Source organism: Epinephelus lanceolatus, chromosome 11 (assembly GCF_041903045.1).
Source record: "Epinephelus lanceolatus isolate andai-2023 chromosome 11, ASM4190304v1, whole genome shotgun sequence".
Classification (NCBI taxonomy): domain Eukaryota; kingdom Metazoa; phylum Chordata; class Actinopteri; order Perciformes; family Serranidae; genus Epinephelus; species Epinephelus lanceolatus.
Genome location: NC_135744.1, coordinates 19,753,529 through 19,825,402, shown reverse-complemented (window position 1 = coordinate 19,825,402; position 71,874 = coordinate 19,753,529). Strand labels below are relative to the sequence as shown.

The following is a 71,874-nucleotide window of genomic DNA, read 5'->3' as shown; positions in this document are numbered from 1 at the left end:
ACAGGGGTCGGGCAGCCAATAAAAATGAAATGTAACTCAGCAGGAATGTAATTAAACTTTGTCACCTGTCTTTTCAGGCTATACAAGAAGAGTAGTGACAGAACTCTTGGCTGAGACTCAAATGCATCATGTTAGATGTAAAAGTGGTGAAGTCGCTGCCATTATTAAACAACACCTTAGATCATAAATGTTTGATTAAATGAGGTTTTGACACCTCCTTTGGATCCAGCTGTCACTGACATGAGGAGTTGTGTGTGTTCCAGGATATCGCCTTGATGGACGAGCAGGAGCGAGAGGGCTTCATCAAGAAGATCGGCATCTCAGCAGACGACAGTGACGAAACGGACGATGATGAAGAAGAGGATGATCCCGAGCACCATAAGTACAACTGCAAGAAATGCCAAGTGAGTTTTGTCCCGACAGGCACAAAGATCGCCTGCATAACTTGTAATAATATCCAAACTTTTCAGGGAGTTGAAGCACATTTTAGATTATCAAATGTTTAGCCCTCTGATATGAACAGCTAGGAGCAGACAGAGTCATTTTAACTGTAAGCAAAACATACAAACATTTTTTACACACAGCCATGAGCTCCCTGCCTCTGTGTCTCCAGCTGTCATTTGCAAAGGGCAAAGAGTACCTAAAGCACATCATGGAGCAGCACAAGGAGCGAGGCTACGGCTGCGGGATCTGTAACCGACGCTTTGCGCTGAAGGCCACGTACAACGCTCACCTGGTCATCCACAGAGAACAGCTGCCTGACCCTGCAGTGCAGAAGTAAGCAGAGCAAAAAAACTCCACCTCTCATTTTTGGTTGTGGTTTTTATGTTTGTTAATACAGTGGATAAGGATGGAGACAGGAGCGCCAGCTGAGGTCTGATAACATGACAAAATATTACAGACACTTTTTTTGAACTGATGAGGAGAGTCCATGTGAAAGCCATTAACCTTTTTTTATCCCCTTTTATGTGTGCTGATCACAAAGCAGGAGATAAAAAGAAGCAGATGTGTTAGAATTTGAATTTTAATGCAGCTGCAATGAGGGGTGGACGATATGTCCTTAAAATAATATCACAATATTTCAGGGTATTTTTGCGATAAGGATATTCTTGACGACATGACAAATCAGTAAAAAAAAAAAGTTTTATTACTAATTTAAGAACATAGAATTTCAACAAAATAAGTGATACAGTTTCAATAAAACCAAATAAAAATGATCTCTCAGACTCTGAGTTGCTAATTGCTAGGCTTATTTATACAACATAAAATGCCATAGGCTTATGCTAATAACGTTAGCATAATGTATTTGTTTGGAAAACATGTTTAGTATAAGACAGTTGTTTTGTCAGTGAACCTTGTGAGTTGTAATGGAGCCGAATTTTGTGACATTACCTTTGTTAAATGCTGCTGTTGTCCCTGGCTTCGTATGGGTAGAAAAAAAGTCTGCTAGCTGCTAGGCTAATTTATGCAAAGTCAAATGCCATAGGCTTGTGCTAAAAAAAATTAGCATGTTGTGTTTGTGGGGAAAATGTGTCCAAATAAAGACAAGTGCTTTGTCTGTGAATGCTGCTAGTTATAGTGAAGCTGATTTGTGTACTTGTGTTTGAGATTTTCGCTATTAAGCCATGTTTAATGTGTGTTTAATGTGTGTTTTGAATCAACTAAACTTTACAGCACTTCACAGAAACCCCACCACTGACTAGTGTTTTGGAGGTGTAACTGCAGAGTGACACAGACACACCACTGCACAACTATAAGGGCCACGTGCACAGGCTACAGTGTACGGTCTGCCGCATGAGTACAAATCCCGCTTGAGGCACTGTTTGTGCTGCTGTTAGCGGCCGCAATCCATTTATTGTGAATTTGCATGTAAAGGCCCTGAAAAACAAAGCTGATGGTCAGCTGTCGGTCACTGTTTGCTTTAGCGGCAAGCAGAAACGTTTAGTGATGGTTTGTGTTCACTGGCGTGTTGTAAATATGCTTTGTTCTTTCAACATTGGATTGTGTTTGTTCTAACTAGCTTCAAGACTTTTCTTTGTGGTGTGTTCATGTGCAACTTTTGGGCTGAGACACGGCGACGCGGCAGTGAGCCTTCGTTGCTGCTAGTTCTCTGAAGTTGGTTTGGTGTGTCTGGGCATTAAGTGTGATCACTGTTGAGAAGATTCAGGTCAGGATGTGTGAGAGCTCCAGTTAATGCAGTACTGTAGCTAAAGGTATGTGGTCTGATTGGGAACAGAAGAGGCCATTTTAAAGTGAAACTGAAACATAGAATTAATAACCTGCTGTACAAAGTCATTTTAAATCTGCTCATCTGTCCCAAAGGTACATCCATCCGTGTGAAATATGTGGCCGAATCTTCAATAGTATTGGTAACCTGGAGAGACACAAGATCATCCACACTGGTGAGCAACAGATCCCTGTGTGAAATGTTATCACTTTTCCTCATATGTGAACAGAGACGTACTTTTTCATTTCACGTGGTATTTGAGTGTCTATGTGTGTGTGTGTGGCTATTTGGTCATCCAGGGGTGAAGAGCCACAGCTGTGACAAGTGTGGCAAATCATTCGCAAGGAAGGACATGCTGAAGGAGCACCTCAGGGTTCACGATGACATCCGGGATTTCCTGTGTGCAGAGTGTGGGAAAGGTCAGGTCCTCGCTGCTGCATCACACACCTCATTACTTATTTTTCCTCACCGTGTCAACAGCACGATCCACATACAATAGTTGTTGAGTGGGTCTTTTCCTGTGCAGGCATGAAGACCAAGCACGCTCTGCGGCACCACATGAAGCTTCACAAGGGCATCAAAGAGTACGAGTGTAAGGAGTGTAACCGCAAGTTTGCCCAAAAGGTCAACATGCTGAAACACTACAAGAGACACACGGGTGAGTCAGAATGTGTGTGTGTTGGCATTCAATATAAAGGAGCAGCAGGGTAAGTTGGTATTTTTCCAATGTTTTGTGTCTAAGTGACTAATATGAACAATAATTTTTTTAATTAGTCAAGTATTGAGGGAGACCTCTGCAGATGGCAGCAGCGAATCAAGCTGCAGTATAACCATGGGGCATGTTCATCAATTTATGTCCACTAAAAGTGCTTGTTTTTGCCACTGACAGGCCCAGACTGTTATTTGAAGTGTCTGACAACATTATAGACAGGATCCCTACAGAGAGAGACCTTTTTAGTTTAACAAGAAAAAGCCCCAAAATTGTTAACGCCACACAACAAAAAGTATTTTACTCTCTAATTAAAAGGTAAATAAAATAAATATCTGTCAGTGGCAAAAACAAGCTGTTTTATTGGACATACATTGGCGGCAATTGATTTGCAGCTTGTTTCACCGCTGCCAGCTGCAGAGCCTTGGTTGAATACTGGACCACTTTCAAAAACTGTTGTTCCCATTAGTTACGACACAGAAACCTGAGTACACAGCGTCCAGGTCGGAAAATACTTAAAGGGAAATTTCGGTTTATTTCAACCCGTCTCCTGTCGCTAACTATTATCTGTATGTCACTAGTCACTTGAACCAAATTTAGGACGATAGGAGACGGGTTGAAATAAACCAAAATTTCCCTTTAAGTCACCCTTTAAATAGACAAAGACAGTTGGCTGCTACATGTGCATTTTCACGTGACATTGACAGTGCAAACTTCATATAGGTCATGTTAATGCTTGTTTGTGTGACTTTGCTTGCAGGTATAAAGGACTTTATGTGTGAGCTGTGTGGAAAGACGTTCAGCGAGAGGACAACTCTGGAAACACACAAGCTCATCCACACAGGCAAGTGTCTCGTGTCGGGCTGAGATAACACCAGGCTGAAGCACACTGCTCAGTCTGTGACACGACAGTTACAAGCTGAACATGGGAGCCTGTAATTTGGCCTTTTTTTCCTCCCCTCGATGTTCAGAGGCAGAAAAACGGAGCGGTTTATGGTTGGACAGGAACCGGTCCTGCAGCCTGATTTATGCATCCAGAAAAAAAAAACAGGACACCACCCCAAAAATTAAAGGACACGTTTACTGTAAAGCACTAAAAGTTGGAGGGAAGAAGATGGTTGGGTTGGGAACAGAAAGGGAAAAGTGACATAAAAAAAATCTAAATTCCTGCCCTTGTGAAGCTCCTAATAGAGTTTCACTTTTTTTTTCTTTTTCTGCGACTAAGCGATCAGACCTCTAAATGAGTCTGCAGAGTGTTAACGTCAGAGCATGTAGCCGGACTGACCCTGTCTCTCTCTGTCTCACTGCAGTGGGTAAGACGTGGACATGTGCGACGTGTGATAAGAAATACCTGACCGAGTACATGCTGCAGAAGCACGTCCACCTCACTCATGAAAAGGTGGAGGCCCAGTCGTGTCAGCTCTGCGGAACCAAGGTGTCCACCCGCGCCTCCATGAACCGACATCTGCGACGCAAACACCCAGAGGTGAGTCATTTCTGTAGTGTTTTACCACCCAGGCAGTCACTGTGTTATTGAGTCCTAAATGTCAAGTTGTTGAAATGTGTTTGTCCTCATTTGTGCCTCCAGGTGGTGTCTGTAAGAATAGATGAGTTTGATGATCTTCAGGAACCCTCGACAATCAATGATTCTTCTATCAGCATTGTGCAGGTTAGATTACAGTTCTTTGACAATGCATTAAATTAATGAATCAGATGCTAAAATGACATTAATGTCTGTCATACTGTATATCATGGTCCTTATACTCTCAACTTCCTTGTGCTGTTTGATGTACACTAAATTAAGGAACTGTCAGAGTGCAAATATAAAGAGTTCCTGAATCAGACAAACACTCACTGCTCACTGCTACTACCCTAAAATTACTATGACTCCCTTTGTGCCTGGTATTAAATGAATCCTCTGTGAAATGTCTGTGTTTGCAGAAAGACAAAATGAGATAGAAGAGTGCACTCAGTAACGTTCAGATCTCCACCAGGCAATTGCAGCCACTATAGACGATTCTTGTAATTCCAGCAGACCTGCTGTGCATTTCAGAAGCGTCCTAGAAGCCATAAAAATACTCTGCTCGTCTATTTTTGACTAAAGCGGGATTCATACTTGTGCATCAGCTCCACAAAGAGTCTACACCGTGGCCTAAGCACGTGGCCTACGCCGTTGTGAGCATTTATACTTATGCAGTAGTGTGTCTGTGTCACTTGGTTTCTGTGAAGTTCTGTAAAGTTTAATTGATTCAAAACACACATTAAACGCACATTAAACATGGCTTAATAAAGACCATTTCAAACACAAGTACACAAATCAGCTTCACTATAACTCGCAGCATTCACAGACAAAGCACTTTATCTGGACACATTTTCCCCACAAATACAACATGCTAATGTTTCTAGCACAAGTCTATGGCATTTTACATTGTATAAATTAGCTAGCAGACTTTTCCTCTACTCATATGAAGCCAGGGACACAGCAACATTTAACAAAGTTAGTGTCACAAAATTTGGCTTCATTACAACTCACAAGGTTCACTGACAAAACAACTGTCTTATACTAAACACGTTTTCCAAACAAATATAACATGCTAACGTTATTTAATTAATCAGCAGATCAAAATGTAACAAAACTTTTCTTTGGATGTCAGTTTTGAGCCACGACGAAAGCCAAAATGTGGCCTGCAACCGACGAGTCAACAGTTCATGACAGTATAAAACAGCCAAAAATAGTCATTTTTCAACGATTGTGAATCACTGCAGCCACGAGACATCCTTGAGCATACAGGCATAAATGTGTCCACAGTATTGAGGCTGATTGGTCCAGTAGTTGGCTAACGGACAGATGCACATGACCATACTCACGATCCCCTCCAGACTTACACCCAGCAGATATAATAACAAAATCTCCCTTGTCCCTGTCCATATGTTCTCCTGATATGTTTCTCCCTCCTCCTCAGCCCACTCTGACCCTGGAAAAAGATGGCATGCCTCAGGAGAGGCCCAGCCGTCCTTCCCGACACCCCAAGAAGAAGCAGAGAGTCCCAGCTGAGCCAGAGCTCTCCGAGTCTGATGAATATGTTGATTTCACCGAGCCGCGGCACGAGCACAGAATGCTCGCGGCAGAGCAAATGGCAGAATTCAACGCTGTCATCGTCGGCGATGAGCATGAGACAAGCTCTGCTGTGCAGAGTATCCAACAGGTAGATATGAAGGTTCTTACAAAAGCTTTTGTTTTATTGTCATAATAACACGTCCAATCTCTCTTTTCAAAGACAGCAAGAAATGGGCTGAAGTTTTGTTTGCTGGAGTGCCAAATGCCCAGAGACAGAAGCTGCTCACATCCTGCTGATGGCAAACAGAATAAATAAAAATGCACAGAAACAGTGATGATGTGCATTTGGTGGAAAATAACGCTGCCTATGGCTTTGTCTCAAGAGAAACTTGATTTTCTTTTTGTTTCGTTAAATATTCGAAGAGCTATAAGATGATGTGATGACTGATGACAACATCCAACTGTCATCAAAGTGCAATAAAATGTCCCTCTGAAAGGATGAGATGAGATGAGAGAAGCTGCTGTGCAGAAGTTGCAGTACAAAGTTGGAGTGCAGATACAAAGAGTGCAAACATACTGAAGACTCTAGTAGTTAGAGTTTGTTAAAGTACGACCCATGGAAACAGCCAAAAATGACACACAGTAAATTCCAAATGGCCAACTTCCTGTTGGGTATGGCTCCAAGAGACTTTTTTGTGCATCTTGGTATGTTGTGTGTACCACCAAGTTTCATATGTGACGATGAAACCAGCTATGAGCCTGATGATGACCCTCGTATCAAATTTTCACCAGCTCTGATGTGTGTGCAAAGCTTCATGAGGTTTCGAGCACATTAAGCCCCTCAAAATGTGATTATTTTCATAGAAAAATTACGATAATAATTCCTTCAGTTCCAATGCTGTCCTCACACTGCGTACTCGGGCCCTAACTAGATAACAGTAAGGTGCACATAAGATGCGATTTAGTATATACAGTGCCAAAAACAGCTCACCAGTATGTATGATAAACTAAGTAGGGCTGCATATAAATATGATCTGAGGACGTTGGTGTAACAGTTCAAGAGTGCATAATTACTAGAGACATGTCAGTGAAGATTCTCAGTCACTCAGGTCATGATAATCTTAAGTGCTATATCGTGGGCAACTGGACTTGCTTGAGTGTCTTCAAGTCTTCAAGAAACTCAAGCAAGTCCAGTTGCCCACTTAAGATTATAATTACCAGAGAATGTTCACAACTATGTTCATGATATTTGTAAAAAATCCAACTGAGTTTAAAATATATATGAAACTAGTAAATTGACAGATGTCATAACATCACACTAACACATTAACCAACCATAAAATCTTCCTACACGTATTTACACCGATCAGCCAAAACATTAAAACCACTGACAGGTGAAGTGAACAGCATTGATCATCTTGCTACAGTGCAGTGTTCTGTTGGGAAACCTCAGGTCCTGGCATTCATGTGGATGCTACTTGATGTGCTCAACTCACCCGAACACTGTTGCAGACCAAGTAAATCCCCTTATAGCAATGGCACTTGTCGATGGTAGTGACCCCCAGCAGGACAGTGCACCACACCACAAGAACTGCTCAGGTATGACCCAAGGAATTGGACAAAGACCACATGACCTGGCCTCCAAATACCCAAATCCCAATCTGATTGAACATTTGAGGGACGTGCTGGTACCCCAGAGGTACCCCCGATCCACAGTGGGTGCTCCTTGGACTGGACTTGGCTCTGACCTGTCAAGGCATGAACACAGGACCTCTGGGGGGTGCCCTATAGTGTCTGGCACCAGCGCGTTAGCTTCAGATCTTTTGGGTCCTGTGGGTTGTGAGGTTGGGTTACAGTACGTCCCACAGATGTTTGATCAGACTGGGATTTGGGGAATTTGGAGGCCAGGTCGATGCCTTGAGGTCTCTGTCATGTTCCCCAGGCCATTCCTGAACAGTTTTTGTGGTGTGGCATGGCACATTGTCCTGCTGGGGGGCCACTGCTACTGGGGAGTGCTGCTGCCATGAGGGGGGATACCTGGTCTGCACTGGTGTTTTGGTGGATGGAGCGTGTCAGGTGGCAGCCACATGACTGTCAGTGCCACATTCACGTCACCTGTCAGTGGTTTTCATGTTTTGGCAGATCAGTGTATATTTACATATTAAACTGAAGACCTAACAGTCAGTGGTGACAAGACACTTTGTGGCACCTTTGCAGCAGCTGAACAAAGCACATGAGAAATACATCACAGTTAGATTATCAAAATAATTATAATTAATATTATAATGTCTGGAGGGAGAAGTGTAATAACTCCAGTTCTTTTTTTGATCTGTGTTATTAAATCCTCAGGAAAGGGGTTGCATCCCATATTAAATCATAATTGACACTTAAAGTAATGTCATGTGATGACAGTTGGAGTTTAGATGAAGATAAAGAACAATAAAGTCAGAATAGTGCAGATGAAAAGAGTGCAATACACAAAAGTATGAAATAACATAATAGTGCAGGGTTCCCAAAGACCTGAACTCAGTCTGAACTCATAGAAATAAAATGCATTATTGTTATTATTATTATTAATATTATTATTATTATTATTATTATTATTATTATTATTATTATTATATACAGTATATAGTAAATCACCTGCTGCTGCTGTTTCAGGTGGTGGTCCTGGCTGACCCCAACGCTCCATCAGCCTCCTCACCCAACAGCTCGGTGGGGCTGACCAACATCACAGTCACTCCCATCACCAGCCACACCCCCGCCCAGTTCACCAGCCTGCAGCCTGTAGCCGTGGGCCACCTGACAGCCAGCGACCGGCCCCTCACCCTGGACAACTCCATCCTCACCGTCACCTTCGACACCGTCAGCGGCTCCGCCATGCTCCACAACCGACCAGCCGAACTCGTCCCGGAGACGGTGGGCCCCGGCGGAGGTGCGGCACCCCAGTCTGTCGCCCACTTCATCAACGTCACCACTCTGGTCAACCCCATGAGCCACCAGCTGGAGGCCCCGACTCTGGCTTGGAGGCCCATACCGGCGGGCGAAGGTGGCCAGGTCACCCCCGTGGTGGAGGGCACTCAGGGGGAGAGTCAGGAGGCCCAGAGTCAGGGCCCGGAGCCAGGCCGGCCCGTCCAGAGCCAGCCGCCCACCCCGCAGCAGCAGAGCGGCTCCACACAGCAGATGTTCAGCTACTAGGGCAGAGACTGGAGGTGCTGGCCACCTCACGCTCACATTGTAATATAGTAGAGTAGATTTTATCAAACTGTATGAGCTTTGATCACTGTCACCCTGATGCCTCTCCAGCCCCACGAAGTGAATGAAATTGTAATGATTTTTTTCTTTTTTTATATACTGTTAAAACACAGTTGCTGTTGATATTTACCATAATATTTAAAAAATAGAGAAACGGTACATTTCGCCAAAATCACTGACACTCCTCTGGAACATTTCAAACCAAAGCAACATGTTGAATATTCAAATGCCTTACCAGCCTTTTAAAAACGTGCATGTTTTCAAGTTAAACCTGCTGCTGGAACAACAAAATATGAAAATGTACCAACCTGGAAGAGAAGACACATTTGGTGCAGTGGACGGTTTAAGTGAAAAACACTTCGACCGGGTCTTGTGACATGTAATGGTTGGCGTATTCCTAAAAGTGGCTCACTCATGAAATGTTATTTTTGAATGCTGTAAACTGTAATTATTGTCCAACTGTCTGGGAGAAAATACTGGAAGAGTTTTTGTACTGTTATTTTTAAACAAAATGCCTCTTTAAAAACAGCCGTTCTTTTTATTTGTCTTCATGTGAACTTTGTTTTCAATGGTAACGACTGCCCACAAGGGGGTACATGTCAGCAGGAAGGCTCTGCCGTTTGAGTCATAAGCAGACCTGCTTCTGTTTGTCTCTTGTTTATGGCAGATCTGTCCTGGATCTCCTCACATCTCAGAGCCTGTTTGTCCTCCAGTCAGTCAGAGGCAGGTAGCTAAGTAGCCAATCATGTGGCAGCAACTCAATGCATTTAGGCATGTAGACATGGTCAAGACGACCTGCTGAAGTTCAAACCCAGCATCGGAATGGGAAAGAAAGGTGATTTAAGTGAACTTTGAACGTGGCGTGGCTGTTGGTGGCAGTTGGGCTGGTCTGAGTATTTCAGGAACAGCTGATCTGCTGGGATTTTCACACACAACCATCTCTAGGGTTTACAGAGGATGGTCTGAAAAAGAGAAAATATCCAGTGAGCAGTTCTCTGGGTGAAAATGCCTTGTTGATGCCAGAGGTCAGAGGAGAATGGCCAGGCTGGTTCAAGATGATAGAAAGGCAACAGTAACTCAAATAACCACTGGTTACAACCAAGGTCTGCAGAAGACCATCTCTGAACCAACAACACGTCCAACCTTGAAGCAGATGGGCTACAGCAGCAAAAGACCACACCAGGTGCCACTCCTGTCAGCTAACAACAGGAAACTGAGGCTACAGTTCACACAGGCTCACCAAAACTGGACAATAGAAGATTGGAAAACGTTGCCTGGTCTGATGAGTCTGGATTTCTGCTGCCACATTCAGATGGTAGGGTCAGAATTTGGTGTAAACAACATGAAAGCATGGATCCATCCTGCCTTGTATCAACGGTTCAGGCTGGTGCTGGTGGTGTAATGGTGTGGGGGAGATTTTCTTAGTACCAACTGAGCATGGTTTAAACACCACAGCCTACCTGAGTATTGTTGCTGACCGTGTCCATCCCTTTATGACCACAGTGTTCCCATCTTCTGATGGCTACTTCCAGCAGGATAACGCACCATGTCACAAAGCTCAAATCATCTCAAACTGGTTTCTTGAACATGACAATGAGTTCTCTGTACTCCAATGGCCTCCACAGTCACCAGATCTCAGTCCAATAGAGCACCTTTGGGATGTGGTGGAACGGGAGATTCTCATCATGGATGTGCAGCTGACAAATCTGCAGCAACTGTGTGATGTCATCATGTCAATATGGACCAAAATCTCTGAGGAATGTGTCCAGCAGCTTGTTGAATCTATGACCAAGAATTAAGGCAGTTCTGAAGGCAAAAGAGGTCCAACCTGATACTAGAAGGGTGTACCTAATAAAGTGGCCAGTGAGTGTATATGTGTGTGCTGCCAGAGCAAGGTGATCATCCTCACACCATTTCACAAACCTCTGAATCTCCAAGAAGTAGTCAGATGGGTCACAGTTCTTTTTCAACAGAGCTAAGATTGCAGTGAGAATTTAATAACGTGATTGTTGGGATAAAAACTTCTGCACTCATGAGTGTATAACGTGAACAGGACAAATGTATGAATACATTTGAATTTAGCTTCTTAACCTTTGTTGCTTACAATTTAAAAATGTTTTGTCTTGCTTTTACATGGCTGTGTATTGTCATCTAAAGCCAAATTCTTCTTTGACAAATTTTAAACCAAGAGACAAAGAGATGCAAAAAAAACCATAAAATTCTTTGGTTTAATATCCTCCTCCTTTATCCTCTAATTCTGTTGTCTTGTCTGTAATTTTAAAAAGGTATTTCTAAGTCAATAAATGACTTAGGCTGGATTCCTTTACAGAACAAATGTTTAAACTGCCTCAAGCCCAGAGCTGTCTATCTACAGAAATTGACTGACGAAGGTGTGAAGTGTATTTCTTATCAGCTGCACAGGTTTAATATTGATTCTTGTCACATGCAGTATAAATATTAGAAACATTAACACCGGCCTGAACAGGGTTTTGGGTCTGTTTATCTTCCTCTTTAACCAGCTGTGGAGACTTAAGCTTCTGTGAACCGCACACAGATCAGAAAAAAACTTTGGGAGATAAAGACATGGACGCGTGGAGGAATGTAGAGACAAATATTAAAATAAGATTCTGTTAGTATCATCATGAGATTAAATAAAAGCACAGAGTACAAGTAGTGCAGAGATTAATGAAAACATTTAAACAATAAAGGTGATTGTGCTGAAGTAAGACAGAGAGATTTTGACTCAAGGGAGTGACAATATTTTACACTGCTGAGGTGTCATGGATGCCTATGTTGCTTTGATAGCATCTTTCAGCTCGTCACCACGGTCAGCAAACCGGTTACTGGGAGTTACTGTGGATCCTGTGCCTCTTCACCCTTCCTCCAGACTCTGAGACCTTGATTTCTAAATTCATTCATTCATTGTCTCTTGAGGGTTGCGGGGGGGCTGGAGCCTATCCCAGCTGACATTGAGCGAGAGGCAGGGTACACCCTGGACAGGTCACCAGACTATCACAGGGCTGACACATAGAGACAGACAACCATTCACACTCACATTCACACCTACGGACAATTTAGAGTCACCAATTAACCTGCATGTCTTTGGGCTGTGGGAGGAAGCTGGAGCACCTGGAGAAAACCCACGCTGACACAGGGAGAACATGCAAACTCCGCACAGAAGGGCTCCCCTGCCCCAAGTTTCAAACCAGGAACCCTCTTGGTGTGAGGCGACAATGCTAACCACTACACCACTGCCCCCTGATTTCTACTGTAAATTAAAAGCAAAATTTACTTTCCCCTGAAAAGAGGACTTTGGACCTCTGAGACCACTGCGAACAGCCCGCCCTTTCAGAATTAACCTTCGTCATGGTGGGTGTCAGCGAGTGTCTTCTGGACAACTGGCCATACCAACAAAGTCACCTGTGACCCCCTGATGACCCCGGACAGGCTATATCTTCCGGTGTTGTCAGAGGATCTGATCCTGCAGAATCTTCTCGCAAGACCACGAGGATTCTGAGTGACAGAATATCCATGGATCCAGGATTCATAGAACCATAGTTACATATGTAACTCTTGTTGCATGTACTGAACCAGACTCACAGATGAGGAAACCTTTGCAGGTGTTCTGAGTTAATTAGCTGAGTAGAGCTCTTCTCAGGAATGTGTGGGTCCAGTATATATACAATCTTCACTTTCTGATAGAACTGACAAGAAATATATAATTTGTTCACAATATTCTAATTTTTTAGATGCACCTGTATTAACAATTAAAACTGTCAGAATAAGCATCAGCAGTGAATGAATGAATGATGGATAATCTGGCACAGAATATTTTGTTTAATCATTAACTACGTGTGTGAGCACACCACCGCGGCCTTCACACTCTCCATATCTCGGACTATTGTTTGATGTTGAATAGTTCACACACAGCTGGCAGTGACTGAGAGCAGGAAATGTTGTAACCCAACTGACCTCCACAGAAAATAAAAAAAAAACATTTACTAACATTAGGAGCATTTCTCTATTTCCCTTTAGTCAAATTAGCTTTCACTTCATGCATGTACTTTCTTAAATGTATGTCCTTGATGCAGTTTGAGTCTTATCACAGGGCTGCATGCTTTAATATGAAGCCTCCAGTAGATGGTGTTAAAGTCTGGCACCATCTTGCACACAGAGGGTCGAATGTAACACAACTAGAGTTTTCCTTGATTACTAAAGCCCTATTCGGACGGGATTAGTTTTATATAGGGACGTGGGGTAAAGTAATAATTACCAGAGATTTTAGTCCCGTCCGAATGTGCCATGTCAGTAAAGATTACCGCGACTTTTACCTTCTGTAAAAGGGTCCCGGACAATTACCTCAGGTAATACTAATCCCGTGCGAATAGACCAGCTGTAAATATGTGTGTTAGGGCTGTCAAAAAAAAAATCTAAGTTAGAAATATATTCGAATATATATATTTTTTATAAGTTCGAACCTAAATTTGATAATTTGAATATCATTAATAATTAATTAATACTATCAATAATGTCGTAGGCTAAATCACGGCGAATCCCGTTCGGGACGCAGAGGGAGGGAGAGGCGCCGACGGAAGAGCCCGCTGTGCCAACACCATCCACTGCGCTGTCCGCGATGTGTGACCTGTACGGGGAGACATACAGGGAGAGTGTTGCACCTGCTGCCTCCCTGCCTACACTTTTTGAAGAAGAGTTGAAACGTTAGGCTACCAGAATGAGACACCACTATGAGCCGACCAGGATCCACTGTTGTGGTGGAAAACTACGCACTGAAGTATCCAAACATTGCTCAGATAGCGAGACAGAAGTTGGTCATACCTGGCACTATAGTGAGGTCAGAACGGGTGTTTTCATCCGAGTGTCACGTTCATATTGCCTCAGCAATAAGCATCTTATTTTTTGTGTGCTTTTTTGTAAAAAATAAATAAATAAATAATAATAATAATAATAATAGCCTACTAATACTACTACTAATAATAATAATAATAAATTCTAATATTATTCGAACTCTACTAAATTAATTCGAAAATATTCGAACTCAATTTCATGGTGCTTTTGACAGTCCTATCATACGCACATGACGGCAGGAGGGGACGGCGGTGCGTGAATGGATTTACCCCTCCCACTTGTGGTAGTTTTACTGATATTTCTTATCCCGTGCGAATCGGCCATTAATATTACTGACGTCCTGTGGTAAAGTGACATTACCCCACGTGCCCATGTAAAATTAATCCCGTCCGAATAGTGCTTTAGACATGCTTAGTAAACCCAGGATACACTTCACACCCTTTTTCAATACAGTTAACACAGATCTCATAAAGAGACCCCAAAGCTGATTGGATTAACTGTGTTAAACAAAAGGGAGACATCTGTTCACAGCTGAAAGACATTACTTGCAGAATTATGAATCTTTAACACACGTGTGTGAAACTTTGTTGCACAACTCTTCAGTCAGTAATCAGTCCATATCCATCTTTAAACCTCTGTGTTGCTGTTTGCAAGCATGGTTCAAAGAGGAAAAAGGTCATTATTCAGCATTTCTGAGTTTGAAAAGACTTGAAAACAAGATGAGATCAAAGCTTAATATGTAGGTGTAGCATTCCAGCCAAAAAGACATCTGATTGGGTTCAATAAAAAATGTTTTTGAGTATTTCTGAGTTTGGGTGGCATTCTTTATTGCTTCTTTTGTGAGTAAAGAATGCAGTATAAAAGCTGGACCATAACGAATGCTTACTGTAGAGCAACACAATCAGGTCATACTTATGATGCTTATTGTAGGTCTTACATTGCACACAAGAATATAATTAATTAAGGAAACTTTATTAGAATTATTTCTTTGAAATTATTTCAACAGGGCATCTCTAAATGTGTAAAAAGTGCAGGTGCAGAGTGCGGGAGGATGGAGCCTATTCCAGCTGACACTGGGCGAGAGGTGGGGTACGCCCTGAACTAACACACAGAGAAAGACAACCATTCATGCTCACATTCACACTTACGAGCAATTTTAGGGCGCATTCACACCAGGATAGTCCAGGGGACTTGGTTTGATTGGACAGGGAATGCTAGAAAATTTCACACCTGGTTCGGTTCACTTTCACACTGCACTTTTTAAAGCGGACCAAACCGTTTGGACAATGTCACGCAGTTACAACAGCTGCTGGTTTGGGGGCGGTATTGCCTCGACAACCACTGACCAGGAAGAAAAAAAGCATGAGGAAGAAGAAAACCCAGCCCATAGATTGGCCAGGCCCAAAAACAGAAATCCATCCCCTTCCATTCCCTATCCAGCATGTTGCTCTCTACGTGAGACAAATGCAGCAGTACCGAAAAGGACGGCAGAGAGCAAGAGACTACGACGTGCTGCTGCGGTTATACAGACGCCGAGCAAGGTATTGCAAGGATTTAAAAGTTTTCGGATCGTATATGTCCGTGAATTATACGTATGCGCTGCGCTCTACATCACTTTCTCTCTTTGGTTCGCTGCAACCAGGGTTCACTTGCAATTGAACCGGGACCCCCAGTGTTCAAGTGGACCAGGGTTCGCTCGTTCGAATGAGCGTTTACACCACTCCAAATGAACCAAGCTATCTGTGGAATCGGACCAGGGTTCGTTTAAAGTGGACCAAATAGTGCCAGTGTAAATATGTTGCGGGGAGGATGGAGCATATCCCAGCTGATAATGGACGAGAGGTGGGTTACATCCTGAACTAACACACAGAGACAGACAACCATTCATGCTCATATTCACACATATGGGCAATTTAAAGTATGTCTTTGGATGGTGGGAGGACACTACACTTACACTAGCCCCTTTTACACTGCCATATTTTCCGCGAATGTTGGGCCATTTTGCCGGCAAGCTGCAAGCGTTTAGACACACAGAGCCGGATTGGCCAGGTGATCCGAGGTGCCCAATTTGCCACCTCGTAGGATAGTCATATTGGCGGAACCAAGTCTTCAACTGGAGGGGCTGTTGATGACTTGTGGGCGGAGCTGTTGATGACGCCACACATGCGACCCACTGGCGGTGGATAAACAGGAAACAGCTGGTAGCAGGAATTAGCGAGCAGCTAGTAGCAAGAGGGAAACACAAACCTGACAGACACTACAGTAAAGATGAGCAACTGGGGAGACAAGGAATTGCGCGCCCTCCTTGCCCTCGCATACGAAGAGGCCATTAACCGTCAGATGACAGGAACGGTGAAGAACGGGCCGACTTATGAGAGAATCGCTGAAGGATTGACCAGCCGCGGCTTCACTCCCACATCACTGTTTACGTCACGCGCTGAGCTACACGTTTTGTTACTTGCTCACGCCCCCCATTGCCCCGAAAAAGGTACATTCTGTATAAATGAAAGTAGGCAGGCGGCATTTTGCTGCACTACCCGATTTTGTTTTTATACTGCCAATGCTGAAAAAAGACTGATTGGGCTTTCCTGCAAATTTGCACAACTACTGTCTAAAAAGGGCTGAAGACACGGGAACTATGCTCCCCCATCCCAAGGTTCAAACCCCCCACCCCTGGTTTGAACTAGGAACCCTCTTGCTGTGAGGTGACAATGCTAAACACTGCACCACTGTGCTGCCCAAATCATTGCGTAAAGATTAATTTAAAGAATATATTAATTTGACCACAAGTTAGGCCTGTGTGTGAACTTTTTTTGTAAATGTACACAAGAAAAACTGTAAGACACAAGTAATCAGTAATAAAATCCAGGTTGTGTTGTAGGTCGTTTTTTTGATTTCATCTAAAGCAAGCGTGTCTAAAGCAATCAAATTTATGACTTGAGTCTCACTCGAGCCCTCACCTCTGCTTACAAAGACCAACAGATACTCTCAAATATGGAAGAGTAAAACCAGTTTTTAAAATAAGATGATCAAGGTTTAGGACAAAGGGCCCTCATCCACAGCTCTTTGCACCCATTTGGAGCACGGTATCAATAGCACATGAAATAAACATTCATAATTCATAACTCACTCTGACATCTCTCCACTTTGTGCATGTATAGGTCCTGTGTGTGTCTTTCGGACCTGTGTGTAATTGACAAGCAAGAGTGAAAACATTGAATTTCTCCTCAGGGGGATTAATAAAGTAAATAAACTTAAACTTAACTTAAACTTAAACAACCATCACACTCTACATTCACAGAACATCAGCAGCTGTATTCTTATAATCATCTGAAGTGCCACACACGTGCTTCAAAGAAGCCCCGAGGAAACAAACTGAATACTGGGAAGAGCAAAATTCACTGGAAGAGGTATGTACTATAAATGATATGCCAATCCATACCTGAGCTACATGCTGCCACAAGCTGAGATTTACTGAGTGACATACTGAAGATACTGATTGTGGTTTGTTGATTTGTTTGTACACGTATCAGGTCGTTTATGAGATGATTTATCATTAAATTAGTTACTAATCTTCACGTGATGCCCTCTGACGACTTAAGGGAGCTCGAATGACGACAAGCTCACAACAAAAGCAGCCATTTCTTCTCGCAGTGGGCAAAAAGTGGAAGGTCCTGATTTATTTTCCTGTTTTTAATCAGAGCACTAAAACAGATGAAAAGAGCTGATTTAATTAACACAGCAATAAAAGCTCCAGTTTGATGCTAATGATCAAGAGGTGTGATGCCGCCCCGGAGAACACATTTACACTTTACATGAGGGGGTAGGCTCTCGTTCACGCTGCCCAACAACTTTCACTGCTGCTCATGTTGTGTGTCTGCAGAGCTGCAGCCTCGGGGGAACAAACAGTGTGACAAGAGCCAGCAGACTGAAATGACTCCTCACAGACCAGTAAGATCTGCGTATTGTCTCAACAGCCTCCCTCGTGACATATTCACACTCAAGCGTCTCGTCTTTATATCTCGTCCTTCCAGTTTCCTACTTATATCTGGAGAGGAGGGTGGAGCAGGGTGATATGATGAGATCATGTGTTATGGCGGTGAAGCAGAGGTAAATAAATAGCAGGTGCTGATTTAAAACCAACAGCAATACAGACTGAATAATTGTAATAATAGACTGAATAATAGAGATGCATTCAATTGTATTTTATCCTCTATTATGAGCATCAGGGACCTAAAAAACACAATTTGCACGTGTATAAGCTTTTGTTTGGTATGCATTTTTAATTTTTCCAAACTATTAGGCAATGTAGGACCTGATAAGTATAAGAAACAAACCATTGTCTTGAACAGAAAGTAGTTTTTGGTATAAAAAAAATTAAAAAATGTCCTCATATGGGGACAATGGGTTTATTTTTAATAGTCGCAAGCATGTAATAAATTATAAAACTGTTTATTTCAATACCTAAACATTGTTGTGCAAAAACAAAATTACAACGAATGCAACATCTGCATACATACAAAACGTTTTGTGATTTGCTGGTTTTGTAACTCTGTATTAAATTTTCCCTGCTTTGTACTCCTGCAAATGTCCTTTTTAACTGTAGAAACAGTCTGTCACACATAATTGACCTGTGTGAAATGCTGGGATAATACAATAATAAAGTCCCAATGTCCTCAAACAGGTACTTCCTAATTAACAGCATTTTAGCTTGTTACTATTACTAAAATTGATCAAATTTCTCTGCCATACCTTGTCCAGTTTTGTGTCGGGATCACCAGCAGACTGAGCATAAAATTGTCCACAAATGAGGACAACAGGTATAAGTTAAGCAGAATGAAGTATAAGGTGCAAGTAACCCAAAATGTAATGTCCTCATGTGAGGACACAGGGTCTCAGGAGGATATTTATATCTATATATATATATATATATATATATATATGTATATTCAAAAAGCTTTTCCTACACTGTAATGGTTTTGATACACTAATTTTTTTAACCTGTTGATTTTAAGGCCTGTCCATTTTATTACTTTGTAACGCTGATTTTGAAAAGTGCTCATTAAATAAAGTTTCTTCTTCTTAGTATTTTTTAGTATTTATTTATTTATTTAGAGGACAGTGCACATTAATGAACATTGCTGTAAATGTGCCGGTGTTAGCCAAAGGCTAATTTTCAACTGCAGTCCTCCAGCATGATGTTAAAAAGACCTCAGGCCATTAAAAAACACAAAAACAGGAACACAGAAGTCATAATATGTAAAACAAATAACAAACAGATAGACAGTAATTCACAATGAAAAACCAATATGTACAGTGCAATGTGATACAGTGCAAAATAGTTGATCGAGAGGCTATGGATAGTGAATAGACGAAACAATGCAAGTCCATGAGTCACTGGCATAGTGTATATGATATATGAAGTTATAAAGTGCTGCAGTGCCCATAAAAGTAATCACAGTAAAAGTCTAAATTTAATTAAATTACAATAAGTTAAATTGGGAGAGATGAAAACTATCAGGGGTGGATAAATGGGATGGAGGTTCTTCTTCTTCTTCTTCTTCTATTATTATCATTATAAATTAATTTGTGTTACATTAAAGCCCTTGCCAAACAAGTTCACACAATACTGATTAAGCCTATCACTGCCAGATAAAAATCTCTGTACTTCGTAGTACGCTGGGGTTGTGGTGTCTGGTGTTTGAAGGAGCGTTTCCATCCAGCTGTTTTTATTCACATCTTCAATTCACGCATAAAAAACACAGGCAGTGGAAACGGCAGAAATTCAAATAAAATCTCAAATTATTGCAAAATGTTTTCATGCTTGGGGGAGATAGGAAAGTTGGGGTAATGTATGTAGTTTAACTTTAAAGTTATAACTGCACAGATTGTAGATTCAAATATATTTGCAATATTGACATTACATCTGCAGTTCTCCGTCATTGTTATTTTTACAGTTATGTCCTTTTAATGTTTGTAACATTTATAATCATTATTTCTGTTCACTTAAACAATTAATATTCCTATTATTACTATTCGACTGGTCATCAGTTACTTGAATGTGTTCTCATCCCTCATTACAAGAGTAACTTCAAAACAGAAGTCCATCAACCAGTTGGTGACATCATGTAAGCTAGATCCATCATTTTATACAGTCTGTGCCCAGACCAGACAAACCAAACACTGCATCAAGATTCGGCCATTTGTCCTTTTGCATTTTGCAGTTTCACACCAGCCACAGTAGTTTTCCTACACACTTGGCACCCAGGAGGTTTCAGTTGGCTGCAATCTGCAACCTCACCACTAGATGCTACTAAAGCCGACAAACTAGACCCCTATGTCGCATTTTATGAAGTGGAGTCCAGGGATGGGTGGTAAGATATTGTGTAGTCTGGTCCATCAGAAGCTGCAAAGCTGCTGCTCGTGCTGATTTTACTCATTCTGTTGTTGAAATAACTGTCTGCAATATTCACCATCTTGTCATGTTTGCATAAATATGTATTTCTGGGGGTTTGGTTGTCGCGTTTTAAGGAGATGATCCAAAAATATCATTAAAACAGGTCTTTTTTTTGATGAAATATAACATTTAACCTTCCTCTGCACCTGGAGAATTTCAGTACAGTCCCTACAATGAATCTTGTATTAGATCAACATCTGATTTCCCACATTTAAGGGTATGAATTGTGTGCATGATGTGTTTGATGAATTTACTTAAGCATATAACTGGAGATAAAGCTTGTTTAACCTCCACTTGACTTATGATAAGTGAGGAATGAATCATTTACAGTCTCCCACCAGAGGACGGAGCTTCATGTCTGCTCTCCTCTTTCTGACCCTGACCTCAAATTCAGCACTGGAAAATTTCATGTAATGACAATCCATGACAGAACATGATGATCCAAGATGAGTCCACACATTCCCAAACCATCTGGTCAATATCAGATAACCCAGCTATTGTTAAGACGTATCCCCTCTTCTTAGCTGAGGGGGCTTTTAGTTGGATAATGGTCTACAGTGTGACAAAGGTGCGTTCATGAAATGACACATTCCTGAGTTCACGGACTCTGGCTCCGCACAGAGATCATTCTCTCCTTTTCATGGCAGAAATATGAGAAAGCTTGAGACTGTAGGGCATCTGGAAAACAACTGTCTCAGGACACCGTGGCAGCATGTTGCCCTGTGGCCGATCTCACTGAAGCTTTCCATATCTTCCTTGTGTTTCAAAACCAGGAAGTTGTGTCACAGCATTAGGCCCAACCCCTGTTTTCACCTGAAGAGAAGGAGGGGCCAAACTGAGCTTGACACAAGGGGAAAAACAAGGAAGAGCTCACAAGCAGGCAATTCAGTGTGTCTGTTCACTTGCCCAGATATTGCCTTGGAGACGAATAAAAAAGGAGTTTACCCAGCTGGTGGGTCTCTCAACACGGATATGGACGTCCCAGATTCTCCTCATGGGAATATGGGGCTGTTAAGGACCTTTGATTCCTCTGAGTTTGGCAGCTGGGAGAAAATAGGCTCAGGTGGATTTGGACAAGTATACAAAGTCCGGCACGTACAGTGGAAAACATGGCTGGCTATCAAGTGCCCTCCCTGCCTTCATATGGATGACAAGTAAGTTACAGCCGTTGATGGATTATCTTTAAACTCATGTGTATGTAAAATGATTTGAGCTGGTATAGAAGAGTTTAGCTCAAAATGCTCCTGTAGAAGCTCTGATTTAGTTCAGATGTGTCTTTACTTCTGTATTTTCTTAAAACCAAACACACAAATCTGTCTTGACTCAGCTCCTGTCTGTCAGATTTATAACTTCATGATCAGTTTATGGCCAATTTGTAGACAGACAGAAGCTTAGATTATGACTGTGCTGGTGAAAAGTCACTCAGTGCCTCGAAGTCCTTGAAAGTTGAACACCAGGGAATGTGTGACTCACCTGCTTCTAGTCTGGGCACACAGTGCTGTTAGAAAGCTGCCACAGCAGCACACAAGAGGCCACGTTTAGACATTTAGACACTGTTAAGTTGCAGGGAGCTCGGACAGGTTGATTCATCCCGTTACCCAAAAGTCCACATTGCTGGGGGCCGTAGCTGTTTATTTATTCCAACCTGACCCAAACATGAAAGGTTCACTGCTGATTTCCCTGATTAACTGTGACGTATTTATCTAAGGGCCTCAGGGAGGGGCTGATGTAAATGAATGTACATTTCAATAAGGGTAGCAAGGTGGTCTTTCCCCTCAGGCACTGCTGGAGATTGCACAACCTTTGTAACAGTTTGCACAACTCTGCATGGATCTTTTAACGAAGAAAAATTGGTGTTTTGTATATGTTTTTTGAAAATGGTTGCATTTCTACATAAGCTTTTAATCGAAGGTCGACCCTTTCAGCACCACAGCAACCCACCTCTCAAAGGAAGTTTCCATTCTTCTAGTCTATGTGCACACACTATGATCATCTGTGGGCTTCACTTAAACTGCGATTACCTCATAAGAACCTCCTGTGTTGTAACCCCCCCCCCCCCCCCCCCCCAAAGAACCTGTGGTGCAACTTAAAGCATCCACTGAACCTGAACCAAAGATGTTATCATCTGCAAACATCTGCAGAGTACATAAACAGTCATTTGACTGCAGCCTTCATTGACCCACACATAACATCCATCAAAGCCACTTTTGTCTGCCTGTTGCAGGCTGCCGCCGCTGTGTGGCACAGACAATAAGAGAAGCTGTAAAACCGGTCTTACCAGGCCTCTCTGTTAAAGCAGGGACATTGTTTGGTTCTGAGGAGCTGCTGAGGAGCACTTTGGATTAGATGAAGGATTTAGCAAACAGGTGCTTGCCCAATCTCCCATGTCATGTTTGGTTACTCCTGCCTGGCAAATTTGGGGGCTTGTGCCTCCTTCACTTGTACTGACTATAAAGGACTATTACATCCAGGCCCCCTGCTATAGAATATTTCAGTAACCTGATACACCCTGAGCATAATACAAGCAGTCTCTTCTTCCCCAGTCTAGCTCACCTAATTCTGCCTGCGAAGCACATTCCTACGAATGCAACCATTAGTGATTTATCTTTCTCTCATCTGTCCTCATTAAGTGTTTGCATTCTTAAAGCAACCTTTGCTGGAGATGATATGAGCGCTGAGGTCATGACTGACCTGCACAGTTGTGTTTGAGGTATGTCAGCAGGGCCAGATAAAGAGAGCTGTGCAAAGGTTGAGCAACACAGAACAAGAGCTCTGTTTAAGCCTCCTGGGTTCTCTGATGCATTCCAGGCTGCAGGGCTGGAATGTCCTCAAGGCCTTAAAAGAGCCTCCAGGCAGTCAAGAGCACAATCCACAAACTGGGTCTGAACGTTGGTAAATGAATTATAGACGTCTGCAGAGGTCACACTTTCACAGCCTCTAAAGTTAATGCTGGTGCGCATTTTGCATAGCTAGGAGCTCAGTAAGGGTGACATGTAATGTGCTGGAATTTGGCTTAGGACAAAAGCTATGCCAAATATTACACCTCAAAGGGCAAAGCATGACCTCAGAATCATTAAGGTTAATGTTTTATGTGAAGGTAGCTGTGTTAAATACCTGTGAGCCAATGGATGTGGAAGGACATGTTAAAAACAAGCCAACCAAAGATCTTTACATCAATGTTTCATTTAAAAGTGCTGAGTCACTCCAGCAGCAAAGCATGGCTGAATATGTCACATAATGTGTTTGGCTTTTTTTTTTAACCACAGGGAGCGTTCAGAGCTGCTGGAGGAGGCGAAGAAAATGGAGGCAGCCAAGTTCCGATACATCCTGCCTGTGTATGGGATCTGCGAGGACCCCCAAGGCCTCGTCATGGAGTACATGGAGACCGGCTCCCTGGAGACCCTGCTGGCCACCGAGCCGCTGCCCTGGGAGCTCCGCTTCCGCATCATCCACGAGACTGCGGTGGGAATGAACTTCCTGCATTGCATGAACCCACCGCTGCTACACCTGGACCTGAAGCCGGCCAACATCCTGCTGGACGCTCACTATCATGTCAAGGTGAGAGAGCTTGTCACAAAGTGGCATCCTTTGTGGCTCTTAAAGGGACAGTTCACCCCAAAACCAAAAATACATATATTTCCTCTTACCTGTAGTGCTATTTATTAATCCAGATTATTTTGGTGTGAGTTGCTGAGTGTTGGAGATATTGGCTGTAGAGATGTCTGCTTTCTCTCCTATATAATGGAACTAGATGGTACTCGGCATGTGACGCTCAAAGCGCCAAAAATACATTTGAAAAACTCAACAGTGATTTCTCTCTCCAGAAATCATGACCCAGTTACTCAAGATAATCCACAGACCTTGTTGTGAGCAGTTTCATGTAGGAACTATTTTCTTTCTACTAAACTACATCCACCAACCGTATCACTACGCAAAAGGAAGCGTGCATCTACTCATGGAAGAGATGGTCGTGTTCGTGCAAGATGTGAACATTATTGGTGTCCTCCACGACTGAGCTGTAATGTTAACTAAAAAAAAAAGATGAAAAGACTTTTGAAATAATGATACCACATATAATTTTGTTTGCATACAAAAAGATTGCATTGGTCAACAACAAAAAAAGAATTGCCAAAAAAAAAGAAGGGAAGTATGCAAAACATGGGTCGAAAATTACACACGGACAGGCAACAACTACCAGAGCTAATGCTTCACTAACGTTAGCTTATAAACTAAGAAATTTTTACACAAACTTGTTTCAACAAATAAATAAAAGTTTTAAAAAGAAGCCAGGGCTTTTGTACATTTAATATATTATTGCTCTTTGCCGTTAAAATGGCATTAAATTTAATGAACACCAAACTCGAGACTTGCCTCCTTTGACAGCGCAAAGACTTTAGACTTACATATGACTTGCAAGACAATGACTAGGTCCCACCTCTGCTTCCCTCTGCGCAGTGATGTGGTTGGTGGGTGAAGTTCGGAAGAAAGAAAATAGTTCCTACATGAAACTGCTCACAACAAGGTCTGTAGATTATCTTGAGTAACTGGGTCATGATTTCTAGAAAGAGACATCGTTGTTGAGTTCAAATGTTTGTTTGTTTTTGGCACTTTGAGCACCACAGGCCAAGTCCCATCTAGTTCTGTTATATTGGAGAGAAGGCAGACATCTCTATGGCCGATATCTGCAACACTCGACAACTCACACCAAAACAATCTAGACTGATAAATAGCACTATAGGTAAGAGGAAAAAAAATTGATTTTGGGGGTGAACTGTCCCTTTAAGGGTTTTTTTTGTGTGAAGAGTTTAAAATTAGGGATGGTGATGATCATATTTAGATGTTACCGTGTACATGTCTTTTATAGAATACATAAAAAAAAAAAGATGTCCTCAAAATTGATGGTCAAAAAACACGTCACCAGAACAGCTGGTTTCTGACAGGCAGCAACAATAAGTTGAATAATTGATGACTGTGAGAAACTATCGTCAATCATCTCACTTAAATCCTGTGAAGTGTAATAATTTAATGTTTCTCTTGCTGTAAGACACACTTGACATGCAGTTAAATCACAGCTGTTCCTGCGTCAAAGCTAAAAGCCACAGTTTTAGGGTTTTAGCCGTGAGGGGGTTTGCTATTAAATTTGCATCCATTTTAAAATGACAGCCCTGCACACGCTCTGGGCAGACAGGTGTCTCTCAGGCCCTGTCCAACCTCTAAACAGCTCCACTGCACTGAGAGCAATGGGTGGGAACCGTCATTTCTGGAGTTTAATACGTGGATGTAAACACCTCACCCGGGCCTGTCCAGACAGGATTAATTCAGCTCCTATTAAAGCTCCCTCTGTGTGTGCATGAAAGAGCGTGGGCGTGAGCACTCCTCAACACAAACGTGAAGGGCCTCTCCTCTCCTACAGGCTGGGACATGGCTGCGTTGCCCTTATCATACCACTAAGTGCACATAATGGGAGCTTAGCAGCCTGTCAGCATCAGAGGGCAAAGTTAGTCATCAATGTCACGGTGCTTGATGAGAAAAAAGCGGCGGGTTTGCTCTGTTTGAGAGTCTTATCTGATCTCTCCCTGTCTCAGATATCTGATTTTGGCCTGGCCCGGTGGAATGGCCTGTCACGGGCTGATGACATCAGTAGAGACGGCTTCTGCGGCACCATTGCCTACCTGCCACCTGAGAGCATCATTGAGAAGGACAGAGTGTCGGACACCAAGCACGACGTATACAGGTTGGATTTTTCAGCAGTTTGCATGCAACCTTTTCCTGTGAATGTAGGGTTTTTTCTGTTTGTTTGACTTTCCCCTTTAAGGTCTGACTCACTTCACTCACTTCACTCACTTCATTTTATTTTCTTAAAAACTGTCAGTTAAAAGGGGTAAATAAATGTATAGCCAGACTTTTACTGAATTATTTGACAATCTGACAGCGCTGGTTTGAAGGTGGTATTCACCTTCCGCCTTTTTCGCTACTGTGGGTACTGACCATAGATGTATAAAGATAACTGGATAGAGCAAAGTTGCTCAGTATTGCATGAAGCCAAATAAGTTACTACCCGAATCTACTGTATTGTGGGGCTCATAGAGCAAGCCATCCACTAAACTCATTTAATCGTGTGACTCTTCTAGACTTTCAAAATGTTTTTGGACCGGATGAATTTAATTCTGATAGTAAAACGAGTCAATGTAAGTCTATTGGAAAAGGTCTTTTGTGACAGAGAAGTCATAATTTCGTGTTTAGACGCCATGTAAAATTGGATTTAAAGCCCAGCATTCTTCCTAGAGGTTGGTAGTAACTGCATAGAACTTACATTGATACTCTTTGGTAACTGGGGATCACTACCGACAGCTACCAGTGAAAACAAAAGTGCTATCCTCTTCCTGTTTTGGTTGCACAACAGTTGACGTACTTCCTTTGTGCTGTAAATTGAGCCTTCATTTTCCCCGTGGATCATACCCAGTGATAGACAGAATTGCAAAGTGAAAGTGAGACTCAGAGGGAACCGGTCTAACTGTGATGGTGTCATTATTCTATAGCTGTTACATTGTGCAATCAACATTTACCTCATAGTCTTAAGTTAAATAAAAAAAATATTCTGTTTCCACTTTACATGATAAGCAGGTTCAGCTTGAAATAGAAAGCATGGCAATTCCTTGGTAGAATTATGTTTAATTTTTTATTTTCTACTGACATCTCTTCATTTCATTTTGCCTCTATTCTAGTTTCTCCATCGTCATCTGGGGGATTCTTACACAGAAGAAACCCTACCAAGGTAAGACTCATATTATATTATGAATGAATGAATAAATGAATGAATGAATGAATATTTTATTTTCATGTCTGGTCATTTACATGACCCATCCCTCAGGGGATTACTCAGACACATTGACCAGTAACAAACCAAACTTTCCAGTATGTTAACTTCAACCAGACATAAACACAAACATTAACCAGACAAAAAATGTCAACCTCCCACAAATAATGGTTCAAGAGACGGAAAAAACAAAATAACCAAAAAGAAAAAAACAAAACACGCAAGTAATACATGAAACTAACGAAGATCTGCTTTATTGCTGAACTATATTTCATGAAAGCCATACCTGACAAGAAAATCAAAAAAGTTAGGAATGCCAGAAATGAAAATACTGATGGTAAAATTAAAATGACGTTACTTGATGTTTGTGATTGTTCTGCAGGGCTACAAGTTAATATATTCAACTTTTAGTGGTTTAACAATTTTGATATCATGTTGTTTTATGTTTTGCCAAATTTATGATTTCAAACAAGATGTAGCCTGATTAGAAAGACTTTAAGTCTACTACAGAGTCTAGACATGCTAGCTGCGCAAAAGAAGTAGCCCACTATAAGTTAAATGCTAACACCTGCATGCTATGCTGCTCACAACTACAACGCTAACATGTTGATGCTGATACTTAACACTTGGTCACCATGTTAGTTTAGCATGTTAGCATGCTAACATTCACAAACTGCTAGTTCTAAATGCAAAGTCGAGCTAGCAGAACTCATATTTGGTGCTAGAGCTTAATCATATCAAGTCAGAGGATCACCAAAATCAGTTGGATTCTAAGCTAAATGCTAACACCAACATGCTATCATGCTCAAAATTACAGCACTAACATGGTGATACTTAGCAGGTATAGCCCTATGGCCTAAGCTTTACAGTGGTCGCCATGTTAATTTAGCATGTTAGCGTTCACAAACTGCTAGCTCTTAACACAAAGTAGAGCTAGCAGAACTCAGCTTGATCACATCAAGTCAGAGGATCACCAAAGTCATTAGGAATCGTTGTCTTTAAGCTAAATGCTAACACCTGCTATCATGCTCACAATTACAACACTAACATGCTGATACTCAGCTAGTATAGCCTAAGCTTTACCATGGTCGCCGTGTTAGTTTAACGTGTTGGCATGCTGACATTAACAAACTGCTAGCTCTAAATGCAAAGTAGAGCTAGCAGAACTCATGTTGGTGCTAGAGGATCACTAATGTCAGTAGGAATCATCATCTGGGGACCATGAATGTCTGCACAAAATTTCATAGCAATCCACCCATTCGTTTTTGAAATATTTCAGCCTAAATCCAACATTGCCACCCGTTAGTCGTGCAGCTAATGTGGCTAAAAACAACATAAGCGATTGAGGGTTTTGTTGTAGGCCTACATGTATAAAGAGTTTTACTGGTTTAATAAGAAGCATCACTTTATTTATTTAATATGTGATTCATTCAAACATCAATACAGATATTCTAAACCATAATCCCCAGGCCACACAAGTTACAAGTCATAAAATGGCGTCCTGTACTTTGTACTTCGTCCAACATTTGACTTGCTATCTCATAAATTTGGCCTTCCATGAGTATGTATTTTTATCCCTCCTAACTTTTATTTATTTTTAACATTTTCCTGGCAGGAATGGGCTTCCATTTTTTCCAGTAAAGACATAATCTAACTTCAGCCTACACCTTTCAAGGCGTGTGTGTGTTTGTGTGTGTGTACAGGTGTTGCACTGTATGTGTTTACTCAGTGAATACCTGAGCAGGCAGTTGGACAGGGCTAGACTGGCGAGTGTGTTTTCTCCCAGGCATATCAGGTAGCAGTTTACTTCAAGGTATTTGGCTCCTTTTGAAGACCAGTGTGTGGATGAGGGTTTCCAGGTTGGCACTGGCACCGCCTGTGTTGATCCAGACATAATTAAAAAGTGAGAAACGGCCTGGTAACCATCCCTTTCCTTCTTCCTCCTCCACCTGCGAGGGGAATTATGGCTACAATAGGAGGGAAGTACCTGCGATTATGGCCTTTACCTGTTTGTTCTGAATCATTGACTTGGCTGATCCCACAGTCAGATAGAAGGAGGCCGGACCAGGAGCTCTGAGAGCTTTTCTTTTTTGCTCCCATGGGAAACAACAGAACACACTCTCTTATCTGAGCACATGGGAAAATGGTGATAAAGCTGTGCATAACTGACTGTCTATAAAGCTGCGGTGCCTACCATCACTTAAGATTATGTTATCATATACTGCAGCGTGTTACATTTATAAATAAGGCTTCAGATCAGATTTATGTGACTTACAAATATGCAATGTTGAAATGTAAGAAGCTACAGATTACTAATTACCCTATTAAAAATGTAACAAGGAACATAACTATTTACATTACTTCATCAAAGTAATGCAACTTCTGACATTGAATTATTTTTCGATTACTTCTCTTCCTAATGTTTTAAACTGTGCATTTAAACTGAAAAATGTCCAGAAATAGGATAAATAGTGTCGTAACCCTAACCCATCAAAATCTGTGATTTTTTTTTAATGGAGTCTGGTACTGGATAGGGCTGGGCAATACATCCTGGAAATTATATTGCATTATTTTTAAGCTATATCTCGATACACAATATTTTTAAATCTTCTCAATAGCTCTTCGTCAGTGCTAGGACTGGGAGACAAAATCAAACATAATATTTCTGATCTAATTTTTTACATCTAATTCAAACTGCAAATATGAAACAAAACTTTTTGATTTTTGTATAAATCCTGATTTATTAGTGTTGAAACTGAAGTATTGGATTGTTTTCTTCCCCAGGTGAGAATAACATCCTTCAGATCATGGTGAAGGTGGTGAAGGGGGTGCGTCCAGACCTCGGTGCGGTGCCACGGTGTCGACCTTCAGCCTGTGCAGGGTTCCTGAGCCTCATGCAGCGCTGCTGGACCACAAATCCTGATGCAAGACCCAGCTTCCAGGGTAAATTATGCAAATGTCCACTCAATGTTCCTCTATCATGTTAGCAAGTAAATTAATATGAAACACAGGTGATCTTGTTCCTGTAACTGGACACTGAAAATAACAATGCACTTTCGAAGCACAGTTTTTGCCTCCTACTTTTAGCTTTCTTTCCCTTTTACATTTCCTAATCCCTCCTAGCTATTACTGAAACATGACCTGGAGCTGTTGTTCTTTCAGAAATCACATCTGAAGCTGAGGAGCTCTGCTCTAAACCTCAAGAGGAGCCAAGGACGCCAACCTTATCAACGTCAGAGCCAGAGCCCACTTCCCCTAAAGCACTCACTAGTGACCAGGTGCGGCATGACAACACCATATTAACTGCTGTTGGATGAAAGAGCCCACTGTTTGAACATTGTAGATTAAGTGAACCTCTATTTCAAAGTGGGGAAAGAGCAGGAAAAATGTTTTTTGAACAACCATAGGAGGTAGATTTTCTGTGGGGAAGCAGGGGACACATGCATTTGTCCCCCCATTAGTAAAACCATGAAAGTGGAAGGGAACTTTAATTTTAATAAACTGCTGGCATATATCGCATAGATTTGTCAATACCTCCGGCAGAGTAGGTGTGGTGGCACTATGCAACCTCAAGAGCAACAAGTGTAATCAGCTGTAAGACTATGCACGGTTAAATCAGGATGTACCAGGACATGAACACCATCAACTGATGCAGAAAAGGCCTAAAAAAATCCCTGTAATGCAGAGAATGAAGAGTTCTACACTCAAAATCTATATTCTATAATAATTCTAGCAGCTCATGTTTTGCTGTTTTACCTGTCATTCTTCTTTGTAGCTTGTAAACGGACTGTTTGCATTTTCCATTAATGTGTAACCACACACCCAGACATTGGGAGGCTTATCTGAAAATTGCTCCAGACATGCTTATGACTTTTGAAGTCATACATTGTGTAAATGTTTGATCCTGACCAACAGTTGCATCACAAAAGAGGAATGTTGATTGATGGGATTGTTTAGCCCGTGTGCTGCTTTGTCATTTCCGTGTTGTCACAGTTGCGTACGTGACTGGAAACAAACGTCCTGCTCATGTAAGGTGACAGCTGTTACTTAATAATACACTGTTTTGAGCTTCCGGGATCAAACCAAAGTTTAGATTATTATCGCATGAGGAATTAACATTATCACAGTGTCAACAGCCAATAGCTAGAGTACTGGAAGTGGCTTAATATAGGAGTGGCAGGTACATACCTGAGTATAAATGTAATGATACAGTGTCAAAAAACAGATTGTCCAACTATGCTTATCTGGCTTTTTTAACTACAGGTTAAAGACAACAAGCCGGTGCGTCCAAAGTCGGCCATGTTGCCGGAAAAAGATTACAGCCTGTCAGAGCTATTGAGCCAAGTGGATTCTGGGATCTCGAGGAGCTTTGATCGGGTGAAGGAGGATAGCTGCCACAGCAAAGAGAACACTTGCAAGAGGCTGTCTGGTATTTCGTCAGCTGATTCAGCCTTCTCCTCCCAAGACTCTATTACGCTGTCTTTTGAGAAAGAAAACACATATGGTAAGAGCTACACAAAGACCCACAACTGGAGCTATTATCCATGTAAATCTAAAAATACTAAATGATCATGATTCCCTGACTTAATGCCGTACTTTTCCTCCTCATCAAACAGATTCTGCCGAGATCCAGAAGCGAAAGCTGTGTGAGGCAATCAGGACCAAAGACACTGCCAAGCTGATGAAGATCCTCCAACCTCAGGATGTTGATCTTCTCCTTGATGGAGGAGGCAGTCTGCTCCACCACGCCGTCACCTTGGCCAATGAGGAAGCTGTCAAGTTCCTCCTTCTGAACAATGCCAATCCCAACCTCGCGAATGCCCGTGGCTCCACACCCCTGCACCTGGCCACAGAGAAGCACCTGAAGCCGCTGGCAGAACTTCTGCTCGGTCGGCGCAGCACCAATGTCAATGCCAAAGATGAGGACCAGTACACAGCTTTGCACTGGGCTGCCCAGAATGGGGACGAGGCCATCACGCGTCTGCTGCTGGACAAAGGGGCGGCCATAAATGAAACCGATGGCCAGGGACGCACACCGGCTCACATTGCGTGCCAGCATGGCCAGGAGAATGTAATTCGGGTGCTACTGAGCCGTGGTGCTGATGTTCGAGTCAAGGGTAAAGACAACTGGACGGCGCTCCACTTGGCTGCCTGGCAAGGGCATCTGGGCATCGTCAAGCTGCTGATTAAGCAGGCTGGCGCCGATGTGGATGGGCAGACAACAGATGGCCGCACGCCGCTGCATCTGGCTTCTCAGAGGGGGCAGTACAGAGTGGCACGGATCCTGATCGAACTAGGGGCGGATGTGCACATGACTTCTGCTGGGTCAAATACACCCCTACATGTAGCCACAGAGACGGGTCACACCAGCACCTCTCGCCTCTTGATCAAACACCAAGCGGATATCCACGGCCAGAACGCCCTCGGACTCACTCCTCTCCACCTAGCCTCCCAGCGAGGCCATCTGGCCACAGTCAAGATGTTGATAGAAGAGGGGGCAGACCCCTACAGATCCAACAACGCCCTACGCACACCCTGCCATGTGGCAGCAGAGAACGGACACTGTGAAGTCCTGAAAGAGCTGCTGCTTCACTGTCCAGATGCGGTGCATCTGTCAGACAATCAGGGGCTCAGCCCATTACAGCTGGCGGTGCAGGGTGGTTACTCAAACATCACTATGCTGCTGCCACAAAGCTGCCAGGACTTAGTTACTGAGAGCTCAGTGCAACCAGTAGCTGAACAGCCAGAGCCAGCAGCCCCGGAGGCGAAGCAGCTCCAGAGGAAAGTCGTCATTCTCAAATTGACGGAGCACAATGACAAAGACTGTCCACCACCCAGCAGCTCACAGTGTGCCTCAGCACCCTGCTAACCAGAGCAAAAAGACTGCCACACCTGTACAGAACTGCCTTCAGTGTCATTTTTATACTCCACTGGTGCCTCAGAGTTCGATGGATCGTACCAAGCTTGTGTTTTTTGGACTTAAAAGCCCTTTCAGCACCGTAGGTATTATCTACTGGTCTGAAAAGCTTTAATGTAAATATGTACACTGTGAATAGAAAGTATAAATACTCTGCGTTTGAATTTTTGTTGACTTTTTTACCTAACAAGCACATTTTTTTTTACGTAACAAGCACCAGCATCAGAATTCTGATAAGGAAACGTGTGACCTTTGGGGACATCTCGCTGCACTGCACTGCAGCTGGTACGCCTTTGAGTTGTATTTAAGAGGGCACGAACTTGGCTCACAAGCCTTATTACGGGATTGCTGTAGATCATCAGAGCCATTACATTTATTAAAAAAACCTTCAGTGTTCTGAACCTGTTACATATCAGTGCTGCATCCATTAAACATTTAAAACCTTTAATTTTGTTTGACCTTGTTGTTGTTTTTTACATTTATGACCTAAAAATGTATCTGCAAATGTTCTGTTTCCAAGGTCAGTTTCATAACATATAACCATGATAATTCTATTAAGACACAATAATACACAATGATGTGGCCATAGATGTAGATTTATGCGGGGACACAGAGGACATGTCCCCCATGATATTTAGAAAGTGGATTTGTCCCGCCCAGTGAAAACATGAAATAGGCAGTAGCAGATGTTTTATTTTGATTAAATTATAAACATTTCCACTCTAAACGGACACAGAAACAGCAAAAATTTGTGCATAAAAATTCACCAGAACGCAGGAAATGAAGGCCCAATCCCATTTTACATTTTTATTTTAGCTGTTTTTATTGCATTTTTCAGGTAACCAGTCTAAGCTAAGTTTTTGTCTTTACCAACTGTGTGTTGGGAACAGCCCATTGGTCCGACATCCCATTGTTCCGACCATATTAAACCCATTGTTCCGAAATCATCATGATGCCCTGTGGTTAAGGTCTGGTTAGGTTTAGGCACAAAAACCACTTGGTTAGGGTCAGGAAAAGATCATGGTGTGGGTTAAAATGAAAAAGAAAGTGATAAACACATAAGCTGTGAGCCTGCTTCGCCTCAAGCCTTTCCCAGCTGACCCAGAGCCGGTCGTGGCGCACCATCAAGGCAGAAATACGCCCGCTGGGAGCCGTTCAGCACCGCGGACCATCGGACCAATGGGATATCGGACCAATGGGCTGTCGGACCAATGACATGGACCCCTGTGTGTTGAACATGTCTTTGTCTTTCCCCGTCTGACTTCATTCTCAACCTACAGTAGAAAATTGCTCATTATAAAATAAACTCAGCAACAAATCTTGAAATATGTATTTAGTCATTAGGGCTGAGAATGTGTCACTGATTTACCGTACTTCCTTTATATCACATAAAAAAATGAATGCCAAAAGTTATTTGTTTTACTACTACTTTATATTATTATTATTGAAGTCTGCTGCTAAATTCAGCTTCATGTCTCACTCAGAACAGTTTTTAATAAATCACAAGTTAAAAAAACGTGTAAACTACATCGTTAACACAGACGAGCGGAGGATTAGCTACAGTTAATAGCCTACTGAATTATGTTAAATGTTTGCCCAATGTGTTAGTATCTCTTAATAAGTCATCAGAAATCATAAATCTTCTTTAGAAGGAGCAGATATTTACCTTAAGCTAGCTTGGTTCATGTTAAAGTTAACAATATTTTAACGGAGCAAGGCAAGCTAACTGCTAGCGTGCTCGATTGAAAAGGAAAAGAAAACCAGTGCTTTGAGATGGCTGTCAGAGATGGCAGAGGTATGATCACATATCCTGTTTGAGCTGTAAGTGTGTTCCACGTTTTATTTCCCATTTACTCTTGGAAAGAAGAATAGAGTACAGTAAACAAACTGTTACCATTGGAAATTGCTGGTTTTGGTTCAACGCCAGATGTCGCGCACATAATTCACGTAAGGTATCATGGGGGCTAGGAATAAGGTGGATAAAGACCTTAAGATATTAATAAGCTCTGATGTTATTGTTTCTTTCACCAGTACTTTTTAAAGTTTTGGTTTCACTTATCACGCTGCAGCCACACACACCCACACACACACACACACACACACACACACACAAAATCCAGCCCAATTGAATTTGTAATTGAATAGCCCTGGTTTAAAGTGTGCCTCTGAAAAACCTCCATTTGGAGAGCCTTGTAGCTGTAACACTTCACCCTACCCCTCGATCCCAACAAGGATCAGGACACCCTTCCCCTAGACGTAAACATGCAATACGGAGGGGTAAGGGCAAGGAGTGTATTGGGATTGGGCCAAAGTGTTTGATGAACCCCAAGTGTTTGAACCACCAACACACCCGTTCATATAAAAAGCTGTCACACTTCTCCCTCCAAAAAATTACACGCATTTTCCATTTTCTTCTTCTTAAAATAATTCAAGCCGTGCTGGTTCTCCAAAACAAGCAAATGTACTTCTTGGAAACTTTCTTTCAACACCTCGTGTCAGTGCAGGCTCATTGGAGAGAGTATCTCATTTCAGGGTCTGTCAGTTTGTTTCGGAGAGTCTGTTCTTGCCTCTGCTCCACCTGTGAATTACCAGCCTTGATGTCAGGCAGCGTTGGCATGTCTGCATCTGCAGCCTCACCTGTAGTATTATTATTATTATTATTATTATGTCTCTGCTCCTCCAGACCCCACAGAGCATGCTCAGGTTGGCACAGACCATGGGAACTGCCCCTGAGGGGGATCACAGGCTGTAAGATGATGGATGAGTGCGAAGGGGCGCTGATGTTCTACCTGCAACTCCAGCCCTGTTGGCTAATTCCTTAGACCACTTCAACTTTTCATCACGCACTAAAACCAACATGCCATCCCCGACGCCTCGAGGGCTCAGCTTTTTCGTAATCTGAGAAACTGAGTGCGGGAGGCTGGTGCTTGTAATTGTCCTGTTTTTATAGTGGTGAAATGTGTAGAATCTGAGCCTCTGTTGTATCCTGTCTGTTGCCTGGTGATCTGTCTCTGCTCCAGCTACGACTTACAGTATTGTGTGTTTGTTTTGTTTATTCTAACCTACTATTGAGTGCAACAAACCAGGTACAGGGTCATTTAAAGCACCATTTTATAAATAAATCACTGGTAACTTTGATATAGCAAAGAAATGAAATGATAGTACAGACAGAAAAGCTTATTCTGTGTTCTGCAAACAGTTTCAATCTATGAATATGATAAGCTGAGGGTAAAATTGAAGGCTAAATGTGTCTTTAGAATCAAACCAGATGCGTGAGTCATTTCCTTGTCTCATTGTTCAGTTCTTTGTAGTTCAGAGTTCAGCCTGCTCATCACACCCTGATGAATGATGGATGAAGTCAGTGTCTACATCACATTAGTCACAGGACCTTGGGTGAAGTAAAACCAGGAAACCAGACTCCATTTTGCAGAGGAGCTGCCCAACAGGTGCTTCTCCAGTGGCCTCAGAAATGAAGCTCGAGGTTGTTTTTGTTTTTTTTTACTGACAGGATGTGGCGTAACCTGCTGAATATGTTATTCGTTCAGTGGCCCCCGACATTTAGGTTCATAGCAAAAGGTGCAGGAGTTTAATTTAATAAAGAAAGCATAAGCATGGAGGTTTCATAAGATTCAAGTGCCCAGTGCAGTTAACTGGTGTCATAAACTCAGGACAGGTAATTACAGGGTGTGAGACAGGTGACGCAATGATGCATGCAAGTTCATTAGTGTTCCTGCAAAATGAAAAGCCAGTGTTAAGCAATACTAAGGTTTTCGGGTGACGTGTGGCAGGGGTTCACTTCACTAAGGTTATTATAGTTAACTAAATCTAAAATAAATATAAAAAAAGATAGATAGATAGATAGATAGATAGATTTTTCATTCATTTTAACCTAAAGTTTTGTGCATTTTTAATTCACTGGAAGTGACAATGAGATATAATGTGTTTTGTCGATATTGTGTAACTCAAAACAGGAATTCTTGTACTTGACATTTCAGAAATATTGTAGTTTTTACTCCACTACATTTATTTGATAGCTATAGTCAGCAGTTTCTTTACATACAAAACATATAACTAGCTTCAGAAATGTGTTTTTTGTACTTTTAAAGGTCAAGTGTGTAGGATGTAGGGGCATGTAATGGCAGAAATTGTGTTAAATATTCATTTTCATTAGTTTAAAATCGCCCGAAAATAAGAATTGTTGTGTTGTTGTTACCTTAGAATGAGCTGTTTTTACATCTACATACAGAGGGGTTCCTCTTCCACAGGGTCCGCCATGTTTTACAGTAGCCTAGAATGGACAAACCAAACATTGGCTCTCGATAGGGCCATTCGTGCTTTTGTGTCAGCCACTGTAATTCTCCTCCATGCTTGGCTCACAGGTTAAGTTTCAGTGTTGCAACCTCACCACTAGATGTCACTAAATCCATGGACCACCCATTGCTCCAATGACCTAAAATTCGGAAAACCACAAGAACCATTTGGTTATGGTTAGGAAAAGATCATGTTTTGGCTTAAAATACCCACATTTGGTGGCACAGACGCTGGAAAAGCAGAGATGGGTTGGTGAAAAACACAACACTTTTTAGGCGCAAACATCCAAGGAAACTGAAACTAACTCCAGGGAGTGCTTATTTTCCCTATAGGATTGAGGCTTCTGAAGGAGGTCTCAAGCGGCTTTTCAAAGAGCTGCACCTTTTGGCACTTGCGTGTGGAGGTTGCCACTTGGAGAAACAGGATTTTGGAGCAATGGCTTTTGGGATTACGGGCTACTGGAGAGGTGGGCTTTTGGTGCAAAAAGACATTTTATAGACCAATGGGGCTTCTTAATTTGGCTCTCTGGAACAATGGCATGGCACCCTTAAACCTACACACTATTTTAAAAAGAGGACTTTTACTCGCAACGGAGTTTTATGTTGTGGTATTTCTACTTCTACTTAAGTAAATGATTTGGATCACACTTTACTTTAACCCCCCTATTTAGTATTCATAATCAGTGCATAAACATGTAGTAAAATATTTTATAGAGCTGATAAACGCTTTAATATATCCTTATTAAGTGAAGTGGTTCAAAGGTAAATGTTACTAGGTTCTCAAGCAGTAATGAGATGGATGAATAAGTGAGTTTACCTTGAATTAAAGTACTGCGGCAGTGCCAACCTAATTAACTAAATGGCGTTTAGAGTGCTCTCTCCAATATAATGCACCCTTCACACACAAGAATGGATGCGTCATAAAAATATATCTTTATATGATATAAAATGTCATAGTTTTTACAAATCACTGTCCAATACAGTACTATGTTGGACTTAAGCTGCTATACCATGCTGCAGCTAAAAAGAATTCAGTGTTTTGTGGCCAGTTCCCTGGACAGCGTTAATGAATGAGTGTCTACAAGATGGCAAGACTCCCTTCTTGTCAGACGAGGTGTCTGATTGCTCCTTTGTTTGACTATGATAGGGACTTTAAAGTTTGGCTGAGTCACACCTCTCACTCACTCTGACAGACCAACAACAAAGCGGTCATGACCACAGAGCATGCTGAAGTGATGCAAGAGCCTTATCAAGACATAGCGGTGAACAAAACAGCAGGTTAATGGCTGTAATATCTCTGAAGTGAAGAAAAATCAAAGCATATCTATCAGAAAACAACGTTTCTTTTTTCCTCCATCACCCCCACACCTCCTGTCCTCACAATTTCACTTGCAGATGATCTGAAAACAAAAGCAGCAGGCGATGGTAACAACATCTGTTCTCCGTTCTGTGACTGGCTGCTGGGAGAATGGAGCTCATACAGAGTGCTCTGGGCTGTTTTTCTCCCCACTCACTCTTATTTTAACCTCACAGAACTCGCTGAACAAGATCTCAGGCTCAGACTCAGTTAAGACGCAAGGCAAGCTGCAACATGTGGATGCAGCGTCAGGGTGGAAATATGGATGTGGGCACGCTCAGCATTGATGAATTATGTGATTTATGGCTAACTAAGCAAGGGGTGAACATGCCATTCAAAATGTCAAGTAAAAAGTAATTCAGTGGAAGACATAGTTGGCACGTAGTTAAAGCTGATTAAGAAGAGGAAATATTATTGATGTTAAGCAGACATGACAGAGCTGAGAAGTGATTTTAAACACCCCAACGCCAATTATTTTTAACATCTTTAACTAAATTGTTGGTCTATTTAAAGTATATTAGAAGGGAAAAGTAGAATTATACCAAACACTGGCTCTAGATAGGGCCATTTTTGATTTCACGTTAGCTGTAGTTTGCAATCCCTTCGCAACGAGTTGTTGGAAAAACAGTTTTTTTTTAACTTTAAACTGCTTTATTCTGTGTTTTTACCACTTTAAACCATCGGGTTTGTTTGTTTTGGAGAGGAGGAGAAAATTCCTCTCCAGGTATAAACCTCCTGAATGTCTGGTCTTAGGTTATCAGAGAAAAGAGGAGAGCACACATTTGCAGGTTCTGGGCTAGCAGCCCATCTCCGACACACCAAACAGCATTGTAAAAACACTGATTTTAACATGAAAGTGTTTTATTCAGTTTTTTTACCCGTTTCAATCACCAGATTCATTTATTTTGGAGAGGAGGAGACCTTTGTGGATAATTCAGCTTCCCATAAAAACCTCCTGAACAATAAACACAGACGGAAATCTAATCAGGATTCAGCTGGTTGCAATCTGCAGTCCTCGCTGCTAGATACTACTAAATCTTACACACTGTTCCTTTAAGTCTGAGAACATAATCACTGAGTGCAGTAAGGTTAAAGTCCACTCTGAGGGGGGAAAGCATCTGTGCAATGGGAAAACATGCCCGTATCACCACACAGTAACCAGTGCGCTGCCACTGTGTCAACATGTGTCCCTTCTGAGAGTTAATAGAGCAGCTTGGGGACGTGTCCAGATCTGTTTGCAGATGACATCAGCCTTGGCACCTTCTGAATCCAGCTTTGCAATAAATTGACATGATCGTGGCTGCAAATGAAGTCTGATCAGCAGTGACACTATTATGTCATGTGATGTTGTGTTTGGATGCCAGTAAGGCTTATAGTCCTGTAATAGCATTAACTTGTTGGATCTTTTGTGGGGGTTTTGTGACGGGCGTTCTGATTTGAGTTTTTGAGCTCAGGTGTTCAGTTAAGAGCTCCACAGCATATTTATTAGGACTAGTTGTGGGTTTATTTAAGAGCTTATTCTGGGTGCTTGAATACACAAGGTCTCTGTGTAATTGTGTGATCTAGATACACAATGATGGAGGCTGCAAAGCTGAAGGCTGCCAGATGGGCCAGAGCGCTATAAAACCTTAGCTTTGACCAAACAGAAACCGCAGAATGTACATATACATGTAGCCTTGGCTGTGTTTCCCTCTGCTCCAGGACATGTAGGGGGCATGTCCGGATTGTGAGACAATGGGTCTCTGGGCACAGACATGCAGAAGGTCCCACCACCTCTCCTAAATAGGAGGTAGATATTAAGATGTTTTGGGGGCATTTTTTGTTTTACTGTTATGAGAGTGAAGAGAGAAGGGAGGATTTGCAGCAGAAGGCCTTGGGCCGGACCTAAACCCCAGCTGCTGCAGACAAAACCCCAGTTGTATGCAGTCTACCCTGTGACCTAAAGGGGCACCCAGACACACCAACTTTGTAGGTGTTTAGTGTCTCTGTGGTCATTTTGAATCTCTTTGTAGTGATCCTGTGCTTCTTTGTGGTTGTTTTGCCCCATATTCCTAGTCATGTGAATCTCTTTGCAGCTGCTTTGCATCTCATAGTTGTTTTGTGTCTCTTTGTGGTAATTTTCTTGTCTCTCTGTAGTCTTTTTGGTGTGTCTGTGGTTGTTAATCCTTTTTTGTAGTCCTTTTGCATCTCTTTGAATTTGTGTAGTGTCTCGTGGTCATTTTGTGTTTCTTTATGGTTGTTTTGCCCCTTTTCATAGTCATGTGAGTGTGTGTCTCTTTGCCATTTTTTTCCATCTCAAAGTTGTTTAGTGTCTCTTTATGGTAATTTTCTTGTCTCTCTGTAGTGTTTTTTTTGGTGTGTCTGTGGTTGTTATCCCTTTTGGTAGTCCTTTTGTGTCTCTTTGTAGTTGTTAAGTGTCTCTTTGTAGTCATTTTGTGTTTCTATCTTGGTGTTTTGCTCCTTTTTCATAGTTGTGTGAGTCTCTATGCAGCTGTTTTGCATCCTGTAGTTGTTATGTGTCTCTTTGTAGTCATCTTGAATCTCTTTGTAGTCATTTTGTGTTTCTATCTTGGTGTTTTGCTCCTTTTTCATAGTTGTGTGAGTCTCTATGCAGCTGTTTTGCATCCTGTAGTTGTTATGTGTCTCTTTGTAGTCATCTTGAATCTCTTTGTGGTAATTTTGTGTTTCTATCTTGGTGTTTTGCCCCTTTTTCATAGTCGTGTGAGTCTCTATGCAGCTGTTTTGCATCCTGTAGTTGTTATGTGTCTCTTTGTAGTCATCTTGAATCTCTTTGTAGTCATTTTGTGTTTCTATCTTGGTGTTTTACCCCTTTTTCATCGTCGTGTAAGTCTCTGTGCAGCTGTTTTGCATTCTTCAGTTGTTTTGTGTCTCTTTGTAGTCATCTTGAATCTCTTTGTGGTAATTTTGTGTTTCTTTTTGGTTGTTATGCCCCTTTTTTATAGTCACATAAGTGTGATAAAAGTGTGGTAATTTTCTTGTCTCTCTGTAGTTTTTTTTTTGGTGTGTCTGTGGTTGTTATCCCTTTTTGTAGTCCTTTTGTGTCTCTTTGTAGTTGTGTAGTGTCTCTTTGTGGTCATTTTGTGTCTCTTTATAGCCATTTTGAATATCTTTGTAGTCATTTTGTGTTTGTTTCTGGTTGTTTTATGCATCTGTCTGTGGTCTTTTTGTGTCTGTTCGTAGTTGTTTTGTGTCTCTTTGTGGCCATTTTGAGTCTCTTCCTGGTCTGCATGTGTTAGTTTGAGCAACATTTTGCACTTTGGGCCCCTGGGCCTGTGCTCAGTTAGCCCATTTATTAATCCAAGATGTGGTGTGCAACATTTATAGTGTGTAACTTGTGGGATCCAGCTGTATTGTGCAATTATTTATCGTCCCCTGAAATAGTATTATTTGGCAGCATGTCAAGGTTGAGGCAGTACAGAGAGAGAGGGCTATTTTAATACCTTTTGGTGAGCTCTTTTTTTTTTTAAATATCCAGGTTTATTGTTGGTCTGTGTATATTGTCATGGGGCTTAGCTCTCATGCATCTTTAACAAAAGGAAGAGGATGGTTTTAGTGGTGGTGGTGCTACTGCTCTTTCGCCAGGAGATGGCGCAAACTCTTTGTAAGCTTGTATAGAGGCTCATTATGGAGTCACATTCCAGCACAGTTCAGTGCATCATGATGACCTCCTTCAGTGTAGTTTTTTTGTTTGTTTGTTTTTAAATGAGCTGTTTCCAGTGATAATTAACATATTTATCTTTCTGTAAATTAACAACAACAGTTTATCATTCAATTCAATTCAATTCAATTTTATTTATAAAGCCCAATATCACAAATCACAATTTGCCTCACAGGGCTTTACAGCATACGACATCCCTCTGTCCTTAAGACCCTCACAGCGGATAAGGAAAAACTCCCCAAAAAAAAACCCTTTAACGGGGAAAAAAAACGGTAGAAACCTCAGGAAGAGCAACTGAGGAGGGACCCCTCTTCCAGGACGGACAGACGTGCAATAGATGTCGTACAGAACAGATCAGATCATGAGTTGCTGTCATCTCGAAAATGTTTATTTAATGAGGTAAAAATCATTCAGAGGAGCCGCTGCGCTTGGTTGTCAAAGGAGAGGTGTGGTGTGTTGATTGCATAATGCTGGCAGTCTAGCATACATTAAGATGCAGAGTGGCCTTAGTGACATTACCATCTGCTAGATCCTCCTGAAATACAACAGCTCATGACAGACACAGGATAAACTGAACAGCCAAACTGCAATCTGATTAAAATACCTCTGACACAGCCTGCCATTATCCAGGCTACTGCTATACAGTTTAAATGACAGTTCCCCAGGGCTATGCAAAACTTGCACAGTAGCTGAAACAAATGCACGGCCTTTCAATACAACACTGACTGATAGTCTGAATGGAGTGTATGAGATATCAGCACAGTGCATGATTATGCAGGGGCGTCCTCTTTCGAATTTTATTCATGGCCTAATTAGACTGCTCCTTCACCAATATTAGAAAAGGTCATTTTGTTATTTATTATACAAAAAAAATCCAAATTAACAGTCAGTTGAAAATAACATTTGGAAAATAAATAAATCAGAGTCTTGTTTTTCTTATGTGGTGTTATGTTGGCCTAGCAGCAGAGTCAGAATAAATTATCAGTGGATGGATGACAACCTCTGACAAGGTTACATATGCTGTACTGTTGTGGCTCTGAACTGAAGTTGTACTGTCAGTTGGGTCATTTCAGAATTACATTAGAGTTTGGATGGCCAGTGTTCTACAGAGAAGCATCCAGGCACAGCTTTGGGCTGCTTTACAGCCAAGCCTGCATCACCACAAGTTATGGCATCGTTGTTCCAGTTGCAGCTGTTGTTGTTTGTGATTAAAAACAAAAGTCATTTAGGAATACAGTCACAAACTCCAGCTGTGGCAAAGGTAGAATAAAAGGGTGGCATTTCAAGGCCTTTTATAGTCAAGGTAAGTGCGGCTGTATTTGTGATCAAAGTTTTTGTTGTATTATGAATCAAATTGAATGCAATTCATTTTAATTTAAGGTGTTGCATCCTTCATTATCTAAAGACTAACTCTCTAAACTGTTTTCAGATGTTGATTTCACTTGTGACAGGTGCAGACTGTCTCCTGCATCCTTACCACACTCATTCTGGTTGTGTCCCCATTTGTCCACTTATTGGAGTTTGATCTTCAAAACACTATCAGACATTTTTAAAATGAAAATTCACCCAGATCCTTTGGCAGCCATCATTAACATAGCAGGAGAGGAAAATATGAATCTTTCAGGATCTAACCTCAAAGTAACAAAATGTGTCACTTCATTAGCACGGAGGTTAATCCTTCTCCACTGGAAGAACTCTCAACCACCGAGCTGGACTCAGTGAGGGAAGTGATGCAACATATCAAACTTGAGAAACTAAGATTCACATTAAATGGCTCTTCTGATAAATTTATGAGAATCTGGAATCCATTTATGGAATATATAAAAGCTAGATTCCAAACCCCCCACTTTACTGACAACTCCATGTGAAGTCACAGTCACTTGTTTATTTTTTGTTTCTATTTATTTATTTTTTACATCTTGAGACCAATCACAATAGGATAGTCCCTGATCAGGCCTTTATCCTCTGCAACTGCCTGTTCCTTTAAAGGGTCTGTGTGTATGTAGGTATCTGTATATGTGTATACTTGTGCATATGTATACTTTTATGTATGTATACTTTTTGTCTATGGTTGTCTCTGTGGTTTTTTGTGTCTGTGGTTGTTTTGTGATTGTGAGAGTCTTTGTGTCTCCTTGCAGCTGTTTTTCATCTCTTTGTAGTAATTTTGTGTCTCCTTGTGGTCATTTTGCCCCTTCTGTAGTTTTTGAGTCTCTGTAGCTGTTTTGCATCTCTTTGTAGTTGTTACGCATGTCTCTGGTTTTATATGTCTGTAGTTTTTGTATCTGTGGTTGTTTTGCTGTCATTGTGAGAGTCTTTGTGTCTCCTTGCAGCTGTTTTACATCTCATTGTAGTCGTTTTGTGTCTCTTTGTGGAGTTTTTTGTTTGTTTGGGGTCAATTTATGCTTCTTTGTAGTCATTTTTAGTCTCTTTGTAGTGATTACGTGTCTCTTTGTGGTTGTTTTGCCCCTTTTGTAGTTGTTGAGTCTCTGCGGCTGTTTTGCATCTCTTTCTTGTCCTTTTGTGTTTGCAGTTTTTTGTCTCTATGTAATCATTATGTGTTTCTTTGTGGTCATTTTGAGTCTTTTGTAGTATGCATCTTTTGTAGATATTGAGTCTCTACAGCTGTTTTGCATCTCTATTGTTATGCATCTCTCTGTGGTTTTGTCTCTTTGTGGCAATATTGTGTCTCTTTGTAGTTTTTTGTGTCCATGGCTGTCTTGTAATCATTGTGAGAGTCTTTGTGTCTCCTTGCAGCTATTTTACACCTCTTTGTGGTCATTTTGAGTCTCTTTGTAGTTGTTTTGCATCCCTTTGTAGTAATTTAGTACATCTTTGTGGTTGTCTCACCCTTTTGTAGTTATTGAGTCTCTGCAGCTGTTCTGCATCTCTTTCTTGCTTTGTGTTTGCCTCTACTTGTGTCTCTTTGTTGTCATTTTATGTTTCTATGTGGTCATTCGGAGTGTCTTCCTGATCGGCACTTGTTAATTTGTTTGACATTTTGGGCCCCTCATTAATCCATCCCTGGGTCCAACCTCTACAGATACACTCCAGTCCACCAATGGTAAAAATAAGTTTAAGATACAGTTCGCCAAACAACTCCTAAGAATGTCTGCTAAATAAATTATTCTAAAAATAACAATGACGGGATAACTCCTAAAGCCATTTGTGGCTTTTCCTATCGTCTTTCGCGGGAATTCCCCACGTGTGACTTCATGAGAAGTGGAACAGAAAGCGAATGTCCTGATGACGACAGAAAAGTCACCTGAATTACAGGTGAGCAGCCTCATATAATGTATTCAACAAGGTGAGAAAAGCCTCATAACTAATATACTGTGTTTATTACTTTAGATAATTATACCACATCCCCAAATTATTCCTTTCTGTTCTGGAAATGTTTTGATGACGCTAGGACGACTTACCTTGATCCAACCGTAGGGGTGTGGACACTGCTACTGCTGTTAGGGACGGTTGTGTCGTGAAACTTTTCTGTTTCAATGAAGCAATTTCATGTGTATGTTTAATGAGGAATTTAAACGTGTTGTTTGTTTTTTAACTACGAGCAAAGTCGTCGATAATTAAACCGCTGCTGATTATTGTCCCCCCTCTTATAAAGTAGTGGTTCATTCCGCCAAGAGGGGAGAGAGGTTCCTGTAGCTGCTGTGGATTTGCCGTGACGCGCTGATGTTTGTGTCCTCGCGGAGTCAAAGGAGAACCGAAAGAGGGGTCCACACGTAAAGGAATAGCTGTCCGCAGACACTCTTCAACACAAAGGTGAGTTTCACAAAAGTGGTGTACCGAAAATACCGGCGGCACCTTCGTTTTTGTCGGATACCTCGCTGTTTAACAACGTCAAATAACGGTCACGAATCAGGCAGAGCAGAGTACTCGGAGGATGCCAGTGTGCTGCTGCTGCTGCTGCTGCTGCTAGCTTAACTTCTTGTTAGCAGGTATTTGTTTAACGGTACGTGTGTAAACAGTCGGGTTAGTGACGTATGTTTGTAGCCGAATTATAATCATAATTATTTAAAGTACTGACAATGAGGAAAAATACGTCATGGCGGTGGTTAACTGTGTTTGTCAATTCAACAAAGTGAAAAGTTCAAATTAACGTCGAGCCCCGTTTTTGCTACCACTGGCTGCTCCTTTGAAACACCGTTAAATGTCCACTAATGTAACACTAGCTAAGTCCTGGTACTATGTTTTAACTTGAATTTCCTGTATTTGGTGCACCGAAAGTTCCTTGACATAATGTAACCCCAGTACAGTTAAACAGCTGTCCAATGTTTCCATTTTCGGGTTATCAAAAACAACAGACAGCCACAGCTCCCAATATGACTCAACTGTTAGACACCAGCGCTCATGACCTGTAGCATCCTTCACATTATCATCTGTGGCATGTCACAAGACAGTGTGAAACCTAGCTGCACATAGAAATGTCTTTCTCTAAACAAATCTGTCTGTTTTGCTTTTGATTTTGTGGCAGAGATTTGTCCTCATAGCTGTCATGGTGGTAATATTCCCCCAAAGGATATCAGCAGCCTTGAATACTTTCTTTATCATGTGATTGATAAAGTAGGACAAGTTGAATTTTTAGGAGAAACATGAGACTTACTCAGGTTCCCAGTTCCTCAAATATAATTAAAACAGTTCAGATATCTATGATAAATTGTAGCTTTGCATAATCTGGTTAGTGGTTGCACAATTTTATTTCTTTTTAACCTTTATTTAACCAGAAAAACCTCTAGAGATTAAAATCTCTCAGGCAGCAGTATAAGACGGAGAACACAGAACAAAAATGCAGAATAAAAACAGCTCTAAAACAACTAATATTAAACACACAAAAAAGTACACATGATTACAACGACTAGCTAAGATCCACCGTGACATTGGCATAAAGAAGATTGTGTACAAAAATCCTGCAACCGTGTCAAACGACTGAGAGGAACCAAAGATTACAGCTTTAAATCTGTCTGCAGAAGATTCCACTATATAAGGAGCTGCAGACTTAAATGCTTGCCTGCCAAACTGTACGTACCCTTGATACAGACAATAAGAATGATACATCTATATAGATCTATATATAGAACTACATGATCTCTTGCGATGCTATATTTCCACACTAACGTTACTAAATGTTTTGTGGGGAAAGACGTTTACTTTTCTTTTGTAGTTCCTTCTGCTTTCTGGCAGTTCAGGCTTTTTTCTAGTTTATGGATGTTTTACAGCTGACCAATTGTGTTCCCAATCAATGATGTAGTTTTAAATAATATGACAGTTTTGGGCATCGGGTAGTTTATGTACTATAAACCCAGAATCTAGATGCACACAGCAGTAATTTTGCTTTTTGCTCCACTGAACTGAAGTTCATCCCTCCTTTTGTCACCTTACATAAACAAAAAGCATTATACTTACCAATTATAAATGTGAGTCCAGTCTTGAAATGTGTTTTCCCATAGCGATAACTGTCATTTTAAAATATGACTAGGGCTTAGGTATTGTCATTTGATGTCTTTTAAAGTAGCATCCAAAATTACTCAGTGCCAAGCAGTAGCGAAACTTCTCCAGTCAAACGATACCTTCATTTGATCCTTTTTGTGCCCAGATCAGGGAAAAAATAACCATTTGTACAGATTTGCTCGTAGTCAATCAGTACAAGTGTTCTTCAATGTAATGTGATGTGTATTTGGCCCACTACCGCAGCAGCTACAACCTGTACAGTCTGTTGTGTGGTGAAATCAAGCATGGTGTTTTAGACAGAGTTGGCAGTTCAGCATGCCGGGATAGCACCGAAACATTCAAAACTATGCTGACATTTTGTGTTTCCATTCATATGACGGTTGTCAAATGAAGTAGAACTTTTGAAGTAGTACTTTTGGTATCGATTTCATTTTAAAGATACTGATGTTGGCATTAGCATTGTCATTTTTTTAAACGAGACCCAGTCCTAGATGTGCTTGCAAATGTTTGGATCATTGTTTTTGTGTGGGGATGACATCAGATTGTGTTTAACACCATGGGATCCAATAGCATGTTGGCACAGTGACAAAAGAGAGACTGTCCTGTTTAATCTGCTGTGTCATGAATTAGCTGTACCATTTTTAATCAGCTTGTGTGGTAATTTATTGACGATATGACCGATTAAAACCATGTGAATAAGGACACTGCCTCTTTTGCTGTATTCTGTACCAAAAACAGTGTGGACTAGAAAATATTCCCCCCACTGACTCTACCAAAAATGCATTTTTAATAAGTTTATTTGGAAATATGACCTAATTAGCAAAAAAGAACTTGGTGGTTGTGCAAGCGTCTGGTATTTAGCCATGTGCTCATTTTCACCGGTTGTTTTTTCCCCAGAAGCACAATGAACGAAGAGGAGCAGTTTGTGAACATCGATCTGAATGATGACAATATCTGCAGTGTCTGCAAACTAGAGACAGAAACGGGGACCATGTCTTTCTGCCATGTGTGCTTTGAACTCAGCATTGAAGGTAAGAAATGAGACTGGGGGCACACACTGCTTGTTTACTCTCAAGAATGAAGAGCAAACAAAGAGATGTCAAGGGAAAATAGACCTCTTCACATAGAGCTAATATGTTTGTGCAAGCTAATGTTTCAAAGCAACTTTCAAGCTACAGTGTTGAGTGTAGCTCCTTAAGGATTTTATTTTATTTTTAACCACAGAGTGACCTCTTCATTCTTTTTAACTTATGAACACACATACACTCAATGATATCTATCTGATGGGATTCAGATCAGCACTAGTCTTCACTACCAAGAGTCTCCAGCATTTGGATCACACAATAAATCACATTTGCAGAAACATCCAGATTCTTTTTGATCATCAGTTCCCATCATAGCAAATATGCATTTGCGCCAAGAGCTGTAACACAGCCTCAGAACCTTTCAGATTTGCGGATGTCTCATATGATTGGCCTCCACAAACACTTCTTTTATCCTCTCCAGGAACAATGTAAAAGACATATGTGCAGGGTAATGGGCCTGCAGGACCAAAGCCCTCTCTGAAGCAGGCCACTGTGATTCTCCCGTTTGATGTGCCACTCTAACTCAAGAGCATGTGTTTGAAGTTTTTTCATCTCTTAATTAATGAGTGGCCTATTTGAAGAAGAATGAGGAATCAGAAGGGATTAGGTATGCCTCTCATTCGGCTCTCGTCTCATAGATCCTCTGTTCTGCAAGAAGTGTCTGCACTTACATCTGCATAGATTGTGTATGGTTTGTAAAATGGCGCCATATAGCCGACTCCAGCATGGTATATTATTCCGTTGACAGGGGAAGGAAATGCATATGCACGAAAGATTTATAGGTCTATTCTGTCATGGTACAACTGACTACAACTACAACTACAACTGACTGTGGGGGTATTGATTAATCACTCTGCTCTTTCTCTGCTGTAAAAGAGTCTTCAGTCTCATACAGGCACTGTTAGGATAATACTTAACCTAAAGTTGTGTTAGTAAGTGCTTGCGAGCTCATTAATTCTCATTCAGCAGGAAAATAATCTAAATATAGTAGAAGGATGCAGCCTGGGTTTGCTGGCATGTACAGTTCAGTGTGTACAGTAATGTCAGAGGCCTAATTATAACTGATATTATAAGACTTTGCACTTATTAAAAACAAACAGCCTTAGTAGACAGTTGATCAGTGTAATATGTAGCATGTAGCACTACTTGGATCCACTTGTTAACACATTTTCTCTCAGCAGCTGAACGCTGTGCATACTAGGGCCGCGCTAAATACAATTTTTGGGGCTCCAGAGCTTTGGTAATAATCCACAGCCAATAATTAGATTTTACTATTTACGTATATCGCTAATACGGCTGATCTCATCCTCTGCTTAGAGGGTAAGGAGCTTCCAAAACATCATTGTTTCCCTGGTTTGGGGACATTTTCAGCCGCTTTTCTTCTTTGAGTTAGCTGCTAACTGCTATTAAATATTTATAAATCTCCCGCGGTGGGTCACACGCATAACATCATTATAACGTCACACTCTTCCGCCCATGATCCTGTCCTGCCGGCTGTCCCTTTTGTACAGAGGTTGTTTATGGTGCTGTTATACCGCCGATGTTGGCTTAAGGGCGAGACAACTCTGCCCCCCCCCCCCCCCCCCCACTCTGTGATTGCACCTTTTATACTGAAAGGTGAAACGGCAGAATAGCGTTAAATTCCTGCAATGAAGAGACCCTGTAAAAGGGGCGACAGTGACAGGGCAAACTGTTTAGGGGTTTAACTGCATCTGCGTAACAGCAGCAACAGAAAGCTCCCTGATCCCGGGGATAGGAGGGGCAGTCTGGGATCAGACCCCCTGTTGCTGGGCACCTCCCAGTCAGCTACCACCCACCAGAAATAGAGTCTAATATTGTGGGAAAAACTGAATGCTGATGATAATAGGCTCCAAATTTGAGGCCTGACAAAATCCTAACATTGAAAGCTGAATACCTACCCAATGAACAGGTAGTACAAATAGCTGGGTGTTTGGGTCCAGCCTTAGTACTGCTGCATTTTTGAAAACTAAACACAGTTTTTTCAGGGTCAATTTTATGTTTATCCTTTTAATTCACAAGAATCCCATTCAGACACATGAATGTCTTCAAAGGAAAAACTTTGATCTGATGACATTTGACAGAGGCTAGGGTTTCTTTGTCTGGCTCAGTTGGAGTGTCCTTGCTCGCTCCATTTAGTGTTTCAGCCAAGATGCTATGTTCAGGTAGGAAAGAGTCAGCTGGTGGAGCATTTACGTAAGTGTGTTCCCTAAGCCTCGGCACTGGTTGTGTTAGTTAAGACTTCATTAACTGCCTCACTACCATTATGTGCTTCTGGGGTACCAGATTTTGACGTAGCCTGTGTGTGGCAATGGCTGTTACGTAACAATTGGGTCTGAGGGAGAAGAGGGGGGCTTGCAGACGAGCACGTGTTTCTGATGCAGCTGAGCGTTTCATTGGTGGGAGGGGGAGCTTGCCAGGCTGCATGTGGCGACGTTAGGCATGGCTGATTGGAAGGCCCAGCCATGTGCCCGCTGACTGCTCATGTAGACTTGATAGCCACTGTGCGCATTCATCCCATGCCATCCTTTGTTAAAGGAGACGAGAACACAAGTCCACACATGCGAACAGAGTGTGTAAAAAAAAAAAAAAATGGAGGGGAGAGAAATGGTCCTCATCTCCCGTTACACACACAAACACACCCTCCCAGTGCCTTTCTGTTCTAAGCCATATCATGCTATCTCAAGGGTGGATTGCTGCTACTAAATATTCATTGCCTTCTTGCTATGCACTGGTTATGAATATTTAGTAGAAGCAATAAAAGCAGAATTGGGTGTTGTTTAAATAGAATATAACAACAGTGTATTGGGATGTATGAATCACAGTTGTGTAATGTGTAAAGTTCTGTATTTATTACCCTCCAAATGAACTGAGTTTGAACAAAATTATCAAGTAAATTTATTACAGTTGTTCAGGAATATGTCATATCCCTAGAGAATTTCTACAATATGCTGTTTTAAATCGCTTGTATGGGATAAGCTCTGAAAACGCTGGGTCCTACTTTTCCCATACTGCAGTTCAAAAGTGTCTTTCAGTAGAACTTAACATGTAGTCCTGTGGCTTCACTCACTTTTCTCCAAGCCATCTCCGAACTTTTGTGACATAATGTGTCTCGCAAGGACATGTATTTGCGTTGCCTGGCATGAATTACCGTCTGTTTGTGTCTTTGCCTTGACATTTATGTAATCGCACCACATTAAAAAATCATTTGACGTTTTGTCTCATCTTAACACCTCATCCTAATTTGATGCGATGCAAATGAGCAAAATCAGATTGCTTCAGTTTTTCCCCAGTGAAGATGTCTCAACCTGCTCTATGCTTCGTTGAACAGGCTAAGTCATGTGTCACTTGCTTGAAAAACCTCTCGCCCTGGCTCTGTTTTTGTGAAGTTTTGTGCACCAACCAATTTTTACAGCAACAGCAAGCCATACCTGAGGCTCGATCAGGCTCCCTGAATGTTGTTGTTCCTCATGGTATTTCTGGACAATATTTCGCGCTCTATTGGCCAGAGTTAGCTCACTCACTGTATGTTAGAAAGAGGTTTTAAGCATTATTTTTTTCAAACTTTGTCTCCTCCAGATGCACAAAAACACTATATGTTAGAACTGTTATCTGCGGAGTGTCCCTTCGTAAGTCAAAAATTTTATTTTTGAAATCATTTGGAAAAATTGTTGGTGCTGTGATGCTCACCAACAACTGGCCACTGCAAAGGTGTAGCCTTGTCACAGCAGAGAGCAGGCCCATTGTGACTTAACTGCTTATATTTAAGTATTCGAGCAAGACCAACAAGTAATAAACCTATTTGTCATCCTCCGATTCCAAAATATTTCACTCAGTATGTGTGAGATTGGAGCAAGTTGCTTGTGTTGACAGGATGCAGAGTTGTTTATCATCGAAGCTTCAGTCCACAGTGCCACCAGGTGCAGACGTATATGTGAAGGCTGTTGGTGGTAAAAGTGTTGAGTGCAGTTTCGGCGCAGGATGAATGTTCAGGAAGAGTAGCTTTTGTTGTTGCTCCAAGTGGTTGTTTCCCGAGGAAACTGCTTTGGCCTGTGTGTGCTGGTTCCATCAGAAAGTACTGAATAGAAATTGTGTCTATTTATATATTGCTCAACCTCAGCCTAACTGGGCATTTCTTACTTCCAGACCTTTCTTTGCTTTTTGCTTACTGCACTTTCTTAGTGGTGCACTACACATGGTTACACAGCCTTGAGCATCAACACTGAACAGCAGAAAACTAGAGAGCTACTGCAGTTGCCAGTTCAGCCAGTCTACAGTTATTGATAATCTTCTTTGGAAGTGATGTCGCTGTTTCACGCTGAAGGAATCGGTCTATTTTAGAGAAATTTTCATAACCATGTCTTCTTTATGCCCGCTCAGAGTAACCTGACACCACACCCCAACCCCCATAATGCCTGTGATACCAAAGATTATAAGATAGTGGCTCTGTAAGGTTGCCAAGAATGCCAGACCTCCCAGCCAGCCGAGGAGGCACAGTAGTAGTTTAGAAACTGTATAACTGAAAAAGACCTCTAATCAGAATGTGCACATTATATGACATTTTTTATTTAAGGTCAGGTAAGTCCTTCAAATAAGAGAAGATAGTTTGCAATCAGACATTTTGTGCAAATGTCATATTAAAGGAATAATACATGGGCTATTTTTTTATTTATACTCATGTCAGTGAAAGCACCAATAAAGTTTGTATGTCAACAAAACATACAACAAGTTAGCTGGCACATTTTAGCTTAAGGTTTTAGCTCTCTCACTTATAAGTATTCAGACTGTCGAAACGAATCTGTCCACCCGCTATAAAATTCTGTATTTTCCTCTGGGACTTTTATGGATTTGGAGCCCGTTGCTAGCCTAGCTTGGGAGACTCAAGGCTAGCCACTGCTGTTGGGGTTTGGCAAAATTTAGGGGAAAAGGTGCCAGGCTGCAGATATATGACACACATTTAGTTGTGCTGGTTTTTAGTGCATAGGCGGCACATTTTTACAGTTGGAGAATGTAAAAATTTCTTAAGGCCTACAATAATGATGCCCAAGTGCCTATATTTCGGGCCGCGCCCTGAGATAAACCGAGGTCTACTTTTGGAACACAGCAGCGCGCACCACATGTCGTCATCACAACAACCAATCTCAACCGACAGATATCTTTTCCTTCTTCCATTTAATATCAATCTGTGGTAGGGCTGTCAGTCTTCCTCCAAAATGCCCTTAATTGCTTGCTTAAAAATTAACAATTCTGATTTATCCACCCTGACTGTAGGCTGCCAGATAGGTGAAGTGGTACTTCTTGTAGGGACCAGGTTTGTGGCTTCCATCGTGAACATTTGCCACCATCACCGATCAGTATCCAGTCACATCCATTGAGCTGCTGTTTTTGTTATTATTTTTTAGTTCTCTGGTGTATAAATATGAAGGGCTGCAGCAAACGAGTCAAAAAGTGACAAAGCAGTGTCCTGAGTTAGTTATTAATAACTTAGAGAAACATTGCGTGCAGTAGTCCAACTTCTCCTCCCCTCTCTCTGTCACTGTTTCTCTCAAGCACACACACTCATGTTGTGACGCACAGTCCTTGTGTCTCTGTCCTTATCGCAGTCCTCAGTCCTGACAATTTTGCTACGATAATGCAGAAAGCTGGCAGTGTGCAGGTTGGGTTTGGGTGGCTGATTGGTATCAGTAACAGTATCACATATTCATCAGACTTTACTAGTTGGATCAGATTGCTCAGTGTAGCACAATTAAAACCAGGCAGGGCTCTGTGAAGTGGCTTTATTGGATGTGACAAGCTGTGTTGTTAAACACCTAAGAGATGTGACACTAGTTAATAGACTGAATGAGAATTGTAACCTCAGACCTTTCTCTCTCTCACACTCACACTCACACACACACACACACACACACACACACACAGTCTTTTGGTCTTCTCTGGCTCCTTGTCAGACAAGATGTCTGCTTAGCTGCCAGGTTCAGCTGAAGCCCAGCACCTTCATTCCTTCAGCTGCTTACATAATACAGATGGAATTTTTGCTGAGCACTGTGGTAGCACAACCAGCTGGGTTTGGAGTTAGAAAAACAGAAAATTCCAACAAGGAGAGGCTGGAATGATGCAGTTGGTGCAGATAATGGTTACTGCTCTACAGGGGCTATTGTAGCTCCTATAAACAGCTCATTCATTGTGGGTGAACTCTTCACCCTGGGATGGAGAGAGAGAGAGAGCCCTAATTATGTTGCTGCCTGTGGTAGCTTTATGTTTGAACACAGTGGGGGTCCACAGATTTGCTGAACCTACTGCACACTACTGTACCTTTCTGAGCCCTCTAATTTAGCACCATAATGCTTTACGAATAATGGGCTAGTCTCCATGTGAATCTGTCATTGACTGGAATAGATAGCCCCCTTTCAAAGTTTATTGTCCTCATTAGCCCTGCAAGTATAAATAAACAGTCTCATGGGGTTGCTTCTTTATTGAGTTCTAAACTAACTTATTCACATAATGTGACTGTGATACCAATGTCTGCAGCTACTTCCAGAAAGACAATTATCCTCTGCCACCTTGAGGTAATGTACATTAAGGATGTTCATGTCAGACAGCAGCCACAGCAAAGGTAGCCATGCATCTCAGTTACACTATCAGTTTACTAGAGGTTTCATAGTATCTACCCTGCAGGACATGGTAGCCTCAATGAATAATCAACATCTTGTTTCTGGTTTAATGTGTGACTGACTGAAATCTGTTTTATTTAACTGGTGATGCAGTTTGCAGAAAAGTGTGACCTCTAATACTGGATATTTGTTGGCTTATTTTATAGCGGGCAGTTTGCATTTTAATAGACTTTTCGCATAATTCTAACAGCCTGCAGCTCTTATGCAAAGTGTCCTAAACTCCAAGCCATCATAACAGGTTTTCTAACTCTTTAATGTTCACTTGCAGCATCTTCCAAGTTTGAGATTTGACTTTAAAAAATACAGTTTACATTTAGGCCTGTCACAATGATTATGTTATTGACTTACCATATGATATATATATATGGACATGTCCTTGAGCCTAGGCTACATGCACGCATGTTCACATATCACCAACTTTGTAGCCAACCTGATGCCAGAATAAACAGCAGGGCTTTCCTGGCCATATTTTTAGACTTGGACACTGATTCTCTCCACCCTTGCCTAGTCGCGCAAGACCGAATAAAAATAACACAACACTTCAAAGATGACACAGAGTAGCTTACCGGTAGCCTGCAGCTGCACCTTTGGAGTGGACTAGGCACAGTCCTGGTAGTCGTTAGCTTGCCAACCCCTGGCAACGAGCCAAAACATCCAGTGTTTGTAGGTATACCCTCCAACAACTTCATCCCCTACTCCTTAAATCCACCGTCAAACAACCCGGCTCCCAGGCCGTCTATCCCTGGGAGCTAACCGGCACACAGGCTGGGTTATGGAGGTAACTAGGATGTTCTATGAGCTTTGTTAAGCTTGTCTGTGAGCTCAAGGCAACGCTTGGTTTGGTTTTTGTTGGCCAACTTTTGTAATAAGTCTCAAACTAAGTGTTTTGGGGCTACTTCTATAAAGGTAGCATCATTTTATATGCACTTCCTTCAACATATGAAAAGGTTTGGATCACTTTTTTGAAAGCTATATTGAATACATTTCAAACATTTCAGAGTCCAATGTCCGAATATTCTTAAAAATTAAAAGATAATTGCGCTTTGAACGGGTGTACTTGCATTATTATGCTGTTATATTGTCCTTTATATCAGTGGCATTTACTTGATGGCTATTACAATTAATTCTGGGCCAGTATGTCATCCAAGAAAAGTAGTTATCCTGACAGACCTATTTACATCATTGTGTTTGGAAAGAATAATTGCCATTAACTTTACTGTACACAGTTATAAACAGCATCTCAAGGTCAGTAGGGCTTTCCTGTTATTCAAACTCATAATGTGCCCTACAGATTTATTTTCAGGTTTAAAAGCCACATACATTTGTGAGTATTTAAACACTGTAGAAATCATTTTTGTTCCCCACAGTTATTCACGAATGGCTGTGATGTTTTACTTGCATTCCCAAAAAGATGATTGCCATAATGAAAGTATTAATTATGTTATTATGACAGGATTAGCCAGATTTATTATAATTAAATTTTTTAGATCAATCAGATGTCGTCTTGCTGTGCTGCTAAATCTGTCATTATATAATCCTTGACTTTTGTTGTCATTTTTACTAATTTGTAAATATCCTTTCATTCTAATTTGGTTAATCCAATGATGCACTGGGAAATGAACAATATGTAGATAAATAGAGAGCTCTATAATTACAGGACTTGTTTCAAATATCAAATATACACATAAAAGATTTTGTGAGTGTGAAAAATAATTACAAAAACTTGGTCTCAAGAGTGTGTATTTACTGTGTCTCTTCCTCCAGCCAAATTGCCTTCACCCAAATTTGACTTTTCTTTACATTTTCTGTGCAAATTGTTCAACTCACATATGAGACAAGGCAAATAGCTGATGGATGAATGTCTCTAAGTTGTTATGTGTAAGCAGTGTCTAGTATTTGTTGGTTTCAGTAATCGTCAGGTGATTTCCAGGCTGAAGCAGTGTGGTATAGGTATTGTGCTTCAGTTTGATAAGTGTGGTTTCCTGTAACTGTTTAATGGCAGCTAGTCGTTAGGTGCTGTTGTTGAAGATCCGCGGTGGTTAACAGGTGGTTTGAGTTCAGTGTTTTCGTCATGTGAGCTCGATGTTGGTGTCCCAGTTGGAATGTGCAGCTGCTGACAGCACGTTCTTCTGAGCTGTGCCATGCAGCTGTGTTCGACACCTTGCCACCAATGACCTCTGTCCCACATGTCCCAATACTTTAACCGCAGAAGGGTGTCAAGGCTTGAGTGTCTTTGCTACACATACTGTTCAGAGCAAAACCAGAAGTTTGCAGAGTGTTGCTCCAGGCAGGACAAATTGTGTCACTCTGTTCATTGCACTTGAATGTAAAACATAACTGTGTCTGTATTATTCTCTGCAAGCAGGCATAAAGGCTACGAGCACAACTGCATGCATAGAAACTTAAGGCAGAGATCTTCTCTTTCCATGACGGCAACCACAAGAGCAACTTTCCAGAGCGGATGTCTGAGTTAAATGTGGTCAAAACTGCAGCCACTAAATAGAGAGCAGGACCAGAATAAACACAGGGATGTCATCAGCCTGAGGATTATTATGTGGTCATGCTGGAAGTCTTCCCTTAGTTACTTTACTATTGAGATCTGAATGTAACCGGCATATTTCTTCCTCTGAGATTTGGTGCTGCTCAACCAGTTTCTAAACTTGTCTGTACCAAAAGTCTTGGATTTTCCTTGTGACTAAAGGCGCAGACACACCAAACCAACATCAAAGAACTAGTGGCGTCACCTCAAGTTGCCTGTGCCTCTGGCAAAAAGTTGCACTTGAACACATTGCAAGGACTACAGCCAACGGCCAACCAGCACATACATTTTGCACTTGTGTGAGAGGAAATAACTCTTCATAGCAGCAGGCAGCAGTAGTCTGTATTTATCATTCAAGGGAAACCAGAAGATCGACAGGACATATTTGAGACGCTAGTTAGCCAGTTAGCACATTAACAACACAACCTGATGTTGAAAGAACAAATTATATTTACTGTGCGCTAGCAAACAATAAAAAAAACACTTGGGAACCTTTTCTACTAAAGAGCTGAATGGCTAAAAAATAATCTTACCTGATGTAACAAGTTTGTTTTGATCTCATGCCCTTTTGACTTAAGTCATTTGTTTACTTTCCTCACTTCTGTTGAACTGCCAATCAGAGTGAGTTCCTTCACCAATGGGCTCTGATGTCTCAGAGGCTGATTCAATATGCTGAATTGGCCAAAAAATGTTGACGAGGGCCAATGGTTTGGGACACACCATAAAATTGACCACTGACAAACTGCTGACCGTCACCTTGGTGTGACAGGGTCTGACATGATTTTTTTTAGTCAGAGTCACACTAAATTTTTTACTTTTGCAAATAGGGGTAAGAGAGAAAAGAACGATACAGTTAAATGTCATTATATTTTGTTTTCTGATACTCTATCAATTGTTTACATGCAAATAGTTGTGGAAGTGGTTAATTTTTTGTTGTGTCTAAACCCCCGACCGCTAGACATCACTGTTGTGATCATTCTTCAGCCATTTGACTCTTCAATCCAATGTAACAACATATTACCAGCGTAAAGATAAATGAATTTAACAGGCATAGTTAGGGTGCACCGCTAACTCCCAAAATTTGATTTTGTAAAAATCACAATATATCACCCTGCTCACAGTATCACAATTTATCACAGTATTGAATCCTAACCCTTGTATCATGAAAGGTATTGCACTCAAGTACTGTCTTGTCAAAAAAAAAAAAAAAAAGCTTAAACCAAAGAAATTTTTTTAAAGAGTATTTTTTCCTGGTTTAAATAGCCTGACCACTTGATGTCTGACTTGATTCAGGCTTTGACTCTACCGATTCTACTTGTGTATAATTACTTATATTTGCTCTCTTGAACAACTGAAAACTATGAATAACACCAGGTGTTTGACATCAGACCAAAGACTGTATCTTTGCTTTGTCTCCGTTGGTTGTCTCACTGAATGACAGACTAACCTTGACTCATTCCCTACAAACGAGCAGGAAAAAACAAGCCCGTTGGTCGTCAGCGTTGTTGTGCTTAATGTCTCTTGCCGTCACAGCTGAACAATGTCGATTCATCTCCAGTGAATAGTCTGTGTGTGTGCGCCTGTGCTTATGTGTGCAGCCATGAAAGACAGTAGTGCTAAGCTGCTTAGGTGGAGTGAGGTCTTTGGCTGGTGGTGCACTGGCCTGGTTGTGGGCCAATGATTTTCCTGCTCGGCAAGTGGTAGTCAGTGTGTTTTTGTGGTAGTCCAAAGACTGAGACTGATCGGATTATAACATGGTGGTTTGATAGCCAGAAAGCTCCTGCAGCTATTAGTAAAGCATCTGGAGCTTCATTGGCCATTCAGTAGGCAATACTCTCACATATGACTCACATACTTAATATAGACTGCAGTTTCCTCACAAGACTTTACTATTGTAAAGATCTGTCGTTCTAGGCACTCAGGTCAGGACACGGATAAGCAGAAGCTAAGAATAGCCCTCTGTGCACACAGGTTGTGTAATGGTTTAAAACCTTCCTGTATACTAAGGTATATAAGATCCAGTAATGCTGACAGTCCCACATTATGTATGGACTATTGGCTTCGATCCTGCAGGCATACAGCAAGCTTTCAAAAGACACACAAGGAAATGACACTGGAAGTAATTATCACAATACGGTTGTCCTTAGAGCAAATTTGTGCCTAGAATAGATTATTTGTTCTTTTTTTGTCAACATACTGTGTTTTAAAAGATTGTGATGCACTTAAAAGAGTATAGGCATAGTCACACATGCACAAAATTAACTTTGGCGAATATTCTCCCATTCACTTCCATTCAGAGCAAAGGTTTGCTTTGGTGAACTCTGACTGGTGAAGTGGCAGCTTTAACCAATATCAAAGAAGTATGTGTGAGGAAACTTTAATCGTTGCTGTGTCTAAACATTTTCATCTGCTTATCCGGGACCGGGTCGCGGGGGCAGCAGGCCAAGCAAAGCACCCCAAACGTTCCTCTCCCCAGTAACACTTACCAGTGGGATGTACCCTGAACACCTCTAACGGAAGGTGCCCATGAGCCATCCTGATCAGATGCCCGAACCACCTCAGTGGACCCCTTTCGACGTGAAGGAGCAGCGGCTCTACTCCGAGCTCCCTCCAGATGTCCGAGCTCCTTACTCTATCCCTAAGGCTGAGCCCAGCCATCTTTTGGAGGAAACTCATTTTGACCACTTGTATCCATGACCTCATCCTATCCTCTTTCGGTCACTACCCAGAGCTCATGACCATGAAGGTGAAGGTTGGGACGTAGATGAACCAGTAAATCGGAAGCTTCGCCTTCTGGCCCAGCTCCCACATAACTGCTGATGCTTCATCGTGCTTACACAGCTGACAATATGTAATATTCACCATGAAAAATACAAATTGCTCCACATGAGAGATGCTGCCTGGCTGGCAGTGTGTCAGGAGAGAGGCATGGAACATAAAGGTTGAAAAATGTACCAGTAACATAAAATTTCACTGTATTTATTAGTAAGCTAGCTAGAATTAGCTAGCAAGCTTCCGTTCTGTTTGCATCACACCCGGCACTGTCAAGCGATGATCACTCGCCTGCATTCGCTCATGTGTGACAGTTCCCCAACACTTCAGTCAGCATATGATGTCTGGTCTTCACATAACTTTAGTGAGCCTGCTGAAGTGATGCTTGTAGGAAGTACAGCTTGCAGTGTTTCTTGAAAGATCTGTTTCAAGTGGTTTGCAGCCTGTTTTGTTTTCTCACTAAGCAGTAGTTAGACAAGTAAATGCAGAATGGAAGTAAAGTTGTTCATTTGGCACACACGTTTATGAGGCTCCTCTGTTTTGACTTTATTCATATTTTTGCCTGAATTGAAATTAATTGAGCAGCTGTCTGTTTTCAGTAAATTGCTTGTAAAACTACAGCCATATCATCATGGAATCTTTGAGACTTTTTTAGTACTTCCTGTACTGTTTAGGACCTGTCAGCTACAGGTTGTCAGTTACTGACCCTATAGGATTTGGCCTTCACAGCCCTGTGTTAAAGGAAACCCAAACATATGTGTGTGTGTATGTGATGTGGTTGTAATACCCTGTGGTTTCCTGTGCTCATCTGTCTGCTGAGAGAGACGTGCGCGGTAAACCTACCCAAGTGAGCTTTTAAATCAACATGGACATCAGTGACTAATCTCCTCACCTCAGGCTCCAACACGTACGTCTGTCTGCTGAGAAATGTAGGCTGTGAGAAGAAGGCCATCACACAAACGCCCGTGGAGCACACTGTCACTTTAGCCTCATCTGCTATCTCTTCCACACACAGTTTTTGCTCTCATTCTCGTTCACCTTCAGCTACACTTTGTTTACCAAGCTGTGGCCCATTTTACACCGGTTATTTTAATTTTGGTCCACATGATACATGTTGATTTCCTCTGTGCGTGCTAAAATCGTTCCAGTGTGACCTGTTTGGACTGGATCCATGAAGCATCGATTTATATCCCTGTGGAGGTACTTTAAAGGAATGTAGTCTTAAATATAGAACATCAGCCCATTAACTGAAGTTTTTTTTTGTCATGTGGACAGAGACAGCTCTGTGCAACTTCCTCCCTTCTGTTGCCCAGTAAAAAAATTCCAAATATGCTTTATGTGTTTGCATTGAGACTGTGTTAATTTATTATCCCTGCTATCTCAACGCTCCCCTGGCTAATCCACTGCACACTAAGCAGCTTTCACAGAGAGATCACGATGGGTCAATCTGCCAGTTTTAGCCTGCTTTCATACTGGTTTACTTTTATTTGCTGTGGCAGGTTCAATAGGTCAGTACTGTATTTCTCACTAACTGTTGAAACCACTGCTTTTTGTTATGTATTTTTATGGTGTTAAGGAACCCTGCATGTTGGATTTCACTGTGTTTGCTCTCATAACTTTGACTGTTTTGTTTATGTGGCTGCAGCCTTCACTTGTGTTGCACCTGCTGACTCATTGCTTTCTGTCTATGTGAATATAGGTGTCTCCTCTGCTACCTTGTTGCACTCAAAGTCCCTGCGCGGCCACAGAGACTGCTTTGAGAAATGCCACCTCATTGCCAACCAGAAGCTGTCACGTTCCAAGGTCTCCCGAAGTGCCTACGAGGGCATGAAGCTGGCCCTCAGCCAGAAACTGAACCGCATCATCCAGTATGCCCAGAACAAAGACTCTGTCTCCTCGAACGGGCCTAGCAGACGAGGGGCCAAGCTGCTGTGTTACAGCCAGCAGAGTGACTGCAAGCTGCTGCCCCAGTCGGACGCCCAGGTGCCCCGCTACACGCCCTGCTGGGACGCGGGCAAAGCAACAGGGCTGCGTGATTACACCATGGGGATGTTGGAGTGCCACACGGCAGAGGAGCTGAGTCTGCTGCAGGAGTCACAATCAGATGTTTGGTCCAGTGACGGCAGGAAAGGTCTGCACGGCCGGAGCCAATTGTCAGGAGGCGGACAGACGCAGCACAGGCACCAGGGCCACAGCAGAGAAGAATGTGAGCACATTTAAGTTTTAACTTAGGCAACTTTAGTTTAATCAGTGTGTAGCTAAAGTTGTGATTGGCGGACAGTTTTTTCTCACAGTATTAGTTCCTTGTTGAAACATAAATGTATTGAACCGTTTGAGTTTTGACACTTTGCAAAATATGGAGTCCGTTTCACCATCACACTCTGTTAAAGCACATACACATTTATCAGTTAGTGCTACCCGACCCACACATCTTGTCTTTGATGCATTACCAGTTATCATGTGTACATTTACATTAATAAGGATAAAATATTCATTTCAATGCATTGATTCAGCATCCCACTCATAGTACGTAGGCTTTGTAAGCTCAACACAATGTTACAGAAATGTCAGGGACCAACTTTCTGATGTTCTTTAAGGGGCAAGTCGTAGACGTCCCAGTCACCACAGCCTTGTGCTGCATTTATGTGTGTGGGAACAATCTGAAAAATGAACTCCTGATCATATTTCATGGCTCGCCTGATCCATTTTCTTAACTCTTCGTGATCAGGGTGTTGTTTAAACACTCTGAGCAAAAATACAACGCATCTTCTTTGTAGTATCCATGTTGCCTCCATATTACAACTTAAAGCTTGCGAACACACCGAAGTCGAAAGAACGACAGTCCGAAGAGCATCTGAATGCACCATTAGCCTTGGCTGGCGGAGGTCTCGGTCCTCGCTCATTCATGCAGGTTCATTCTGTCTCGTTTAGTAAGTTTAACTACCAGGTGCGATTCAATTACTTCTCTAGCAGGCAGCGTGAGCAGCACCCTGGCTGACCTGATACATGTGGGACACTAAATTGACGTGCTTGTTCATTTTCGCCTATCGCTTAATTGAAAGCAGTAGGTTATATGTTTTTGTCTTTGTTTGAATGCAGAATATTGTAGACAATATGTCAACAGAAGTGGATAACTGCACTCTCTGCCTCTTCTGTCTCCACTCCAACATTCAGCATGATCTCTGCAATTTTTAAAACCTCAGAGCTCGTCTTAGTTGAAAGGCAGCAGACATAACAGTAACAGAGGAACAGAAAATACATTCTTTCTCGGTCCGTCCTTCATCTTCCTCTCTGCTATGATGACTCCAGAGAGAAGTTAATTTTCCTATAACCTCGAGATACAGTGTGTCCTTGGCTTTCTCGTGTCTTGTCAGTGCTAAAGCTGCTTATGACTACAGACTGCAGGAATGTGAGAGAGCCTTGTAAAGGTCTCTAATTAAAATTCTGTGCTTTTAAATGAAAGATGACGGCCGCTTCACAGGTACACGGTTTGCATTTATTTGTGTGCATAACTACATTAGCTCATCAACACTTACGTATTTGAATATCTTGAACCTGCAGTTTGACAGGAAACTAATACAGTTTTGCAAATTTGGTGGCTACATGAATATGTAAACACTGCAGTCTTTCTACTGGTTTGATAATAGCTGGTCAGTAGTATGAGTTGCAGTAATGGCCCTTTGTTCTGCCCTGGAACAGCTCAGAGTTGTCCTGCAGCACCTTGAAGAAGTAACACATTCCTTCTGGTATAGCTCAGAATAGAAAAATGAACATGATAAAGGAACTCCTCTTCAAAAACTACATAGAAATGTGTTCCCAGCATGTATACTTTGCCACATCACCCAGTTTGAGACAAGTTACACAAGTTATTTTCCGTGGGAGACCATCTGTTGCCAGTCTAGCCAATGTGTGTGTGCGCGTTTCCATCGGCTCTGTGTGTGGAGAGTCTCACACACAGCTCTTTTCCACTCTCTGCTATCTTTATGCAACAGGTCTATTTCTGCTTGCATCTCTGAAGCATGAAATTCACTTCTGAATGTATATAAATGACTGTATTTATTTGCTATTGACTTTAAAATAAATTTTTAATGATGCTATTTATTCATTTCTGACTGTCTACACACACACACACACCGCAAAACTATTTTTTAGTTTGTAGTTGGAGACAGAAAGAAAGGAGGAGAAAAGCAGTGAGTGAGTCCCCTTCTGCTCTCTGTGACCACCTTCACCATGTTTTAATGCAGCCAAATTCACAATATAGTCGTTCTTACTACATTTTTTTCTTCTTCCTTTGTGAGATAAAAGAACAAGTATGAAACCTGACAACGGCTTTACGAATGCTATTTTGACCAGCAGAGCTGTGAGATTGGCTGTTTTGACATTTAAAATGAGTGATGGTGAAAAGGTTAGAAGCAACAAAAGGTTGTTATATTCAAGTACAGCCTGATAAATGAGCTGCAGCATTTATGCTTGCAGAACAGCAAAAAAACATTCAAAGCTATATTAAAAATGGGTCTGAAGAACAAACGCTTCTGAAACATTTCTCAGCCAGATGCTGTGTATATTTGCCGTGACATTCTGTTCCTCTCACACTCTGTAATTAAGACTGTTTGTGTTTTCTTTTAGTGACTGAAATGAGTTTGGACGAACTTCATCAGCTGAATGCCCAGCTACTGATGCAGATTCAAAGTAAGTGGGTTTCTTTATTGGCGTTCTGTGTTTACTCTGCATTAATGTGGTGTTGGAATAATCGGGAAAATTCCTCACTGGGAGAATTCCCATGAACACCACCTCAAGTTGGAGACGTGGTGGACGAAAGTAAGGATACTTTCACACCTGCCCTGTTTGGTTCGGTTCTATCGGACTCAAGTTCATTTGCCCCCTAAGTCCAGTTCGTTTGCACCAAAACAACCAGGTGGTCTCTGTTTGTTTACAAACGAACTCTGTTGCGGTTCGTTTGTGGTGAGAACGTATTCCAACCTCAATTCCAACCAGCTGCAGTCACATGACACATTGTTTGGATTAAACATGAGCATGTTACAGTCCTGGAGGATTATTAATGTGCACCTCCTCCTGTACTGCCTTAATATGCACATTCAGCACATCCAATGCATCAAAACATTGTTTTCTAGTTGGAGCCGCGCATCGTTTTCAAACTGTATGGTTTGACTAAAATGAACAATGACAGCAATATAGTCCACGATGAGCAGCGCTAAAATCAACCTGCGTAGTTGTCCCTCCATTGTGACATTAGAAAGTGTCACATTTATCTTGCAAGTGTACTCTTCTTCAACGTTTTTTTTACTTCCTGGATTTTTCCCTCATGGAAATTCTGACCAATCAAGAGCAGCTTTCTCGCACAAGGCATTTAATCTAGTCCGCTTGTAAATGCTGCCGTGAGAACACGAACCAACTCTAGGCAATTTTCTGTGTTACCATATTAGATTCTCTGTGCCCTCAGGAAGAAGCTGTACTAGTGAGAAAGCGTTTTCATGTACAGCATACCCAGACTCAATAACACAGGGGCTGATATACACTGGAAGGCTTCTCTAGTCAACACATCATCTTCTCCCATGTGACCAGCTGTGTTGAATTGAGCACTGTGTGCTCAGTCATGTGTAGCCTGCCTGTCTGTTTACTCCATTCCTTATCAGTCAGACCTATTGTGTGTTACTCAAAGTAACGGCTCAGCTGCACACATCTCATCTTGAGCAGTTTTATGTCATGGTCAAGCACCCACTGGACAGCAGAGAGGCTGATGTGGCAGGGTTATAACAGCCATGAGAGTTTTGGCATTTTTACTGACACTCAATTATTATTAAATGTTCTTGGTATTTTCATCACTCTTCTGTAGCTAATGATCAATTGAGCAAATTGTATCTCTGGTCAGTGTCAAGAGGGAAGTGACATGGGCTAATGTAAGAGTCCTCCGATGAAGTGAAGTCTAGTGGGTGCCTGGCCGACACAGTCAACAGTCCCTTCCACATATTTTTCTCACTTTACTCAAAACAGATGGAGAGGTTATTGCTCCTCCACACATGCACAAATTTTATGATCCACAGCACTGTTATATTACAAATGTTTCCATAGCCATAAATGTGTGTGAAGGTCCAGTGTTTAGGATTTAGGGGGACATACTGGCAGAAATGGAACACAATATAATAAGTATGTTTTCTTTAGTGTATAAAAACTTGAAAATAAAAATAGTTGTGTTTTCGGTACCTTACAATGAGTCGTTAATATCTACATAGGGAGTTTGGGTCTCATTTTTTAAACATTGTGTGTGCACAAAATGAGTGTTCCTTGGCTACATAACACTGACATCCTTGACTGAAGTTAGATTTTGTTTTTCTTTGTTTAAGCAGATGCATGTTTTGCCATGTTGTCTTCGATCTTTGCTCCCTCAGTAATCAATTATAGATTTTCCTTATCTTATTTGTTTGTGTTGACCTTCTGTGTGAACGAAGCCACTGACTCTTCGCCCCTGTCTCTCTCTCCACAGAGGTCTTCGAGGAGCTGACGGTGGCCGTGCAGGAGAAGGACTCGTTGGCGTCAGAGCTGCACGTGCGCCACATTGCTATCGAGCAGCTCTTCAAGAACTGTGCCAAGCTACCCTGGCTGCACATTAGCAGGGCCGGGGTCAAGGCCAGCAGCAGCAACAGCAACAGCAGCGGCAGCCCCGTGGAGTGAAGGCGCAAGGCGGGGCTATCGGTCTCCGCTGCTGGGAATAAGCTGACAAACACTTCAAAGTGCTGTCTGCAGCGAGGCCCGAAAAAGCCTTTATGTACATTGAGTGACTTTTACGACACTATGGTGACGTTGAGTTGTCGGATCTGCTTCACAGCAGCATTAAGGGCTGGGTTGACAAGGCCTCCGTTCTCGTGGTTGCGGTGGTGACGCAAGGATTAGTGGTGGTTTGCAGTTTAAAACAAAGTGCTGATGTGGCATGTGATCTGAATTCCACCCATCTCATGTAGCCAGGATGCATGTTAATATAAGGTGGACTGGAGCGCAGAGATTTCCCGGTACATGACAACGACATGCTCCTGTTGGACATGATCCTTAAAGAACATCAAGTTAAGTTTTACCTTAACACAGACAGAAAACCATTTGTCTGCATAACAAGGAAAGGGTTGCTGTTTTCTTTTTAGTTTGCCGTCAAACATTTCAGTTTTCATTGTTTTTATTTTCTGTAGATACATTTTTTAAGCTTCTTTCCCTCCCTTCTTATTGTGTCGAATATGGGTTTTAGCACTGCTTATTTTTTTATTTTTTTATTCCTCCATACGTATATCTGATGTTTCTCTGCAGAAAGTGTTGAGTTACAGTGTTAAATAACGTGGCTCGGTGCACAATACTTGATGCAGATTATCTGGACGATCATATTCATACCATCAGGCACTGCCAGCAGTAGTGTTTGATTACTGCTCTCATGTAAACCACGCATGAGGTTTCAGCTTTTACTTGCAGCCGCACACCAGAAATATAATGTCTTTAAATGGATGTTTTTAACTTACCTTTAAACTGCCCTAATTTGACTTTCTAGTTTATTAAAACTAGATTCAACAGTAAAAAAAATAAAATAAAATAAAAGGGCAAGTGCAAGACAACGCCCCAAAGTACCCTAAAGCATCTCTGCAACCAAGACAAATCAAAGTGTGAAAGTTAACAAGGCCGTTCTAGCTGTGCAGGTTTTTGTTTGTGAGGGTGATGACTATTTTGGGAGTGCCCAAGAATGAATAGTTTGCAACAGCTGGTTGGCAAGCACCAAGTGGAAATATCCGTCGATACACCCTCAGCTTTAAGCGATAGGTGTTTTGTTTTGAACTGAACTTTTGGGTTCATAGTAATTATTATTGTAGCTGGGGAGATTTACTTAATATTCAGTACAGAGATGTTTGCTGTATAGCTGTTATGGCTGTACACTGAACGTGGGCTATCAGAAGAAGAAGAAGAGAGGTTTAAACATTAAAAAAGAAATCCAGCTGCCAAACCAAAGTCTGTATTTGTTCTGTTTCACGTGTAAACTGCACATATTTGACTCCATTAGCAGAGGATGATGCAATACCACACTGATGTAAAGAGTAGTAGTGATTTACTTTGAGGTTTTTACTCTAAAGTTGTTGATGTGGAAATTATTTGACACGCCGTATGTTTTTTAAATGATTTGTTTTATTTATCTTTTTAATTTTTCGTTCAGTGTTATCTTTTGTCGCCCTCTCTCCTGTATTGACGTGTGAAAGATAAGTTGACGCCGCAGCAATACAAACGGGATAGTGTAGTCTACTGTGCCTCTGGAGGTCCCTGATTTCGGAACAAAGCTGTATTATTAACAGTCGGTGTGTTCAGCCTGCAGTTTTGGTTTAATTTGTTATTCAAGGGAACCCTATGCAAGAAAGAAAATAAATCAGAAGCCTTATTAAATAGGAAATATCTAAAAGAATATTGGTTTTCCTCAGCGGAGGTCACAGAGCTGTTGAATATAATAAGCTGGGGAAAGACGAGGTTATATTCAGATTGATGTTTAGAGAAACTCAGCATTGTCACTATCGCTTTTGTTCTCTTTGTAAGAGATTAAATGTATTTGACCCCTTTTAGGGTTTAAACTTAAAAGTTTTAGCTCTGTTTTAAACTTTTATCTTGGTTTTATTTGGATAAATGTATTCAGTGTGCTTGAGCGTTTGAGCTTCTTCAGATTACCGGTCCTTAATGCAAGTCACTCAGTCTTTTTATGTTCTTATTTGTGTTTTAATTCTGAATGCTGTGTCTTTTTGTATACTGTGGAAACACGCCTCTGCTTGGCAGGAACATTTCAGGCTGCCTGGATATTTGGTTGTGTCGTTATATTTTACTGGAGATGTAAGCATACCTGTTACACCTTCGCCTCCTCCCCTTAAACTTGACTCTTTGTTTATTTGTTTTCTGATGTCGAACGAGGCTGCATTTGTGTTGTGTGATGATTCTATTTATTGTGTGTGTTCATGGACCTTACACATGCTGTGTGATTTGTGCTTAAGTGACAGTTTGTATTTTTTTGTAAAATATTTCAATAAAATTATTTTTACTACATACTGTGGTGTGCTGTAATTTTCCTGATTGTGGCTGAAGAAGGGTGCTGTCTTTGTTTTTTACATGATTATAAAGGCATGTAACAGCCACAAAATGGCTGTCGGTGCCAGACGGGCTGGTCTGAGTGTTTCAGAAACTGCTGATCTACTGGGATTTTCACACACAACCATCTCTAGGGTTTACAGAGGATGGTCTGACAAAAAGAAAATATCCAGTGTTGATGCCAGAGGTCAGAGGAGAATGGCCAGGCTGGTTCAAGATGATAGAAAGGCAACAGTAACTCAAATAACCACTGGTTACAACCAAGGTCTGCAGAAGACCATCTCTGAACCAACAACGCGCCCAACCTTGAAGCAGATGGGCTACAGCAGCAGGAGACCACACCAGGTGCCACTCCTGTCAGCTAACAACAGGAAACTGAGGCTAAAGCATGAATCCATCCTGCCTTGTATCAACAGTTCAGGCTGGTGCTGGTGGTGTAATGGTGTGGGGGAGATTTTCTTAGTACCAACTGAGCATGGTTTAAACACCACAGCCTACCTGAGTATTGTTGCTGACCGTGTCCATCCCTTTATGACCACAGTGTTCCCATCTTCTGATGGCTACTTCCAGCAGGATAACGCACCATGTCACAAACTCACATCATCTCAAACTGGTTTCTTGAACATGACAATGAGTTCACTGTACTCCAATGGCCTCCACAGTCACCAGATCTCAGTCCAATAGAGCACCTTTGGGATGTGGTGGAACGGGAGATTCTCATCATGGATGTGCAGCCGACAAATCTGCAGCAACTGTGTGATGGTATCAGGTCGATATGGACCAAAGACGAAGAATTAAAGCAGTTCTGAAGGCAAAAGGGGTCCAACCTGGTACTGGCAAGGTGTACCTAATAAAGTGGCTGGTGAGTGCATATATTCAGTAATGCATACTGAAGAATTTAACTAATGATTGATACTATTTGCAACAGAGGCAATGCACAACAGGACGGTAAACAGTAACTGTAAGACTGAACACATTGTTGCTCATGTTGCATTGTGTGGCAGATGGAGGTTGTGTGCCCCCTTGTGGACAAATATATAGAACTACAAATGAGCCTGGTGGTTGTAATTTCCGGGAAATCATATCAGAACCAGGAATACTTTATTGATCCCCGAGGAGAGATTATGATTCGTTGCAGCTGCTCCGATGTAAGAAGTAAGAATAAGAGTAGGAAATAAAAGTGTGTAAATATCAAACAATAAATAAAGTAGGCTACCGTGTTTAACACTAGTATTTAAGCTATAAAAACTAAAATGTGCCGAGGCTGTAAGTGTGAAAATTGAACTCCATTATATACATCAGTGGAGTAAAACAATAGAATTAGAGTAAACATAACAAACATGTACAGTTATATGCACACAGGTTGGATAATCTTGAGCATAATACTTTCACTATTAAAAATATCACTTCAAAAATAGGAAATTTTATGGAATAATGTAACCATATTGAATATAAGGCTGCAACAAGTCATTATAAGCTACTGTTTGAGTGCATATAAATGCTGCTCGGTACCTGTGTCACTGTGGTGAACAATTTCAGCAAGTTTTTTGTAAATGGTACATGATATAT

The 71,874-nt window shown here is 41.6% G+C and overlaps 3 protein-coding genes across 6 annotated transcripts in view; all 3 read left to right on the top strand.

Annotated features, from left to right (window-relative positions):
* The window catches only part of prdm15 (PR domain containing 15), a 21,101-nt gene extending 11,311 nt beyond the window's left edge, over positions 1 to 9,790 (top strand). For 2 of the 3 annotated variants that reach the window (XM_033635582.2, XM_033635578.2), the window contains 10 exons: positions 264 to 404; positions 614 to 777; positions 2,323 to 2,402; positions 2,527 to 2,646; positions 2,754 to 2,885; positions 3,697 to 3,780; positions 4,247 to 4,422; positions 4,525 to 4,605; positions 5,900 to 6,142; positions 8,656 to 9,790. In XM_033635582.2, coding sequence (XP_033491473.2) covers positions 264 to 404; positions 614 to 777; positions 2,323 to 2,402; positions 2,527 to 2,646; positions 2,754 to 2,885; positions 3,697 to 3,780; positions 4,247 to 4,422; positions 4,525 to 4,605; positions 5,900 to 6,142; positions 8,656 to 9,192 — 1,758 coding nt within the window. In that variant the 3' untranslated portion in view covers positions 9,193 to 9,790. Of the gene's footprint in view, positions 1 to 263; positions 405 to 613; positions 778 to 2,322; positions 2,403 to 2,526; positions 2,647 to 2,753; positions 2,886 to 3,696; positions 3,781 to 4,246; positions 4,423 to 4,524; positions 4,606 to 5,899; positions 6,143 to 6,214; positions 6,406 to 8,655 lie in introns of those variants that run through there. The other variant, XM_033635591.2, reaches the window with a different exon arrangement.
* An 11,624-nt stretch (positions 9,791 to 21,414) lies between these two features.
* Positions 21,415 to 33,754, top strand: ripk4 (receptor-interacting serine-threonine kinase 4). The gene is made up of 8 exons (XM_033634395.2): positions 21,415 to 21,726; positions 23,839 to 24,130; positions 26,158 to 26,306; positions 27,298 to 27,347; positions 30,174 to 30,332; positions 30,552 to 30,667; positions 31,653 to 31,893; positions 32,006 to 33,754. Exons 1-8 carry the CDS (start codon positions 21,545 to 21,547, stop codon positions 33,256 to 33,258), a joined length of 2,442 nt encoding a protein of 813 aa, XP_033490286.2. The 5' UTR covers positions 21,415 to 21,544; the 3' UTR covers positions 33,259 to 33,754.
* A 12,536-nt stretch (positions 33,755 to 46,290) lies between these two features.
* c11h21orf91 (chromosome 11 C21orf91 homolog) lies at positions 46,291 to 70,263 on the top strand. 2 transcript variants are annotated; one of them, XM_033651643.2, is made up of 5 exons: positions 46,291 to 46,423; positions 49,007 to 49,140; positions 62,894 to 63,400; positions 65,821 to 65,883; positions 67,697 to 70,263. In XM_033651643.2, exons 2-5 carry the CDS (start codon positions 49,014 to 49,016, stop codon positions 67,882 to 67,884), a joined length of 885 nt encoding a protein of 294 aa, XP_033507534.1. In that variant the 5' UTR covers positions 46,291 to 46,423; positions 49,007 to 49,013; the 3' UTR covers positions 67,885 to 70,263. The 2 variants fall into 2 exon arrangements, with proteins under 2 accessions (XP_033507534.1, XP_033507540.1); XM_033651649.2 differs by having other exon boundaries at positions 46,304 to 46,423; positions 49,010 to 49,140.
* Positions 70,264 to 71,874: the final 1,611 nt, after the last annotated feature.

Bases quoted from the DNA above. Each gene is read 5' to 3' on its own strand.
- c11h21orf91 (XM_033651643.2), top strand. From the start codon at position 49,014: ATGAACGAAGAGGAGCAGTTTGTGAACATCGATCTGAATGATGACAAT. The intron at 49,141-62,893 runs GTAAGAAATGAG...ATGTGAATATAG, and splicing joins CTTTGAACTCAGCATTGAAG to GTGTCTCCTCTGCTACCTTG. The intron at 65,884-67,696 runs GTAAGTGGGTTT...CTCTCTCCACAG, and splicing joins GCTACTGATGCAGATTCAAA to AGGTCTTCGAGGAGCTGACG.
- ripk4 (XM_033634395.2), top strand. From the start codon at position 21,545: ATGGACGTCCCAGATTCTCCTCATGGGAATATGGGGCTGTTAAGGACC. The intron at 30,333-30,551 runs GTAAATTATGCA...TTGTTCTTTCAG, and splicing joins TGCAAGACCCAGCTTCCAGG to AAATCACATCTGAAGCTGAG. The intron at 30,668-31,652 runs GTGCGGCATGAC...TTTTAACTACAG, and splicing joins AAGCACTCACTAGTGACCAG to GTTAAAGACAACAAGCCGGT.